A 65,411-nucleotide genomic window follows, 5' to 3' on the forward strand; every position below is an offset into this window, starting at 1 on the left:
TTTACCCACCTGTCCTACATTGATAATGTTAATTTTAATCACTCTGTCAAATGTTTTCCAATCTCTCCAATGTATAATTACTATACTCATAAGCAATCTTTGAGGAGATACCTCAAGGCCATGATTCTGCTCCTCATCAAAACATCCCCCTTGATTTAGCATCTATTCATAATTCTTGACTGACCCAAATTTTTATCATTATGGTTGCAAAATAATAATAATTTTTCAACTTCAGTATTTCTTTCACATTTAGTCAGCCCTCAGAATTCTCCTATAAGCAAGGGCTCTTCTCTGCCACCCCATACACATTCATTTATGTATCTATTATAATTGTAGACTTGTGAATTTCTATTTTATCAAAGATTCTTAATTATTTGGATGTTTTAATTATCCTAAATTTGGCCAGTAGGATCCCTGTCAAGTCAGTTCCTATGCCTTTATGAACTGACCCATCAATTTTTTTTCTTTACTTTTTCTTACTTTCAGACACAACAAGATGTTCCAGACTCATCCTGTATCTATGTTACCTTATTCCCAAAACCTACCATTTCTTTCAGGAGTCCTGACTCTTTCATGAAAAATGGTATTGGAGACCTAGATTTTGGTACTATATATGCTTTTTGTTCCTGGAGTGACTTTGCTCTTTGGCCCTCTTACTGGGTGGTGCTAGGAAACTATGCTTGTATTTACATACATATCTAAATATACCCACATATATATATATATATATATATATATATATATATATATATATATACACACACACACACATATTAACAAGTACACACATCTTCATATACCGCTACAATAAACACATTTTTTAAAAATGTATTTATTATAATAAACACATTTTTAAAAAGAAATTAAAAGTTGTTTGCCAGTCTCTTCCCTCTCTCACAACCCTACCCAAGATTGAGACTATATAGTCACATGCCTCATTCTTACATTAATTGGATTAGTCTTTCCTTCTTTCCCTCCTTTTTTAACTGTGGATATGATATTTATTTGAAATAAAATTAAGTTCGTTTGTTTTCACTTTTAGATTTTTACTTTAATACTTTTATTGATTTCATTTATTTTTGAATATATAAAATATTAACATACATTGAAAACTCAAATGATTCAGAAAGATATGCTCAGGCAAGTGTGATTCCTTCCTGTATCTTTTTCATCCTATTTTTCCTTTATCTGTAATCTATTCATTGTATTTGGTGTTTTCTTCTTTTGTAAAGGTAAGAAGATGTGTATGTTTTCTTATGTCTCTCTCATACACACAAATGGTAGCACATGTTTATGCTCTTTTGCATTTTGCCTTTTGTATTTAATATCACCGCTTGGAAATCACTCTATATCAGGTCATAGAGATCTTATTGTGTTTTAAAGTTGTACTATACTCACTTGTGCATATGTACTATAGTTTATTCAAGCTCTCTCTAAGCTTGGGCATCTAGGTAGTTGCTAATATTTTGCAACTACACATACTACTCCAATAAATAACCTTGATCATGGGAATTTTCACACTGCCGGAGTCATATCTTCAGAGTAAATTCTGAAAAGTGGGCCTTCTAAGTTGTAGGATAAATGCTCATGTGGTTTAGTTAGATATTACCCAATTGTCCTTCATTAGATGTCATATCATTTTGCATTTTGTAACTGTTTTCCCCAGCCTCTGCATGAAATTTATACAAAAGTAAGATGTGCTGTTAACATAACATTATTTCCCAATTTTTTAAAATCACACTGCATAGGCACTTTCACATGTTGTTGAAGCACTTTGTGAATGTGATTGTATATGATTGCATTATACTCCATTGAACAACCACCATACCATTATGAATTTATTCATCTTTGGACATTTAGATTGTTTTTAAACATTAGTATTTTACATTAAGTGACATTTTTAGTGTGTAATTATTTGTTCATTTGTAAGACAATGTCATTATAAATATAGTTGTGAATTTTCATCCCACATTCTCACTTTACATGTGAAGGACATTGAAGCTTGAAGAGATAGCAAAAATCTTTGCTCACATGTATGAGAACTTCACACACTTTATGAGAGAACTTTAGCAGAAATATTTTGCTAAAACCAAATCATCTATTCAGAACTATGAGCAATAGTCTTTGTTAATTATAGTCATTAATGAAGTGTAGAAGAGAAGAAAACTTTAAAAGTGTCAACTGAAACTATCCCTGTACCCTCCACCAGTAATTCAAAATGTCTTTTTTCTTTCATGGTAGAGTGCCAGGTTTATTGAACTTTGGGGTTTTAATAAAGAGCTTCAGAATGATTGCCAAGTACTTCAAGTGCTCTCTGAGTGCACTTGGTGTTTGCAAGGATTTTCATTTCACAGATTACTTTATCCAGTAATTTCAGAAATGAAGTGTTTTTCTTTAAGCCCCCAAAGATACAATACAATGTGCACTGAAAATCTGTGGCCTTGCATTGCCTTCCTATCTTAGCATGGGTCACTCTTCTGAGAAGCAAGTTAAATTTTTTTATAGAACTTGTCTTTTCTCTCTCAGAATAGACTGCTTGCTTCGGTTAAAACTACAACATAGCTGTGGGGACTAGAGGTTTTCCCTGTGGACACAATCATTTTATAAGCTACAAAATCTGACATTTACGCTGACAATATTGTATAAGTCCCATTCAACCACCTGACTGTCCTTCCCTTTGCTACTGACACATCAGGCCTTCAGCCTCCCTTAATGTCATGCTCAATAAGGACCCCTCATTGAAAACCTGCCAGAGTTTCTGCCTCAAACCTTGCCTTGCTGCCTGGATACTACCCTTGCCTTGGATTTTTCTGGTCTCAAAGCACCTGTCAACTGTAGCTCAGGCTGCTTCGCCAGTCTTACTCCAAATTGTGAATTCCTTAACAAAAGGCACCACCCATAGCATGTTGCTGGCTGGTTGACACTTGGCCACATCCGGGCCTAAGTCAGACAATTTCAATCCATTGTTTGCCGCCATGAGATGGAAAAGCTCCCACGTCCAACTACAGACAGTATCCAGCTGGCAAAGAGATTCATAACTTTTGGCTACAGAATCTCAGAGCAACTGTTGTGATCAATACAGGCTCAAATGTTGACCTGAAGAAGTTTTGTTAAGGTTTTGTGTCCAGCCCACAGTTTTTCTCTTAATTAAGTGAGTTAAGTTGGGGTCTCCTATATATTTTTTAAACCAAAGGGCAAGGTAGTGTACCTTTACCACTTTAACACAAAAACAGAAAACAAGTTTTATCCTCCCAAACCCCCAGTTCCTCTCTCTTAGTCTCTCTCTATCTCTCTCAAACACACACACACACACACACTGAAATCTACAACAAAAAGTGAAAAGTAATCAAAATGGTGGATGTGAGTAAATGTAAAGGCTGTCATTTTTTTCTTTTAGCTTCTATATTTCTTTAAGAGAAAACTGATTTTTAAAGAAAAAATGATAACATTTTGTTGTGGGATTTTTAACAGATATAGAAGTTAAATGTATGACAAAATAGCACAATGTATAGGAGGGAAAATAAAATTATACTCTCTTAAATGTTTTGAATTATATATGAAATGATGTAATACCAATTCTAAGTAAACTGTGATAAAGTAGGGATACACATTATAATCCCAACAAAATGTAGTAAAAGTAGGATAAATAGGTATCAATTAAAATCCAATAGATAATATATAATAAAAGATAAAAATGCAAGTAACAAAAAACAGTAAAGGAAAACAAAAAAGCAATATATGGGGCAAATAGAAAACAAATAGCTTAGAAAATAGACTTAAATTAAACCTAATCAAAAAATAGTCAATTTATTAGGAAGATAACACAATCCTGAAAGTAAATGCACCAAATAACAGAGCTACAAAATACATGAAGTAAAAAACAACAGAACTAAAATAAGAAACACAAAAGGCCACAGTCACACTTGGTGATTTCATTACCCCATCTCAGTAATTGATAAAACAAGTAGACAAAACAGCATAAATAAGGCTATAGAATATGTGAACAACATCATCAACAAACTTAACTTTATTTACATTTATAGATCACATCAACAATTACTGAACATATTTTTCATGTGCACATGGAATCTCCCTCAAGATAGATAATATTCTAGGCAATAAACATGTACCAATAAATAAATCTGAAAAGGCTAAATACTCACAGAATGCATTCTTTGAACAGAATTAAATTTGAAATCAATAGTAGTAAGATATTTAGAAGGTGCTCCAAACTTTGGAAATTAATTAAATTTTTCAAACTAGCCCACAGGTCAAAGAATACATGGCAAAGGAAATGAGCAAAATATTGAACTGAATTCTAATAAAAACGATAACATGCTAAAATTTGTGAGATGCTACCAAAGCAAATGTAGAGGGAAATTTATACCTTTGCATGCTTATTTCAGAAATAAGTAAGATTTAAAATTGATGACTAAGTTTCCATTTTAAATGATGTAAACTGCTTAATTTCAAGACTTTCTATTAATGTAATGCTGCAGTATTTGAGATATAATGGTAATATACATACACAAATACCTCAAATGAAGAGAACACATCATTCAGAAAAAGGTTCACACTTATATAATCAATTGATTTTCAAAAAAGAGCTCAATGCAATACAAAGAAGAAAATATCTTCAACAAATTGAGCTAAAGTAACTTCATAAACGTATGGAAAAAATAGCCTTGACTTCTTTCTTCATGGTACATAAAAATCAGTTTGAGATGGTTTAAGATGTAAATGTAAAGGTTAAAACTGTAAAACTTTTTAAAACATTGTAGAATATCATTGTGAACATGAAGTGCTCAAAGACTTCCTAGAGCAGCCAGAAAAATTGAACTTATGGAAAAATGATAAATTGGACTTTGAAACAAAAATTCTGTTTTTCAATAATCATCTTTATGAAATTAAAAACGTAGACCATACAGGGGTTGAAAATATTAGCAACACACATATCTAACAAAGAACTTGTGCCCAGAATATATAAAGATCTCTCAAAACTGACTAATAAAAAATGCACAAAATACATGAACAAATACTACACGAAGGATGATATGTAAATAGTAAGTACATGTGAAGATTCTCAATGTCATTAGGCATCAGGAAAATAAAAATTAAAACCACAGTGGTACAACCACGTGGGAAACTGGTTAGTGATTTCTTTTTTTTTTTTTTAAATATAATCTTTTTTTTTAAGATTTTTTTTTAATTTTTATTTCTTTTTAGGGAGGGAAGGGAGAGGGGGGGAGAGAGAGAGAGAGAGAGAGAGAGAGAGGGAGAGAGAGAGAGAAACATCAGTGTGCGGTTGCTGGGGGTCATGGCCTGCAACCCAGGAATGTACCCTGGCTGGGAATCGAACCTGGGACACTTTGGTTCCCAGCCCGTGCTCAATCCACTGAGCTATGCCAGCCAGGGCGTGATTTCTTAAACAGTTAAATATATATCACCCTTACTTAGATCTAATGATCTTTTCCTTGGTATTTACTTAAATGAAATTAAAAATTTTGTCCACACAAAGATTTGTATGTGAATGTTTATAGTAGTTTTATTTACAATAATCCAAAACTGGAAATAACCCCAAAGTCTATCAAGAGATAGTAAGCTGTGGTCTATTTATGTAAAGAAATAATATTTAGCAATGAAAAATAATGAATTGTTGATATACACACCAACATGTATGAATCTCAGACATAATGTTGCCTAAAAGATGACAGACTCAAAGCATTCCATATTTTGATTTCAATTAGATGAAATGCTAGAACATACCAACCTAGCCCATGGCTACATAAATCAGAACACTGATTGCATAATGAGGGTTGGGGTGTGATTAGAATAAGGAAGCCATCAGGGTCTTTTGATTTTCATCTTGAGTGGCTGTAGATTACATGTATGTATATTACACATGAGTGTATGTGTGTATACAATAAAATATCATTGGACTGTGTACTTCAAATATTGTTTACTTCACTATATTTAAACTTAACCTCAGGAATAAAAAGTTTTCAAGTTAACTCTTTGAGATAAGATGTTTAGGCTGAATAATACTTGGGGAACTTTTTTCAGCATCTAAGTAATCGTTTTTCTTTTGTTATCTAATTTGTTTGACCTACAAATATTTTATGTTATGTGTTTGTGAAACCTTGGTGAAAACAGCTTTGTGTTCTGCAGCTATATTCTTAAAAGTTATTCAAAGTCACCAAAACACATTTATTGATTTCATAGTCAACATTAGCTTTTATCTAAAATATATATAACTGTCCTGGCTGGTGTAGCTCAGTGGACTGAGTGCCAGCCTGCAAAGCAAAGGGTTGCCAGTTTGATTCCCAGTCAGGGCACATGCTTGGGTTGTGGGCCAGGTCCCCAGTGGGGGGCACATGAGAGGCAACCACACATTGATGTTTCTCTCCCTCCCTTTCTGTCTCACTTCCCCTCTCTCTAAAAAGAAATAAAATCTTTTAAAAAATAAAAGATACATAAATCATGTAATTACTATTATTCCTGTGAATCTAAGTTATTGGTGTGTTGTTTTTTTTTTTGCAGTGAGGAATTCTTTCTTTTACTTAGAAATATTAAAGAATAGACCAGGAAGATTATTTAGTAAGTGTTCCCTAAGATACCTTGTAATCTGCAGTGTTGGATAAATATCAGAGAGAAATTCTTGAACTCCATTAGTGATTTGAGTAAAATGAATTCAAACTTACTTTTAAACTACTTGGCACAGAATTACCACATTCCCCTACATTACATGTCCTAAAGGAAATACGATAATTTGCAAATGTGGCTTTTCCTGAAGGAAATATCAACTATTCACAGCTATTTGCAGCACTTAGATGCAGCAGATGAGAGGATTATTGACACAAATAATATAACTAGCATAACATCAATAATTCAGGATGGCAGGTTGCTGAAAATTTAAAGGGGGTGGCCTTTTTTGTCCTGATTAGCATGCCATCATTCATCTATTCTAGCTAATATCCACAAGGAAAGGTATGGGGAAATTTAGATGTCTACAACTTTCAGAAATTGGTTCATCTCTTTCCAGACTAAGTGAATTATTTATCAGTGACTCAGCACATCTGTGGTGTTTGAAGGCATATTGCATAAGTTTAAAAGGAGTTTTTATTTATTTCTGTAGCCAGGAAACAAATCCAACTAAAATAAACAATTTGGAAGGACTTTTTATTTCTGAAAGTTATGGATAGTTTCTTCAATATAAAAATTCTGTGTCTGCATTTTACAAAGCACTTTGCACTTAGATGCCAATGTATTTTCAGTGCTTGCCTGCTCACATGTTAAATGACATGAACTGCTATGAAATGCTCATGTGTTGTAACTAAGATTTCAGAGATGTTAGAGTATAAAATAAAACAGAATGCAAAACAGCTGAAGCTACACTTTCTCTTTTTTAACAGAACCTTAATTATGTCTAGGTATATCTACTCTATTTCCAGTTCCACAGAGAGTTTTCCTATTTGCCAGTGGAATAAGAGCATAGAATTCTCTTGGTTATTCTTTTTGCTCCACATAGGTTGTGTGACCTCAGTTGGTCTAAAGAGAATGAATTTTATTCTATGTTTTGAGGAGAAATTACTCTATTTTGTCTTAGTGACCAAGAAGTTAAGCACCCCTAGTTGTGATTGGCATTCTCTTGAGAAGAAGTCATTGTTAAGGAGAGCCAAGTAGAGAGAGATGCATATGTCACTGAATCACTCAATCACTGATGTTCCTGTACTTGACCCTGTACTACTTCCAGTCTTCCTGGTATGCAAGGAAATGCATTTCCTTCTTGTCTAGGAAAGTTTAATTTAGTTTTTTCTTACTAAAAATTATTTTCTAAGCCATATGGAGGCATGTCATTATCTATATTCAGGCCTTGATTCATAGTAAAACATTTTACTGTTGGACTGAGTTTTAGGCTAAAATAAGATACTCATGATAGTTCATGGTACTTGTCTATAATTTAAGCAACAGAAAATAAGTGAATATGTTTTGGTTCATATGCTGCAATACAGTTCTGAAGGAGTTTACCAGACTATCTCCAGGAATACCAGCAGATAGCATTGTTGGTAGCTGAGAGACTCCAAAATACTCTAAATTATGGAAAACCTAAGGGCTAAAAAAAAAGCCTCAAGTATAGAAATACAGAGACAAACAATAATGAATGAAACCCAGAAGTATTGGACTGATGTATAATGATTTTAGAATATTGATATTCAAGGAGAAGTAATTTCTGTTCTATCTGCTCTCTGGCTATTGAATTGTCATAAATGACAATGGCCTTATTGAAGCTTTCTGTACTGTTAAGGAATTGTGATTCAATTTCATTGCAGAGCATAAGATGCTGATGAAAAGCAGGATGAAGATTATTTCTCTTAAGCGTGAGAGGTAGGAAATATATGACCTGTGCTTAAACTATCACCCATACAGAGATAATTTTACAATGTGAACTTAACCTTCACAAGTCAGGAAAATGAAAATCAATCATTATAAATAGTAAAGGACTCAGAGTCCTATGAGATAATCAGAAGAAAAAATGGGAAAGAAACAAAATTCTGAAAAAAGACAAGCACAATCTTTGTGATCCATGTAGCAGAATATCACTGTTACTGTTAAAGCCATAAGAAGGGTTCTAGTACAAGATGGTAACATAGGAGGCTTATGAAGTCACCTCTTCCCATTGACAAACTGAATCGACAGCTACACACAAAACAATTCTCTGTGACTAAAATTCAGAAACTTCCTAAGCAACTCCTACACTTGGGGTGAACGAGAAAATACCCACATCGCCCACACGGAAATAGGTAGGAAAGGCTGACACCTTCTCACAATAAACCCCTCCCTCCGCACAGAGCCCTACAATCTGGAGGGACTTCCCAGCTTCTTCCAAATCCAAGGCTGTGGATCCCACATCCAGCACCACAACTTTTAAGACTCCCTCCTGTGAAATGGGCATCCAAAACACCGAGCTCTGAAATACAATGGGGCTTACATACACAAGACCCACGATGCTACAGCAAACAAAGACAGTTCTTGAGATGTTTCTGAGGACTTACCATTTTTCAGGGCTCAGGACAGAGGGAGTCAGCAAAAAAAAATGCCTGTTTCCAAGTCTTTCCCTGTAAGAGGCCTATTTGCATACTTTAACAACTGCTCCCTGAAGAGGGTTGGCCTTCTGATTTAATACATGCTAGTGGCTGGCTGTGATCCTTCACTAAAGCCAACTACAAATCACCAATAGCAAATAGCTTGTACACATCTGGTACCAAGTTTTTGTGTCTGCTTCCCGAGGAACAGACTCCTAGATCACCTGGCTCTGATAGCCAATGGGACTTCCGTTCATGAGTTCCAGAGAACTGTAGCAAATATGCAATTATTAATGGGAGGAGGGAAACCCACCTCCTACAGCTATATACCCGTGCGTAGCACAGAGGGAGCAGGCAAAAAACGTCCATCTCCCAGTTTTTCCATGGACTTCACAATGGAGAACCCTGATGAATGCTAGCTCAGTAGTGTAACGGGTGCAGCCAAGAGGGGGGCCCCAAATTTGGATTTGTAACAGGGTCCAGAAGAGCTTGGAGATGATTGGCTCCACACCACAGGACCTCACCTGCCTGGAATGCTGGCAGCTGTGGCCAGTTGTGGGAGGAGCCGGAAATGAGGCTGCAGAGGAAGATTGGCGCTGGGATTTAAACCCAGGTGCGGCAGCCATTTGGTGTCTTTCGGGGACCACACGGCTTGGGTGAGAGTCAGGACCACACAGCTTTGGAAGTGCTCCCTTTTTGCCACGTGGATGGTGCCGGGAGCCTGAATCGTGGACTTCTACTTCTTTCCTGAGATACGGTACCCTGGACTAGGGCAGAGGGAGAAGGAAGGGCTGTGTGCATTTATGGGTATTCTAAAGGACTTTAGTCTGTATAACTTTTAAATAACTAATGATTCCTCTCCTTTTCACCGGTCTCTGGCATTGAGAGATGTCTTTCCTCTGGCAGTGGGTAAAGCAAACCTAGTACGGGCAGAAGAACCCCAGGAGAAAAATAGGGGGTCCTTTATATCCCTCCGGGTCTGTTCTGTAACAGTTTTTGGCAACTCCGCTGGGACCATAATTGTCCGTGGCAGACCGACCCCCTCAGGTGCGAGAGAGTGAGGCTTCAGAGTTTTCCCAGTGTCGAGAAGTTCTCTACACTCCTCCTAAGGGCATCGGCTGCCTATCATGCCTGGAAAGGTGAAAAGGAAACGAAATGGGGAGGGAGTAGAAACGTGAAAATGGTTTGGTTGAAAACTGGTTTCTGAACACCGTTTTGGAATAATGGAGCTGTGGGTAATGGTTTGGTTAGTATGCTGCTCCCAGGTGGCCCCTATCTGCTCACTTACAGTTTTGGTGAGCCCACATGGCAGTAAGGGAACCTGTACTCAGGTTCAGGGACAGAGCAAGCCCCTAGGCTCTCTAAGCCAAGCCTGCTTGTACGGTGGGGATCGGACAGCAAGCCATGCGGGTGCGCCACCATTTTGGATAAAATGGAGGATGAGCCACGTGAGTGCCCCACCATGGAGGACTGAGCGTTCATGGGTGCCGCCATCTTGGATGACCTGGCATGCATGGGCGCTGCCATCTTGGAACTGGACAAGGTGGTGGGCTAAGGGCTCTCTCCAGATTATGGGCTGTGTGCTGCTGCTGTGTGGGCACTGCACCAGTCAGGTTCTCTGTGCAACTGGTTCTGTTAGGGACGGCTCTGGTTCTGAAGGTTGTGAACTGGGGTCCAAGGGTGATCATCTGATTTATAGGCTGTTTGCAAGGTCTAACCTTCAGAAAGCTGCAGGGCATTCCTGTGAATCTAGGGACTTTTAGTGGAAGGTACCTGTAGTGCTAGGGACTTTTGGCTGCCAGATACTGAGTTTAAGTACTGAGCTTAAGTATAGTCCTACCCAGTGTGGGAAAGGAACAGGGATTGAAAGTGAATTATGGTTAAATCTGGATGGGTAAAACTATGTAGGAAAGGTTGTGGCAGTTTTGAAACTGGAGGAAAGGAAACCTCAACTACTCGTTTTCTGGTTTTCTGGGAATGTGGTTTCAATTTGGTTCTGTTTCTGATCAGAAATCCTCTGTACCTGAAGACCTAGGAAAGGTCACCTGTAACCGGTTGGGGAGAATGCCTTTGCATCTCAGGACCCAGGAAGGGTCATTTAGGGCTGACGAGTGTTTCAGTCTGAGGCAAAGGAGCACATCTCTGCCATTGAGACCCGGCCTGAAAGAGCATGTCTCTGCAGAGGCACCGGTGGACGCACTGGTCAAGAGAATGCCTCTACCTGTGTACTGTTTTATTTTGCTCTGTATCTGCTCTGAAAAGGAAATTGAGGATTCCAGGGAAGTTTAAAACTTCACACCCTATAGGAAAATAGACAAGGGAAAGTGTAAGATATGTAAATGAAAAAGGTATATAAAAGGATATCAGAAGGAAAAGGATTTTCCTTCACACTTTGTATTTTTCTCCCTACCCGATCCCTCCAGAATTTGGCATTCTGAAGGAGTGAGTGATGACATAAGGTTTCTTTGCATAAATCCATTAAGACAAATCATCAATGGCAGTTTTGATAACCAAGACTTTGACTGGAATGTCACACCTGAAGGAGGCACGTCTGGGTTCTGGTTGTTACCAGAAAGCCCTGAGGGACTGGGATTGACTTGTGAAGCTACTGAAAGCCCACGAGAAAAAGCCTGGTACCTTGGTTGGTTGTGTGGTTTGTGGCAGTCTTTCTAGGGAAGGAACAAAGGTTGCTTTCCTGAAAGATGGCTAAAAAGAAACCTGTAGGCACAATTAAAACCTCAAGGATTTGAGTGAAACAACTGGTACAGGCAAAGCCAGATGGCAGATGTGTGGCTATGCTTCTGTACCCCAAGGGGTGGACTGAGAAGTCAATCTAAAGATTCCCTGTGTGAGTTCCAGCAAAGTGGAATTAAAGATTGTAGGTGATCTTAGTGTGCTTATGCAAACAAGTAGGCAAAATTAAAAGGTGGACTCAATGTAGTCCCTTTAATAACAATAAGGGTGATCATAGGGAGAGAAATCGTGGTTTAAGGAAAATCACAATGCACAGTATTAGACATCAGAATGGCGCAGCTAACTGTCTTGAAAATTTGTTTTTCATTTAAAAGTTAAAATTGGGTTTGTAATATCACCAAAAATGTTCATTTACAGGCAGGAAGGACCTGTCAAATTGCCACTGTTAGATGTCATTGAAGCAAGGGCCTTGCTTCCCAAAAGACAGTCTTACAGGCACAGAGACTGGCTTGGGGATTTTTGTGTAAATTAACATGTGTTCTTTCTTCTGTTTTCATAGGGCCTATGCCTAGGACCTTGTTACCTGAGTGATTGGTTGCACTATAGGCCTCACTTAAGGAGCCCATCCTCGTTGTCGCCCTCTGAGACTCACCGGTTTGATTGAACTAAGTGGTTGGGTTGGAGCGGTCTGTGGGCTTCACTTCAGAACTGATTTTCCCTTTATTATCCTAAAGGCTTGGGCAGAAAGGGCCCAGAAATCTGAAAGGAGGGAAATCCTAATATATTCCCCTCAGCCTGAGTTCAGTATAGTGGGGCCACAAGGGTTTTGGATAGGTGTAGCATGCCTTGCACACCTTCCTCCAGATAAGCCATTCTTTACCTCCAGAATACAACGAGGATGCCAGCTGTCCAGTAATGCCAGCCTTTGGACATCGAGCCTGCAACTTCCTGATGACAGCCAACTGACCTGAATTCTGTAAGGTCCTTCCCCTTCCAGGAAGGACTCCCTCCAGGATGCACATCCCCTCCCCTTTCAGGGCACCCCTGACCCAAGGGTAGGGAGGACAATGTCCATGTCCAGCTGGAAGTAGTTACAAGATGAAACCTTCGTCCATTGTCCTTTATATGATTATAAAAGGGTTGTATATCTGAAAGGAGGGATTTGTAACAGGGTACAGCCAAGAGGGGAGCCCCAAATGAGGATTTGTGATGGGGTCCAGAAGAGCTTGGAGATGATTGGCTCCACACCACAGGGCCACACCTGCCTGGAATGCTGACAGCTGTGGGCAGCCTACTTAGGGATGCCTTCTCTTTCCTTTGCCTTCCAGTTCTTATTTCCACTATTTTACATGTTTTCTTTTAACACTCTCCCAGCAACATGATCATCATTCTATCCTTCCTGTATTTAAGATGCTCTGCTGTCACCTATTATCTTTACTGTCATCCAGAGATAATCATTTTCCTGCAGGCCAAGTCTAACTTGAGAGTTGAGCCACACACACTTTATAATAAATTGAATATAATTCCACTGAGCAATGCAAGCTAACAAACTACTGAAGAATGTAACAACATGGATTGATGTCAAAAATGTTATATTGAGCAAAATGAACCAAGCCCAAATTGTCTGTGTCATTCCATTTATACTAAGTTCTAGAAAAGGCCTCTGGGGATAGGGAATTGACTGGAACTGAGAATAAGGGACATTTTGGGGGTAAAGGAAACATTCTATAATTTGCAGTGAAGAATCTATGAATGTGTACATTAATCAAAATTTGTTATACATTTATTTTTTTAAAGATATACTAGAGAGAGTAGAAGGAAGGGAGAAAGAGGGGAAACTTCAATGTGTGGTTGCCTCTTGAATGCCCCCTACTGGGGACCTGGCCTGCAACCCAGGCATGTGCCTTGACTGGGAATCAAACTGGTGACTCTGGTCTGCAGGCTGGCACTTAATCCACTGAGTCACACCAGCCAGGGCTAAATTATATATTTAAATCTACATAATTTGTCTCATGTAAAAATTGGAGGAATGAGAACTCCCAGGTAGAACACTAACAAAAGTTATAAGTTAATGTTTGGGTCATTTTCTAAATAGCTGCTATCATTTTCAATGTAGAAATCTGTGTTTTTGACTTCTTATAGAAAATGAAAACCGGGAAACACTGAACCCACATTTTAACATAAGCCTAGCAGTTGGGCTTTGCACCAAATAAATCCTTCCATGTAAGCTGGACATATATGTAATTCCTCTCTAATGTATATTGCATCCAACCAGTTTCATTTATTTATGTTATCTAGGCACATATGTATTTGAGTTTATTACTCTGGTTAAGATACCTTTCACCCATTTAGGGCTGCTGCTTTTGTTTGGTCCTTTGGTCCAAATTCTAGTCCTTACTCCTTATGTGACTTACCCTTGTATTTGGGCAAACTGGGAACATCCTAAGATTACACATACATATAAACAGTGTATTCGTATTCTCATTGAAATGAGAGACCTATAAGTTTACCTGATAGAATATGCAGTGGACCTTACCAGAGGCAGTTCTTTATGACCCAGATTCGCTGGAGCTAGGCACATTTTGTAAACGTACAAAGATGCAATAAGATAATTTGTAAAAAATACAGAATGCCTATCCTCAATGAAGATGCAACTTGATGAATGATTAATTTTTCCCTTTTTTCTCCGAGTTTCAATTTATAACGATTTCAAATCCTAAAGTCTATATCATTAAAATTGCTGAGTATATCTCAGTGCACAGTGGCATTTTTTTCCCCAAAGGGCTTGCAGTTTAATGCAGAGCATATAAGTGATTTTATTAATGAAATTTCCTGCTAGCTTAAAGTTACTCCATTTTTAACACTGCCTGAACATTTTTATAGGTCACAAAAATATTTTTAAAGATTTCTTAATGGAAATGACTGAAATAGGTTAGATTAAAATAAACTTTACTTTCCATCAGAGACTAGGCATAAGACATTTCCATTCAGAAGGAGGATTTTTTTTTTCTTTTTTGGCTAGATTCACCTGCTGAATGGGGCATGAAGATCAGGTTTTTAGCTTAGCTAGGGAACTTTATTCTGGAGACCATATTAGTTTAATTCAGTAGCACATCCAGTGAAACACTGCAATTAAGTAATCCAGTTTCCTTCTAAAAACATTGTGTTCCACCTCTGGCTGGTGTGGCTCAGTGGATTGAGCATCTGCAATTGGATTCCCAGTCAGGGCACTTGCCTGGGTGTAGCCCAGGTCCCCAGTAGGGGGTATGTGAGAGGCAACCACACATTGATGTTTCTTTTTCCCTTCCTTCCCATCTCTCTAAAAAAATCTTTAAAAACAAAAAAGACATATGACAATATCAAGAGGGTGTGATAAGCAGTCCACAGGACATAGAAATGTAACCATAATGTTTTGAAACCCATTGTAAACAATATTTACTGATCAGGGCAACAGAGGGTTGAGAAGAAAAACAGTAATGACAGAAAAGCTCTGTTAACAAACACCTGTAGATTGCAATTTGAAAAGAAATTTTATTGCCATTAGAAATTAATTTTAAGTAAGCATTCATTTGCTTGTAAACATCCACTCTCATTTTTCTGGGTCACTAGCCAATAGGCTATTTGCATTTTCATTGTAGTGTCTAATGTAAAATATAATTTACATTACTAAATTAGGGAGAAAATACAAATTGAGCTAAGTTGGACTTCTGCTTCTCACACTAGTGGTTTGAAATAAGAGATTTGGTTTTGACCAAGTATTCTAAGCCCAAAGGAAAGTGACTAACAATGATACAATTTTCTTGGACATGCTTTGAAGGTTCAGATAAATATAAACTTTGGGTCAAGTTGGGGAAATGAAGTAGGGTGAATTGGAAAAAGAGTACAAGGTGACATTGTAATCAGTTGTGTGTTGGTGCTTATTTATACATGTTGACCTGGATTTAGAGCTTCCGGGGACAGAGTTAAATTTTACCAGGTCAGTGCCCTGAGTGGCTCTGTACAGTGAGGCAGTTGTTAAAGTCTAGAATGATGCTTCCAAAGCATTCATGGCCTTTCCCACCAAACTAGGTCAGCAGTGTTGGGATGTCAGCTTGGTCAATCATCATTAAATGTCCTAAAATAATCTTTAATTTCTCTCTACATAAAATAATCAAGGGAGAAATCAATTTAAGAATCCAAATTGTCTGGATTATTGTCTAACTTTTCTTAATTTGATAGGATACAGTCAAATATATTTTTAAACTTATCTCTAATGCAACTAAAGGTAGTGATTTGAAACCTCCAAGTAGTGAGTGTTACTATCCTTTGTGCTTTATATTATCTGATACAATCTTCCCTATGTCTCTCTGAAATAAGGTTTATTTCTATTATAATTCTCATTTCACAAATGAGGAAACAATTTGTTCACAGGCACTATACTAATCAGTGGATGATTTGGGATTTAAATTATGATCTGTCATTTCAAAAATATTTTAAACTACATTGTGGCATATTGCTGTTAGAATATTGACCAATGGTTTTTTCTTGTTTTTGAATAAACTGCAACAGAATAAGGCAGAGTAGAAAATACTACATGACAACACAGGTAGTGCTAGTTCATGAAACTTTTCTTTCAGATGTATGTATGTGTGCAGATATGCATAGTGATCTAAAAAAATGCCTTTCTTACTATATCACAGTAAAAAAAAAAGCTTGAAAGATACCGCAGACCACTCATTTGAATCAAAATAATTGGTGGCAATTATAATGTACAAAAAAGAAAACCCTTGAAATAAAATACCATAACTAGAAGATTTGACTGGTAACATCCTCAGCTTTAGAGGCTGTGTGGACTATTTTTCATTTTCTCTTTTGCTGGATATATAAGCAGGTATCTCTCAGATGATTCTCCGGATTCTGCAAGTCAGAGCTTGACCAACAACTGTGTGGTGCTTAGGTGTACACAAGATCTCATTCGATGCCAAGTAACATTGTGAGCTAGGGCTTATACAAATATTAGAGACAATATTGAGCTGAAATATCTTTTGCAAAGTTATCCAACTAGTACGTGACAGAAATAGGAATCAACTATGGACCCTGTGATGTTATGTCCCCTTCTCCTCATACTTCCTTTAGATGGCATATGGCAGGTGTTTCATGAACACACAGCTTTGAGGTTCAGAGCAGAAAATAGGGCACTTAAGTGAGTCCTGCCCTGGCTGGTGTAGCTCAGTGGATTGAGTGTGGGCTGTGAACCAAAGTGTCGCAGGTTCGATTCCCAGTCAGGGTACATGCCTAGGTTGCAGGCCATGACCCCCAGCAACCGCACATTGATGTTTCTCTCTCTCTTTCTCCCTCCCTTCCCTCTTTAAAAATAAATAAATATATATTATAGGTTTAAATAAATACAGGTCATATATATATATATATATATATATATATATATATATATATATTAAAGACTTGGTTTGCTATCCTCAGGACAAATGACTCCATTTAAAAAAAAAAAGTGAGTCCTTAACCTAGTGCTGGTAAGGCATTATGGTTTTTTACACTAGTAATATGTAGGTCTTTCTTGATTTGACAGTGCCAGCAAAATCAATCAGTGCAATCATCCAATTTAAAAAGCGTTAAGTAACAGGAGTTCTGCTGTCTTGAAATTACTGGTTTGTTAGAAAAGTAAGAATCCTTTGATGTTCCTGACCTTAGTGGGTGTAGGAAGTGGGAAATGAAATTGGGTCTATTGTCAATTAGGTACTAACTGATGGGATAGGGATAAAGAAATTCAATTTAGCAGCAAATATGATAATGAGGAGATTCAATTGTTTATTGCTTTTTATAAATATTCTCCTGAGTTATATAAAACATTATTTCTAAAAAATAAAGTAAAAACAAAACATTACTAATTAGAAGAATAATTTGATTTGGATATTCATTGAATTGACTCATCTGAGTCTACACATAGAGAAGCCAACTGTATTGTAACTATACAGCTATTTACCAATCTAGTTAATCTGTTCAGGAGAGGACATCCGAAAGACAAAACAATACATAGGACATCTCTAGAAATATTATGATGCATAGTTTAGTGCTAAATACATAACATGCATGCATGTGAAAATAATCCAAGTACATATTTATATTTAGTGGATTTGTTTAACTGGCTAAAATATAATTAAATATATAAACAAAAACGTTAAAAATACCATAGCCACTATGCTTAGAAAAACACAAGTGACAGAACCATGAAATACTGTATTTATAACTCAAAAATTCTCAAATGCTTTTGACATGGCTCTTCTGGGAATAGTGATAGAGCATTTAGCTACTACTAGCTTCAATTCTCTTTCTAGGAACTAGTAACCAGGAGATGGAATGCTACAGGGTTATTTTTGGCAAAAGACATGGTGTTTCAGATGTCAGTAGTCACTGGCGGTACATGGGTTTTATGAGGATAAAGGGTTGGGAAATTATCTCTCTGTATATATAAAGTCATATCACAGTTAGAATCATCTATCACCCAACAATTTCAAAATGTAGCTGTAATATAAGAAAAGACAACTAGATTTAGAGTCAGAAGACTACATTAAAATAGAAAGCTAAGATTTAGTATCTGAGTAACCTTGAAAATTAATACAGGCTTCAGTTTCTTTCACTGAAAATTATAGATGATAGTTCTTTTATACAGGATGTTGTGATAGTGATTTGAGGTTGAACCATATAAAATTGCTGATATTTGGTCTTTTTTATTCACAAAAATGATCATTTCATTTGGATCAACCTTATCATAATTGCTATACATTTATTGAATCTTTTGTCTTATGTTTTACATGTTATGATTACAGTGATGACTTCAAATTTTATCTTCCCTATATCTGTGCCATTTGCAATGTATTTCTTTAGTGTCTTCCAATCACAAGTGGAGTGACCTACCTTGTCCCTTGAGTCTCGGCTCACCAACTTGACTTATTTTTTGTCAGTGGGATGTTAGCATGGGTGAGCAAGCACAGAGGCTTGAAGTAATCTTCAGCAATGGGTCTTGCCCTCTTGTAGCATGAAATAGACTGCTAGAGAATGAGATACATCTGTGGAACAGCATCAAGGAGATTTAGTCATCCTAGCCTGGGCCCTCTTAGATCAAATGTCATCCAGCCAACTCTCAGACTTATTCAGACAAGATATAATTGGTGTGAGACAACCTCTAGCTATAACCACTATAACCTCCAGCTTTTTTTTTGTTGTAAACCACTGAGGATTTACATCAGTACATGTGTTATTGTGGCAACTGACAGATACAAGTGGTTATTTCATTTCATTCACATAACAAATCTACAGACACTGTATCATCTTCACTGGACAAAAGAAGACACTGTGACCCAGGGAAGAGTTCAGTAAATCACCCTGGGTCATAATAACAGACAGTCAATGACAGAGGAAGGGTTTGGAATTAGGAAGCCTGGTTCCAGAGGCCATGTGCTATCCAGTACACTACACGGCTTTGTTCTTATGAAGATGAAATGAGATTTTCCTTGAAAGTGCTTTGTCAATGTTAAAGCACACTAAAAATATGTCATTATTATGAAGCTGCAATTCCTTTCCAAAGATGCTGTAAAATTCCAGCTAAGTTTTTTTCTTTGTCTCATAAAAAAGAAACCCCAGGCAAACACAAGATGATTTAAAATGCACCATTCTTTGATATACCAGTTACACAGGGAAAACTGATAAATGGTGAAATTTCACATGCCATCTTCCTTCCGAATTGGTGATAGACTGCTGCTATTTGCTAGGCAACTAAGGAGTAAACAGAAAAATAAAGCCATGGTTTTCTTGGCAAGTGTCATTAAAAATAGATTAAGTTTATAGTACATGTAATCTGTAGCATTGATCATACAGGCAAAAAAAAAAAAACCTGAAGGGGAAATGAAAGCATTAATAAGATATTTCTTAATTTTATGAAGCCTCGCACACACCAGACCACTGAACCAAAATAACCTAGGGGAATAGCAGTGAAACAGGGTGTTTATTCCTCAGCTTGGAGGAAGCATGCAAATACAAATGTTGCAAAACAAGGTGCTGCTTATGCCTGGAAATTGGAATAAACTTAGAAAAGGAAAGTCTGGAGATGTTAATAGGCATTCAGTTCATGAGGTGTGACTTTATTTACATGGAATATTCTCTATGGGCATGAATTTTTTAAATTCCATTTGGTTTTGCATTTTTACATATATTGAACTCCTCCCTCAAAAGTTATTATCTTTTTCAAAAAATTAAACAAATGCTGCACTGGGTGAAATGAATGATGGGTAGAACTGGAGGGAAATAGCACTCTGTGGAAGTGGGCACTCATACTGAGCAAGGTGTGACCAGAAGAGAGGCTTCTTGATTTGAGCGGATTTTGTCTACAGGAGTCTGTTTTTGTTTTTGTTTTTTAGTAAAACGCAGAAATAACACTTAAAAAAAATTGAAAGCAAAAGATGAAGTTAGAAGAAAAAACCAAAAAGGAACCCAGAAGAAATGGATTAAACAGATTCAGAAAATAGACTTCTGCTTTGGAAAGCATAACTAAGACTTAAATGATTTATACAAAACCTATTGTTGTATAAACAACTCCCAAAATGCTAGGTTTGATTTAATTGGCTCTTAATTTATTCACTTGTTTTCTCTTTGATAATTGTCAGCTAATTTTCTCTGTCTTTTGACTAAAAAGGAAATTTAGAGGGAAAGAGAGAAAACACTCAGATGAGTTTTGTTTTTGAATGTCTTTACTTCCTCTAGTATTCATCTTTGAACACAAACTATTCAACCATTCATTCATTCACTCATTCATTAACAAACATCTACTGAGTGAAATGATAACTCCTCCTTAGGGGGTTGGCATACATAATTTATGCTTAGGGGAAACTGTTGTAAATTTGGATAGCACTTATTTTTCCTGACAGCTATACCTTAGTAACATCCCACCATCTTTTTCATGTGAAATTCTGGGATACTTAGCTTCCTCATACTGTACTTGGTCAAATGATATAAGTTTGGATAATTCCTGCTGAATTTCACCTTACTGTTATTGCTTTATTGTCCTAGCCTATCAGTAGTTTTGAATCCTGACAGTATAATCCTACAATGCTATTTGCAAAACTTTAGGTATCTTTAAAAGTTATTGAAAAAAGTTTCCACAGGCCAAATGACTAAAACAATAGCAACAACAAAACATATTGGTACTCTATTATGTGACTCCTGGGCATGCAAATGGATATCATTGCTTTGGAAAACTGCTTGGAAATACTTATAAATTGAACATGTGAATTCCCTATAACCCATCAATTATATTTCAAGTTACAAACACACAACACAACTGTGTGCCTCATTTTAATCAAGGGGTTTATACAAGAATAATCATGCCATCAATAACTATAATAATCCGAACTGAGAGTGAATTGTATGTCCAGCTCTTGTAGAATACACAAAGTTTGACATCTTCATATAATAAAATACCACATAGCACTTAGAATGAATGAACTATAGTTTATAGGCAGCAAATATGTATAACTCTCAAGAACATAAAGTTGATCAAAGTAAGACAGAAGCCCCCCAAATACTGTATAAATCTAATTTTCTGAGTTCAAAAACACACTAAATAAAACTAGAATGTATAGGGATGAATAATTTCATAGTCAAGCTAGTTTTTAAAAGAAAATAAGGCAGCCCTGGCTGGCGTAGCTCAGTGGATTGAGCGCAGGCTGCGAACCAAAGTGTCGCAGGTTTGATTCCCAGTCAGGGTACACGCCTGGGTTGCAGGCCACAACCCCCAGCAACCGCACATTGATGTTTCTCTCTCTCTCTATCTCCCTCCCTTCCCTCTCTAAAAATAAATAAATAAAATCTTAAAAAAAAAGAAAAGGCAAGAATTATCTCTATGGAGGGGAAGCAGGGATAATGATGGGAATGGCATGAAAGATTTCTGAAGGGCTAACAATTTTTGTTTCTTGATCTCGGTTATGATTATATAGATGTTTGCTTTGTGATAAATTATTGGGTTCTTAGGTCTTTGTGTGCTTTTGTGTGTATTTTATTTCATAATAAGATTAAAAACAAGTGATACTAATTAAAAAAATCATGTGTGATTATCTTCAGGTTCATCAATATTCCTTAGCCTAAAGCTGCTGTTAAGCATCGTACTTTCTTAAATGGTTGTTTTTATAGAGAGCAAACATTTCAAATAAACCACTTAAAGTCTTATATCTATCACCATTATTATTTTGGGAATAAGTAACATTAGCTTAGAATTGCTAGGCTGGAAGCATACTTCAGAAGATAATATAGATCAGTCTCCTAAAGTTAAAGACACTGGAAAATAATGACTAAGACATATAACAATGAACTCTTCTTAAATCTCAAATATTTTAATTGTAACCAAGAGGTCATTTGGAGGTGGTCTTTTAATCACTTACAAATAGGTAATAACATATTTAATTAATCCTGAAAAATATTTTCTCACACCTATGAAATCAGGGTGCAGCTTATAATCAACTGCATCCTCAATCTTTGTCAGCCATGGATTGAAGTTAAGGTCTTGCAGAAAGAATTTTTATTTGCTTTTCCCAGCCAACTTCAGGCACTACCCAACTGAGACCATTTTAAATTAAATTCTCTGCTTGAGCTTTTTGGACCACACTGGAAGTGTGAATTCAGACCTTAGACCTGCATGAGTACTGACTAGTTCAAATTCTCTACCCAGTGCCAAGGTTTAGACATTAAGGTTCCCTTGCTGTGCCTTTCTCTGTAGCCACTCTATTGAGTCACTGAGTTCTACACTGAAGCTGTAGCCTTTGGTGACCCAGTTGTATTCAGAGGACTCCTGTTAGAACACCCCTCTTCTCAGTCTTGGTTGTATTTTTCCTTCCTTAGTAGTACATAAAGTCAGTCAGTGGTGCGTTCTGTTATACAAAGTACAGGACACAGGTAGACATTTGCTCTTTTTTCAAAAGAAAATATTTACCTACAATTAGGAAAACTCAGACTGATTCTTACATGTACCACTTTGTTTAACTATATTAATTTTGGTAAAAATCTTGCTACATACTCTACATTGTTAGTAAAAGTATCAGGCAAAAATAAAATTAGTGAATTTCCTTTGAGAACTGTAAGTCATTCCATAACATAAGGCAGAATTCTTGTTTCTATATGCATGCTTTGCGTTTTATACTTGAAATATAAAACCCATGAAATCTCAGATTATACCTTTAGTAATGTCCCATATAGCCTTGTGCAGTATTGGACCCATATTAAAGATGCAATAAAACTTAGTGAATATTTGGAGGGTTGATAAACAAGCATATGAGGTTTGCAAGAAACAGTTTCCAGGGAGAAAGAGAGACAGACAGAGAACTGGAATGCAAAGGAAAGGTCAATATCTGGGCACAGAGGCAAAGAGAGTTTCTTGGTTGGTCTTTATTATGAACATATTTTGACCTTGCCAGGATTAGATATTATGGAAGAGTGGTTGGGAGGGGACTGGAAACCCTATCTACAAATGCTTGCTCCAACAGATTCCATTCATAGCCTTAGCAGGTAATAAAAGAAGCTTCTGGACCATGTAAGGGATTGCCCAGGCATAGCTAGGTGCATTGACCATTTTATGTATTAATGCCCATCGCAAATAAATCACTTTTCTGGTCTCCTGTGGAAGGAAAGAAGATATTTCTGTCAGGAAGTGAATGGGGGATTACTGACTTCCTGACCTTTCCTGACTGTGATAAAAGATGACTTCTTTCCTTTCAGCAATACCTCAAAAATGGAAATTGCTCTTTTAAACATATGATGTGAGAATGAAGTAAGGAGCCCACTATTATTCCTTAAATAGATGGTGGCAGACGGCACCCCTGGGGAAAGGGAGAAATTCTTATTAGGGTTATTTTTCTGAGATCTGTCAGTATGCATGTGTTTGCATTTAAAGACTGAGAAAGGAGGAAGCAAGTCCTGACCGGATGTATTTTTTAAGATGCTATTCTTATTCCTGCAGCATTTAACTATAGTGTATACAATAGAGCACTCCTAAATGCCTCGTGCTATGTTTGTGATGTGGATTCTTATGTCATTTTCCTGATGAAGGAGGAAGGAATTCAAAATTATTTTCCTTGCCTTGTTAGATCCAAATTAGAATGGAAAATAACAAGGCATGCATTTTCCCTTGACCCAGGAAATGTGACAGTGGCCTGATATTTCAAAACAAATGGCTATTGCTGCTCAGGCCACAGGAAAAGAGAATGTGCTAAGAATTGGATTTTTTGTTAAACGTCTTCAAGGATTTTTTGACTGCCTGAGAAGCTTAAAAATGTAAAAATGATAACATAGAGTATTCGTGATATCAAATACTGATACACTTAATATGGTCCAGAGGAAGTACCACCATGTCCCTGGAGTCTTCCATAAATTATGTCTTAATGGACCCTTCTTTCAGTAGTACCAGTTGTCAGAACCACTCTCTGTTTCATGTTCTGTGAGTATGTGGCTCCTCTGGGCAATTTGAAGATATTGTTCCCAAAAAGCAGGGATCATTTGTACCAGTGGATGCTTCTGGTGATAAATCAGTTTTCCTTAAGGGTTTGAGGCCATGAGCTGTCATATAGAATCACAGAAAAATGACAGTCAAAGTTGAAATTCACACCAATCAATAGAACTTTATTTTTAAATTAAATAGGAATAAAAGCTCAGTAAACCTTTTAGAGTGGATGACTTAGACCCTAGATGAAAGCTGTGGAGATGACAGATGATTTGAATGTACAATACTTTGCACTAAAAACTTAAAAAATCTTCCTTGCATGTCATTTAAACACATAAATATTTTTAGTCTCATTGCAAGAAAAAAACCCAATCCTTCTTTTGAAGGTGTTTATGTCACAGTGTATCTGATATTAAAATACATCAGTGGATTATCATGAACAAGTAATGATTTTTACTTCAAACACACACACATACACATTTGCCTCGAAGAGGACACATTAGAAAGAAAGGGAGGGGTGACTTCCCATCCCTTATTTAATCCCGGGTTGAGTTTGGAGCTTAAAGGTAGTGGAGACTACATCCTTGACCTTGGCTTCAGTTTGTGCTTGTGCATTCTTGTGATCCAAGAAAAACTATAACTGTTAGACTGACTTGCCTGAGCATGCATGCAGATCAGTCTCCAAGTTGTGTAACCGGAAAAGACACCAGCGTTTGGGCTGCTGGTCACTACCAAACCCAATAAGCAATGACAGCAATTAAATCTTTTATGGGCGCTTTATTCAGATGGCTGGCGATCCGAGAAGATGGCGGGTTCATACCCTAACAAACCATCTTCCTTTCTCTTTCCTCGCCAGATTTTTTATAAGGGGGTGGGGGAGGACAAACAAGGTGCCCTGAGGGCTTTGAAATTCAGGGAGGATTAGTTGAGCCATTCCTGTTCTCCCGCAGTTAGCTGTTCCCAAGGAGGGGGCGGTCACACAAAAGGCCCGGATGCCTCCAACTTGTCCCCAGGCAGTAATCTCTAGCCCCAGGAGGTCGACTGCTTTTCTCAGGAGCCCGGATGGGCCTTATTTGTAGTTTCTCAAGCAAAAGCCTTACACATTACTTGCTAGATTTATAGCTTTTTACCTTAAGCTAAAATTTTCCAAGTTTTGAGTCTCCTATCAGTTGGATGAGTAGACTGTTTTCTGAAATACAATTAACAGGTCTGCTCTGATATGCTTTGTTCAACTTGGGCTTGATTTACCCAAGTCCAAAGCAACATTAGAGTGAAGGCATTGTGTGTGTGAGAGGCATTACTCTGAACTCAAGAGAAGCCATAAGTACAAAGAAATGGGCAATGTCAGCAGCACTAACATTCTTGACAAACACATGCAAGTGGCCCTCTCTAGAGCCGTGCAGAACAGCAGCTCTTATGGGCTAATGTAAATTGCCAGTGGAGTCTGGATATTAGATGGGGGAGAGATTACCAGGAATGACTTCAGAGATTCCAGGGAAGCTTTCATCCCATCTGATCATTACTGATCTTTTTCTCTTAGCATATGATTTAGATCTTGAAAAAAATATACACACAGAAGGGAGAGTTTACACGAAAGTATTTTTACTTAGTTCCCTTTTACTGTGAATGAGACAACTGGGAGGAATTTTTGTCAAGGAAATGGAGTGTTGAGCACCCTGGGGCGAGATGGGAAATGTGTCAAGAAATCTTCACGGCCTTCCCAATCCTATTTTAGAGAGTTAGCACAATCTGAATATTGAACCTTTTAATGAAGGGTGCTTTGTCTAACAAAGGTTCTATTGGTTCCAACTAAAGCTGGATAATCAAAACAGGAAATATTGGAAGGACACATGAGTGTTTTCATAGAACACAAGGCAGCTTGACCTTAGTAGGTTCTAGGACCACCCACTCTTACATTCCCTCTGGGCCTTATACTCTTGACTTCTTTTCTCTGAATACCTATTTCTTTATTCTCTGTGGTTTTCCTTTGTATCCCTGCACCCCCCCACCCCCGTCAGACCCCATAGTTTATGCATTTTATTACTACATGCAGAGACCAATTCCAAATTAGTGGGCAAGAGAAACAGAGGAAGCTAGCCTAAGGCAGGAACCATCTCACGGTAATCACCTCTGACCAGGGGTGCAGGGTCCTGTGGTGCAATAATATGGCTGTCTGCCAAGTCCTCTATTGTTGTCAGAAAAATCACTAGTGTGGAGCAGATTCCAAAACTAATCAATCACATCAACCTGTCAGGTTTCTACTCTCATACCTGCAGTTTTATACCAGTTATGACTAAATGGTAAAACTTGAGAGATTCAAACTATTTAATCTCCTTTTCCTTGTAGGTATTCCCCTCAGTCCTTACTGAGTTTAACTTTGTATTTCCATACATTGTAAATAATTCTAAAAATTCGGCTGTTGCAATGTAGATAAATATGCAAAGCATTCAAAGTATATAAATGCATGGAATTTGCATATTTATACCAATAAATCAAAACCAGCCTAACTTTAGAAAAACAGCATATTATATGCACCCCCCCCCACCCATTGAAATAGTGTAATATTAAAATAAGCCTAACTGAAGCCAAACAGTGCTTCTGATTTGGACATAAGTCCTAATTGTTGCCTCAACTTTTAGAGCATTTCTGGTTCAAAGATATGCAATCATCAGCAGGGGGCAAATGTGTTTAGGATCATACTTGAACTTCCTAAAACTCAAATGTCTGGCTAAATATGTACTGTGTTCATCGGCTTTCTGATACAGTTAGGGGAAAATAATTTTATCAATGATTGAAAGGATGAGGGACAATAAGTCAAAGAATTCCATGTCCTGAAAGCTGGCTGGAAAGAAATGTGCTAAATATTGAGATTTGCAAGGACATATTCTGGAAATGGATTTTTCTAAAATTCTGCTTCATTAAGAAACACTTAGAAATACCAAGGTTATCAAAAATATAACTGGGAATTTTACATAACATATTATGCCTCCATGAGGATTTGTATGTCCAATTTATGCCCAACTTCCTCCAACAGTGAACAGCACTCACTGCTTGGAGTTGCATGAAAAACATACTTCCCATGATCATAAGTATTAACTGTTCTATTATAATGTATTGTTTCAGACTCACCACTATTCAAATAATTAACACAACCATAATAGCTAGAAGAATCACCTAAAAGTTAAAAATTCTAAAGTGTGTTCTTGATGTTAGTTGTTACATTGCTACTGAGCAGTGCTATGGCCACAAAGGAGGCCTTACTCTCCAAAGGCAGTTTGATACAGAAGTTTGCCTGGGAGAGGTTGCCTGTCTTTTCAGTTAAAGTGCAGCACAGGAGTGTTTCTCCTCCATTTAAGCTTTCAGTCTCATGCATATTTTTAAATGTCTTCTGTGCATGTATAAAACAATTTCTTTGAACTCTTCCTTGTGAACTATTTTCATTAAAAAATTAAATAGGCTGTATATGCTTCTTCTGTTTACCTATCAAAACTCTTGCTTCTCTCTCTCTCCAACAGGGCCCCTCCCAAGTAGAAAAGTTTCTATCAGTAATTGTTACCCAGTGACTGTGAATCTGTAAATTTAAGTTCCTTTGTTATTTTCTTGGGGGAGTGGGCAGTGTATACATGGAAGAAGCAGTGAAATATAATAAAAACAGCAGTCTTTGGAGCCAGAAAAAATTTTAAATGGGCTGTATGACATTCATTTCTTATCTTACCTTTGTAACGATAAGTTCAAAGCAACCACGGGCAGTCTTCAGAACCATTATCACATATATGTAATGTTTTCAGTTTAACTCCATGCCTGTCTCTTCTGTAGTATGAGAAATGCCTTTGGGTCATCCAGACACACCCCCACACATGCCAAAATCAGTGTGTAATATAAATTGGTTGGATACTATTTTTTCATTAATCTTTGTCACATGCAGAATTGAAGTACTCGAGATTTTTGCTGCTTTGATGACATGATTTTCCAGTACTTGTTCCAAGCTTCTTTTATACTCATTATTCGTATGAAGTCATTCAACTTGGAAATAATTGCTTGCCAAAACTGAGTTTCTCTGGTGAACCACTCAACACAGCTTTAGTTTTACAAAGAACACCATTCTTTGTGTGCTGTTAATCTTGGCTTAGAAACACCACACATTATCCTTTCCACTTGAACAGTTCAGCTCCTGTTCTCTCAGTTATACTTTGGGACCATTAGGCTTACCACTGGAATATAAATGTGAGTCACCTAGCTGGTGACTCTTCGAAAATTGTCCATGTATAGATACATGAATCTTCTGCTCATGGCAACATTCAGTGGTTGTTAAAAATAAATGTGAGGACTTCCCAGTCTGAAAACCTGTCTTATATAGTAAAAAAATCATTGGCATTTTATTACATGGAGTCTTGTTAGTCTCATTTTAACCCTGGCATTAGTAGCTATGAGACCATGTTCTAATACTTGAATAGAAGTTAAATTATTCAAATAAATCAGTGCTTCCTGTGAAAATACTAAGTACTTAATTCTAATCTTTATTTGTTCTTTTTCAGTTTGCACTTCTGAAAAGCTATTAACAGGTCATAACATGAAAATTTGATAAATTATAAATACAGGTATTCAGCGGCTCATGCTACAGAATACAAAATAATTTCACTATCAAGTTATTTTCTAACCAAAGTGACTTAGAAACCATCACAATGGAACACTACATTGACATAATATGGGCCTAACTTAATAACACAAACTGTTAACAGGCTACATTGCCATTATGACAAAGCAAATTGAAAATGCTTTCCTGTTTCGTGTTCACAATGAAATCTCCGAGGGCAAAGGATTTTCCTTTGTCAAATCCTAGTGAAGTTATGTCTCCATGTCTTCCAAATTTGGGGAAACTGGGTCATGGATAATTACCAGGCAGGACATGTTTGTAAAGGTGTTCAGCTCATGAGAATTCTGTATAAAAATGAAAGTATTTTATGCTGGAAATATTATACATCAAGTGAATGACATGCTACTCCACCAAATTAGAATAAGGTCATTGAAATGGAAAATTATGAAAATGATAGAAAATTCGCAAAAATTTGCAACTTTTAAGTATACTTTTGAAAGTTTGATATTAAATATAATATAGACTTGCAGATAATTTACACTAATTTTTAGCAGAAAAATATACTGTGAACCTTTTAAAATTCGAGGGTTTATGAGACATAAATGGATAGATACCTTTGTGACAAAAAATATATTTCATGTTCAAACTGATTTACCAACAGAAAAGTAGCTCAAGCATATGTGGTCTTATTATATAACCTTAAGAAAATTTTGACAATCACACAAGTGAATTTCATCGTCTAACTTACGTTTCTTTCCAAGTATGCTCACCATTTTATACACAGAATGGGTGGTGGGAAATTTTGACTTTAAATTTATGAATTTATTCACGTATACACGAACACACATGCATGTGTGTACTGCAAATTTAGAGTGCCTCTCTAAAACATAGACATGATGTAGGAAAGCCTGCTTTAACATACCTTGCAAACACTGTAAACTAAACAAAGACTCTTTCACTACTGCTGTTTCTAATTGTGTGATGAGAGAGTAGGAAAAATGATAGCGCACACTATCTCCTTCCTCTTAAAATAGAAAGTTTAAAAAGGCATCTCCTTTCTTTTATTGTTCACATGACTCAGGTGCAGAGGACAGAATCTTGAGAATTGGAAATAAAATGTAGTTTTAAAGGAGTCAGACACAAAATGAGCATGTCGTATTAAGCTGTGTTTTCAAAATGATACATAAAGGACAAAATGAACTGAACACATGTAATTTGGGAAACTGTTAAGAGGGTCCACACAGTAGAGAAGACACAGAGTCAAACCACATCAGTGAAACCACTTTTATTTTTATTTTTTCCACATAGATAACTTTGTGTTAGCTACAAAAATCATGAAATGAAGAACTGATCCTGAAACTGCAAACTCAAAACCACTGGAGTGATAAACGGGGTACCCCAGAGGACTGTTAGAAAAAATAACTGGTATATCATGAATTCATATTTAAGTCGTAAACATGTCATATACTTTAAAATAATAAATATAGAACAGCAGTAGAGAAACTAATCGCATAAACAGCATGAAGTATTTTTTATTTTTAAGACAGATGAAATTTCTAGGCACAGTTTTAGGTATTAAAGAGGACACAGAGGCATAGGTTAGTGTGCGCTGCTCTGTACAAAAATACAGTCTGAATAAATTACATTGCTAGCCATACAATTAGACGTCACTTACCAGTCAGTTCATCTGCATGTTTAATATACAGGTACATGCTAATCCATATATATCATTTATATTTCAAACACATAGGTCTCTCTATATTTGTTTTTAAAATTTACATGTTGAACTTACAAAAAGCTAAATAGTTGTGCAAGAAATCCAAATAACTAGCCCTGCTGAGTACTTTTTGCTATATGTGTATCTAAGATAAACAATGGGTTTATAGTTAACAGTTTTGCTTGTAAGACAACATCAAACAAAACTAAAGCTGCAAAGACAGTGTTAATGCAGGTGAAAATTCACTTGTGTTTACTCTGAAAGACAAAACAGTATTTCAGATGAGCAACGACAACTCATGTTGTACTGAGCTTGTTAGTAATGAAACACTTCCAAACATTAGTGATGGTAGAAATTAGAAATATAGCATAGGGCTCTCCACTGGAAAAGGGAAAAGTTATATAAGACATTAACTTTTCAGTAAACTGCAAATATGTGTGCCTTAGCCGTTAACATAGTCTTGTCATATTGACAGAGAATGGAAACTTGAGAAAGAAGACTTGAGATGTGATATTCCAACAGCACACTGCATCCTCTACTAGGACTAAGAAAAGTGCCTCATTGATGTCAGCACCAAAGTACTGTTCCTTCATTATTCAGGAATAAAGAGGTTCTCTCACAATAGAGAAGGCTTAGTAGCCAAAATCCCTTTCCAACAAATATCGTATTTCTCATGCTGCTCTGACAATATGTAATTAAGTGTGAGACAGTCTGGCCCAGATTTTACTATGTATATTTCTCAAGAAAATTGCTTTAAAAGATTCTGTAATACTAAATCTTTCTGGAAAATTTTCACTTATAGTTTCTTAGCATTCTACATAGAAACATACATTTTTATAAAGGTTTCTCTCTAGAATGTATTTAATTATTTTTTCCTGTCAATGCTAAAATAAGAATAAGCCTGGTACTTCATATTTACTTTGTGATTCTATAGAAAAGTCAGAAGATAAGAGATTTTTTAAGCATTTGAATAATAAAATATGGTATTTTTTTCTGTTGTTTTGGCAACAGTTTTTAAGACAAGCTGAAAGCAGGCCTCTGCCTTGGGAGGTAAAGTAAATTATTAAATACTATTGATGTGGTACTGCTCTTAACAAATTTTGCAATAGAAGAGAACATAGGTATGTTTTAAATGACTTTTCCAATGCTTCTTTCTGCGAGAGGGCCAAAACCAGGACATACTGTTGTAGTGTCTTTGTTAACAAAAATAATTATTTATAACTTTTATATTAGAACTGTATATTTGATATAAAAATACGTTTATAATTAAACTATCCAAATTTGTATACTAAACAGGATGGACAAGTCTGCAGTGTGAGATTAGTTGCACGCTTATCCCCTATTATTGGTATTTCCTTCCATTTGAACAGTCAACAAATGATTCTCTTAACATAAACCCATCATAATTGTGTGCACAAATCAGTTAGCCCATTATTTAACATCAGAGGACCAGGTGATAACCAGATGAATTCCACTCCTCTACTGAGACATTTAGACATTTATATAATCTATCACTACTCCTGTATTTTTTAATAAAGACACTGAAAATACTTGAAAAAATCAGCCTTCTATTTTAAACAAAGTGATCATCCTAATTGCTACTCTCTTTTGAACTACGGTGCTTACAGAAGAATCATTAACTTTCAGATTAACACCATTTCAATTTTTCTTCTTATACAATTCTATTGAAACTTTCCAGTGAAACAGTAGAGAACATAGAGCAAAAGCTTTAATGTGTACTTTTGTACGGTAAATAAGTGTGCATACCGATCTAAGCCTCTTAACAATGTGTACAAGGTTAGTGTTCAAATCACGCCACTAGAGCAAATATTAATCTTATGTGTGATAGGCAAATGCAAGTGTAGGACTAGGGAACAACTTATAACCATTTATGGCCCATCTATAAAAGTATTTAAGCTTGTTACATATGCACAATTATTTGCTGTAATGTTTGGTGAGTGATTTAACGGGTACTCAGGACAAAAGCAACTCATGCATGTTTCTTTCTAGTTGCCCCAGGGAAAGCAGACTCCCAATTTCCCTCATTCTAGATATGGCTGAGGTACAATTTCTAACCACATAATGAAAAGCACATTGTCTCCAAGTCTTGACTCCCTTCCCAGGGAAATGCTGATTGCCAAAGCATAACCTCCCATTAAAATGAGTACTCTTAAAGATGGAATATGTACCGTTAACCACTTATATTCAGAACTTCCATTAGATGCTGATGGGCAGTTCACTATTCAAGAGCTCATTTATGCAAAAAACCAATGGCAATGTAGTCACTGGGTGGGAAAAGCAGATGATAAGGACTCTTACAGTAGAATCCTTGTCAGCGCAAAGGGGCTTCTAAATGTTGCTTATGCCAGCTGCTCCCCTGCAGGCAATAGGAGATTCAGGCATTTCTCTTTCCAACTAGTTTTTCACAATGGTTGCTGCCATATATACCCTTTGCTTGTCAAGAAAAATGACATGAACATATTGGAAGTTTGCAGCATTTGCCTATGTATAATCAGCTCTCTTAATTTGTGCAGGTCCCTAAAATGGATGTAAAAGCTGGTTATGATGTTGACAGCCAAAAGGCAAAAGATACTAAAATCAACTTAGCAAACTGCTTCACACTCCACAAGTGTTTTAGAAAATAGTGAGTTAGAAAAGATGCAGATGTAATCCTTGTTGGATGTTTTTCCCCCACTTTGAGACTATTGGTTCTAGTAGTAGTCTTCGTAGTTCTTAGGGTTCAGGCAATAAAGGATGGCACCCCCAAACGAGAATATAGTTGCACCCCATGCCAGGCCGTAACCCCAATTGAACTCATGGTAAATTTTCAAGCTCACAGTTTCAATGAACTTGATGGGGTAAAGGACCAGGCTGCAAACCTGTAAAACAACTGAAAGAAAAGCAAATCAGAATTAGAAAAATGCATTTACAGGAAATAATATAACATATAACCACACATAGGTATGAGAATTATTTTTAACCAAATAAACATAAGAGGCAAAACATTTGAAGCATTGTTTATTCTAGATGGCATATACTTTAAAATAGTAACAATTTTTCTTTAACACTATTTTCACACCATACTGAGAATTACTCTATTAATAATTCGTAAATCACCATAATAGTTTTTGACAAAATAATTACTGCAATATAGTAATTTATATGGGCACACAAAATAGTAATTCTCTCGTCACAAACACATACAGGGGTGGGCAAAAGTAGGTTTACAGTTGTGCAAATAAATAACATAATAATAAATAATTTAAGAATGATACTTGTCGCCCTGGCTGGCGTAGTTCAGTGGATTGAGCTTGGGCTGCAAACCAAAGTGTCGCAGGTTTGATTCCCAGCCAGGGTACATGTCTGGGTTGCAGGCCATGACCCCCAGCAACCGCACATTGATGTTTCTCTCCCTCTCTCTCTCTCTCTTTCTCCTTCCCTTCCCTCTCTAAAAATAAATAAATAAAACCTTTAAAAAAAAGAATAATACTTGTGATTTATGTACTCACAACTGTAAACCTACTTTTGTGCACTAATGTATATAATTATTAGCATTATAGCAAGTGTGATGCTAGTTAAGTTTAACTGTTCACTTACGTAAAACCTATAAATAGTTCCCCTAGGATAGTAACCCTAAGTATGGGCTAAAACTCTTATTATTTATTTATGCTGGAGGAACTGGGGAGTTTGAATTCATTTGTACTTATGAAACTGGTCAACTTGTGATTCAAGATGTGCATTTGTTATTGTTACTTCTCAATATCATCTACCTCAGCCTGATATTGCAGCGAGTCCTATTTTGATGAAACTATTTTCATTCTTTTCCTCTCATCCAGTCCATGTTCCTCATCTTTAAAAGGGGGTCCAAGAGTCATCTTTGTCAAGAAGCCACACTCAGTTATACCCTTTCTATTACATACAATAGATAACATTTATATATTTAATCCTTAGTCATTTTCAAAAAAGAATTAAGTCATGAAGGCAGGGGAAATAATGGCACTGGAAAACTTAAGCTAAAAATGGTTACTACTATAGAGCACAAAATTTAGCCCTCAATTCTTAGTTCATTCTCAGTCAGGGCTAAAGAGGAAATGTGATGAGTCATAGATAATAAAATAAAATGAGCCTATTAATCAGGAAGGAGGGATTTAAAAATATCTAAATAAAGTAGTATTTGTTCTGTGGATATTTTTATATGAGGCATGGGATTGATTACACAAGAGATGATGTCTTCCATTTGAAATGGTAACTTCCTTTTGAGTCAACTATTATATCATTTCCATTTTATAAATTAATTTACTAACTGCAACAGAATTTAGGGGAGGCATCTGCCTCATTCTGTACTATATGAAACAGACAATCTCCTCCCTGAAATATCTGAGACACAGTGCTATGTGATGGGAGTTGGCAAACTACCAAATTGGGTCTGCTGTTTGTTTTTGAAAAAAGTTTTATTGAAACACAGCTAGGCACACTCATTCATGTACTCGAGGAACTGCAGTAGAAACCATGTGGCCCACAAAGCCTGAAATAGTTACTATCTGGCCCTTAATTTTAAAAAGTTTGCCAACCCCTGATATAGAAAGTACATTTGTGGCTCAAATGATTATTATTTAACTCACCCTAAAAGTACTATTAAATTCCAAAAGTGCAACAATGAAAATATAAACAATTAAGAAGTAGAAGAATAAAACTTTGATAAAATACACAAGATACAGTTTATTACATTTTTAAAAAGAGCAATAAGGTGGATAGTATGCTTAATTAAACTGGAATTTTGTGCTTTAAAACTTCCTCTCATCTGTTCTCACTACCTGTAAAACATCAGTATTATCAATATGATTAATGTTCCTAGAAAGTCTGTATAACAGTCATCTATCTCTGATATAAAACTGATGAAGTACAGAAAATTGATGAGGGCCTGATTCCTCAAAATAATTACTTTCTATGAAGCTCTAACTAAGAGTTGGTGACCTTTCTAGAACCTGATATAAGAATTCTAGACATTTTTGCCATGCAGGTCAGTAGTTCCTCATTACTATTGAAAGTGAACGGGTAAATAGGTCCATAAAAAAAGGAGACTCTCTTAGCATCTAAAATAGAAATCACACCTTGTTGGTAGTTTAAAAATCGCAGGAAAAAAGGGTTAAGTCATTGTTAGGACAACTGATGGCATATTATATAACCCATAATATTTTCATCCAGTAACTGCTAAATGTGTATAAATTTAAAAAATTCAGCTGGCTCTGTGCCTATGTGAAAGGGTGTCTTCATGTTTTCAATGTCTTAATACTCACAAGAAGTCAATTACTATCAACTGTGAGCTATAGGAGAAAAAATTCCAAAGTTACTAAGTAAACTTGAAAAAACCGAAAACAAAAACAAAAACAAAAACGTATTTCTCCTTAAGGTTTCCGTACCCTGGTCATTAGTCAAATTGTGACTGATCCTAGCAGGATAGGACTGAAATATGAATGTGAATTAAGAATAGCAATGCATCTACTCATTCAATAAGTTCATTCATTCAATACATATTTGAATGTTTCTAAAGTGATACAGTTTGAGACATTGGTAACAAAAGTGCTACCCTCATGGGTAGGCAGTCTGTTGTAACTAAATATAGAATATGGCAGGTATTGTGCAGGGACATAAAAGTACAAGAAAACAAGGAAACAAGACAGGATGCTATACTCTTTTAGACAGAGAGTTGAAGATCTCCCTGGGGAGAAGACATTAGAGCTCAGGCCTGGATGAAGTAGGGGGTGCAGGTCAATAGTGACGAGCGAGCAATATGGGGGGAAGACAGAGGCAGTGCAAAGCTCCTGCCACAGGAGCACACTGGGTGAAGTGAAACTTCAGTAAGGATGCTGTGGTTGCAGTACAGAGAGCAAGGACTGGAGTGAGCAGCATGAGATGATGGAAAAGACAGCCTAGCACGGACCTGTGAATTATGGTCAGGGGTCTGGATTTTATTCTAAGTGTGATGGGCAGCTGCTAGAGGAGATTGAGTAGTGAAGTAGTAACCGATCTGAGATATATTCTAAAAGGATTATAAGGCTTCTTTGGTGAACCTGCCAGTCCCTGGAGTGAGATGTTTAGCTAGACTGCTTTTAATAGTCATTTCAGTGTGTTTTATTTAGCAACTATTTGGCCTCCATGGTATAATATAATAACTTAATATTCCTCCAGTGGAAAAGTAGAAATATAACTCCATTAGGCTCCACAGGCATACTCTCCCGAGCAGCTTTCTCAGAGATAAAACTTTATTGTGTTGTAGCCAGATGAAAATTATCCTAAAATGCTTTATGGCTGTGAATTATTTTACTCTCTTTGGAATCACTGAGAGAAATGCATGCCATAGCAAAATTGAGAACAAATATATATAATCCTGCACTTGCAAATAAATTTCTCCATCTAATAAAATACATCTATGCAAGCAAAAATGCCTCCCTGTCTTTTGGAGATGCTGCAAAGGAAACACACCTAAAGGGCTGAGAACTCAATAAAATACCACCATACTACCACCCTGTTTTACTTTACCACCAATCAATAGGCTCTGGCTGTGGTGATCTCTACGCTGTAATTCAGAGACCACAAATGTGAAGTTTTATAGGATTTTCGAATGTGAAGGGAATTTGAGGTTCATTTTAATCCCCCCTCCTCACTTTTTAAAAAAGAGGCAGCAAAACTACTGACCATGAAATTGTGTTGATAGAAGCATGAGCAGAACTTACAGGTACTAATTCCTTTGCAATGGCTAGTTTTCCTTATGGGGATGTTCTTCAATGTTTTCAATACTGAAATACCTCAAATATTCCATATTGGAACGGGGATGTTCAGTATTAAAGGAGATATTTCAATGTTTCAACAAACATTTATTGGATGCCCACTCTGTTTGAGGGGAAGGGAGTAAGTCAGATTGGCCATGGGGCTGGTCCTTTGATATTTCTCACTGTACGTATGTTCACACTTATAAGCCACTTATCACATGTTTACTGACTTTTAACAATATTCTAAGCACCACTTGTGCCTGGGGACAGGAGGGAAGGCTTTAGAGATGAAGCATCAGTTGAACTGGTTCTTGAAGGACAGACAGTCCCTCTCTCTATGAGAGAGAGATGACTTTTAAGAAGAAGTAGTAGTTTGTATGCTGCTGAGAGGTATAAGAAGGTGTGCCTATGGAAAATTCACATCGGTGGAATGAAGGGTACATTCGTATGGAGATGTTTGGCTCAAGCTACAAAAGGCTTAATGTGTCATAAAAATAATAAATTGGTTTCTATAGAAAGGCATCTTACAAGTTAGTTTAATTGCAGATGCTGTTGGTGCTCTGTCCATATAGTCTCATCATCGTCACTCCAGCATATGTCAACCTGACTTGCACTTGTCAGTGCCTGCACTTCTTTGCCTGACCATTGGGCAGGCTTGGCATTCTGGGAAATTAACATTGCTATCTCCCACTCATCACCAACAGCCCCTCCCAATGATCCTCAGAACTTGGTTTACAAATGCCCTTCCACTCCCCTAGTCCTTCCAGTGAGATAACCTTGAAGCGTGTGTTCTACAGTGGTTTTCAGATTTTTTTTCCAGGAAGATTAAGCTCCAGCTGCTTACACCGACAACTGGTTTGATAATGTACTCTTTATTGGCTGCCTTCTCTTCCCTCTCTCGGTTTCAATGTCCCTTCATTTACCTTCCAGATAAAGTACTTGCACTTGATTCCTTGTCTCAGGTTCCCTCTCTGGGAAACCAAGGGGACAAGGGACAAGAGCAGATTTGTATTTTAGAACTACCCTTCACCGGTTTGCATGTAAGACAGACCACATGTGGAAGGGACTGGAGAAGGACAGGTCCCTAGGAGGTTAGGCAATGAATGGATACCCATGCACAGTGATGACTAAGGTGATGTCAGTGCAAAAGAAAGATCCGGGAATGCAAAGAAATGACTGGATTCTAGGAGAGGGAAAGAAAGGAGTCACATAGAATTTTAAGTCAGATGTTATCACAAAGAAAACAAAGTAGGGGAAGTGAAAATCTCAGGACTGAGATTATCTACTTCATGAACAGTTATGTCCTCAACTAAGGCAGTAATGGCGGTGTATGAGAGGCTACAGATTTACAAGATAATTTAAAGAGAGAATTGATAGGACTTAGTAGCTGATCCCTAAATACACCGTGTACACGAAGGAAATAATAATTTGGAGGATAAAAACATGTGCCCGTGAAGGGTTAATATGAAGTTATCAACTTTTTCTTTATAAAATTTATTCTGTAACTGCTGAAAGTCATCACACATGTGAAATTAATTCTTGGCAGAGATACTGTCAATTGTTCTTGCCAAAGGGTAGTTTGAAGTTGATAAGGTTCTGTGAATGAAACAACACCTCTTTAGTTTGAAATTTAAGCTGGACACTAATTTTCCTGCCGAAATCTATACTCACAATACCTCTAGCCATCTCACTTTGTTACAGGATGGTGAGGAGACTGCAAAACACAAGCATCTAATCAGAGATAGCTGACAGATACAAAGGGGTTGCAGGATGCTGAAAAAAATTGTCATTTCACATGAAGTCATTCACAGGTGGCTATTTGCAGCTATAAGAAAAGAAACATCATTAATGATACAATCAGCAGGAATTCTGTTATTTAAGTCTGAGTTATGAAAGACTGGGAATTTTCTGCCATTTGTATTAAAGGCCTTACTAAAAAAAGAAAAAAAATAATCCTAACTCCCAGCAGGACATAAAAAGATCTGCAAAGCCAGACAATAAAAGACTCAGAAAGACACCCCTCTAATTTCACGGAGTCTTACATGAGAACAAGATGCCAGTTATCAGAATCTTAACATATATTATCTATCATTATCAGTCACACCGTAAGAAATATGGTGTGGTCAACTCTACCGGAAATGCGCACAGCTTTTACCATGTGCTGCAGTTCGATCATGCTGCATTGATCAGTTTGTGGTCTTTATGACGTCTCAAGCTGCTAACTTCCTTCAGGTGTTGCTCCCAAGAGATGGAGTCATTGGAGTTACAGGATGGCTTCCAACTGCAGCACACAATCAGCAGCTGAATCAAAACTCAAGACTGGTTCTGCTCCTTTCTCTAAATGTTATGTGTACCCAAGTAAAGATGACTTGTGAATCCTCACTTGGGTTAAGCAAGATAGGTGCCCTGCATTGAAACCCTGACTCTGCATCTCTTACCAGTGGGATAACCCTGGGGAAAGTACTTAACCTTTCTGAACCTATTTCTTCACTGAAAATAGAGGGAAAGAAATACCTAATCTTAAGATTGTTATTATCAGAGATTGGGTATGCTAAGCATTAGCAGTGTGACCTATGGTAGGTGCTGAGTTAACTATTATCAACATTATGGATAACAGCTCATTCTGAAGTCTAGACTTCTAGGATCACTGACTGAGAGACATATGGAACATGGGACAATATTTTAGATGGACTCTTAGCTCTCCCAGTAACTATTTAAGCAGGTAACAAGCCCACCCTAAATTAAGGACCTCAAAGAAAAAGAGAAGATTTAAAAAAAAAAACAAACCCTAAAGGCTCTTTGGCTGGCTTTATAATACTTAAATCATCAGCTTTTAGTAAAAACCCTGAGCCCTGGCTGGCATAGCTCAGTAGATTGAGCGTGGGCTGGGAACCAAAGTGTCGCAGGTTCGATTCCCAGTCAGGGTGCATGCCTGGGTTGCAGGCCATGACCCCCAGCAACCGCACATTGATGTTTCTCTCTCTCTTTCTCCCTCCCTTCCCTCTTTAAAAATAAATAAATAAAATCTTAAAAAAAAACCCTTACAGTATGTTTTCTAACACCAACTATAGTTACATACTGTAGGTACCCAACATATATATGTTAATGAATGAAAACATGCAAAACTGAAAAAATCAGTTTTATAACTATTATTTTTTGAGCTATGTTGGTCTTAGCTTTGTGGTCCCATGAAACTTGCTGCTTCATAAATTGCAAAGAGAGAAATGGGTTAAGAAAAAGAGAATTACAGTTAGCTAGCTATTTACATGCCTTTTTTACCCTATCAGATTACAAGCCACGTAACTTCGTCATCTTTCCATCATTCATTCCACCATTTCTTGAGTGACTCAGACACTGGGCACAGCACATGGTACTGAATTAATGAAGTAAATATTGCAGTCTTGTGCAGAGATCTTTCCAAGTGGTAGTGCTAAATCTGTTTTGATTTTATGTGCTGCATGTCTCAGCAGAAGAAAAACAGTATTTCTTTGCTGAGAAAGATATCACTCTATGTGTGTTAGCACCATGATAAGGCTTGGTATTATTTGCAGAAGAAAACATCTTGAGAAAAGAGGAGAAATGCAGACCACTTTAAAGCAGTTCACAATGAATACAAAAGGGATATGGCCCCAAATACATATTTACAAAGAATTACTAAGCTGAATTACAAGTGAGATGAGTCAACCACTAGAATAAGTATGTTTACTAAGAAGCAAGTAACATAAATGGCCATGATGTTAAGCTATCATTATTTCGAGTAGGCAGATTTTCCAACTTTGTGAATCTTAGGCCCAAATCAATAACGGGTTATTATGTGTAATGAATATCTTTTCCAGAAATCAGCTGCAGGTAACTTCTTAATGGCTTTTGTAAATGGAAGAGAGAAACCTTTTCATGACATGTTTCAAATAACCAGCAAGTTTTACTTTGCTTATATACAAAGCGAACACTAAAGTAATGGTTATTTTTTTAAAAAAAGCTTCAATACACACAATTTCAAAAGAGAATAAGCCAAAGTAAATCTTACCACATGGACATTTTTCAAATGTGCCAGTACAGTGCTCATTTTAGGTCTCAATGGATAGAATAACACTACATGAATATTGCTGTAGGAATTTCATTATTTTATAATTTGCTAATATTTGTGATAGCTAGGGCTCAATCAAACTCTTTGTTTTGAACAAATCCAATACCTTTGACTTATTTTCATTTAAAGTATTTTTTCTGTCACAACCAGTAGCTATTTTTACATTTTCATAAACTTTGCTATACTTAGGAAAGTGTACAGAATTTTGGGGGGAGAAAAACAACACCACAAAATTGGAAATGTCCAGTTACTTTTGTAAGCATGTTTGAAATAGATGCTATAAACAATAACTGTTTTTATAGAGTTTGCATATGCTATTATGTGGTAAATTAAAGGCTAAATGGAATAGTTAACTGGTAGCACAATAATATTAGATATTTATATGAGAATGCTTCTAACATCTCTATGTTGTCCTAAAATCAGAAATACCTGACTATTCTAAAAATTATTTGGAACATAATTCCAGTTTTAAAGAACGGCACATCATTTCTGAACAATTTATCAAGGAATTCTATGACAATGGATTAATCACTATGCTAATAGATCCTAGCTGCAAAGATAAACTTATACTGCAATTAAAATATATAAATTATTTAATTGAGAAAATAGAAAAAGAGCCATGGTAAATCCATGAAGCAAGAACTAAACTAGAAAATAGTGATGGAATCTTTAGAAGAATCTTCATGTTGTACTACATGGTTCACAATAGAGACCTTCCACTACATAGGAGATCAACAAAATATTGATACTATGGTCACCACCTAAGCCTTTAAAATATTTTTTTGTAATGGTGTTTTACTGGGTCCGGGATAGGCACCCAACAGTTGAAAGAATGAGGGAGTTAGCAGTGATAAACCACTAGATCCACCAGTATAACTAATATGTGATTTTGAGCAAATCACTGAAGAGATCTAAATTAGTCATACTTCCACGTTCCTTCAGCCCTATGGACCTTCATTTTTAGACACTTACATTCTGATGAGTCTTCATGGATGGGTATAAGAAGATAGACACAGACAGCAGGGGGCAGCAGAACACTTCTGACTTTATATTTTTAGCTTAAACTACCCTTCAAATCCTCAGACATCTCATCTATTTCCGTCTTTAAACAGCTTTTAAAACATCCACCTAATAGCCTAGAAGGTTCTGTCAGTGTCTTCATTATTGACAGTCACAGGGGCTTATTTTGCAGTCTTCAAATCAGATATGACTGACAGGGTACACTGAAGGCACCTCAAGAATATTTTGGTGTGAGTCAAAAAGGAAAACGCATTCAAGGTTATTCTTATAAATGGAAATTGAAACACACAAAATAATGCACTGGGCATTTAGTCTTATTAGCCCCTTTTAACAAATAGCTCCCTGACTTTTAGTTGAGTGTCCCTTTTACCTTGGTTGATATTTTAATCATAGAATGCTTCATAAGATGATGGTTGTTAAATTACTGAGTATGCCACTGACCTCATACAACTCAATTGTCTGATGGATCAAGTTATACATTATGATTTTTCAGTATAACCATGTTTATGTCCAAACAGATTTATATCTTTAAGGGTACATATGCTGAAATTTTCTTTCAGTTTCATGTCAGAAACAATAATGTTACCTTAAGATCACGAGGGGTCAAAGGAGTGAGGGGATACTGGATGTGAGAAAAGACTTGGTAAATACATCTGCTGTAATTCCCAAGGCAACGTCCCTGTCAAGAACTATTATTTATTCACCTTTTAGAAATTAGAAATTACCACTGTGCTCTGCAAAATGCTTAACACATTAAAAACTGATACTATCATAAACCTGTAGCCAATTTACCTTCAAATACAATAAATGCCTCTCAATTTGTATGTAATGCAGCAACTACATACTGCTTCTGCATGAGGATAGAACAGTTCATGCAACTTTAATGCCAGTTTGAAAGTAATGAATCTATTTACCTGCTGCAAAAAGCATGACAGCAACAGGTCTGTAAAAGCGCCTTCGTGATCCCACGCAGATTGAAATCAAACCCACCAGGAATGCAATGAGAATGATGGCAGCACCGCCCAAGAGTAAAGCCAGAGTAGCAATCTGCCAATCTAGAAAGAAAAAAGAAAGATGTTGCTTTTAAGCAGTAAGTCCTCAAGGAATCTAGAGAACTATGATCAGCAGCCTTCACCTTGCTGCTGCTAAATGGGATGTGAATTTACTGCATGCTAAGCATCCTTTGGGGCTTGAGATGTTTTGCAACAAAAATTACTATCAATGTTCTCATTCATAAATTTCCTATGTTAAACTCAGCAGTTTTTAAACCAGGAGCGTGCTATGCTTTCCTTCCAAGGACATTCTTTTAAGCATTCACGTTCAATTTAATCCCCCCTCCATGACCTATTTTTATTATTATTTAATTTGCAATTAAGCTACAGTATATAAAGTTCACAAATCTTAAGTAGAGATCCGTGAACTCTAGCAAGTAGAGAACTTGATGAATTTTAATATATAGCATATGCCTAAGTAACTACCATCCAAATTAAGGTACACAATATTGCCATCATAGGCTACTTACTGATGGGCATCTATCACATGGAGTCATTTCTCGTGTTCTTAAACTATATGTAAATGCTTTGAACTCTTTTGTGCCTGGCTTTTATGTTTCTCATATTCATCCATGTTGTTGCTTGTGGCAACAGTATTTTTTTCAACTGCCATCCTTTCTTGGAAAGCGGTCCTTCTGTGAGCACACATGTGTGCACACACACACAACAAAAGCAAAAACAAAAAACCTCCCACTAAGTTCTTATTTGCCTTTTCCCCCTCCTCCCCTTCAATAAATTAGCATGGGGGTATTTGTTGTTCCTTCGTTTTCCTTCCCCCTTTCACTTCATTCTAACTGTACTGTTACATTCACCAGCACAGGGAGCCCAAATGAACTCTAGCTGATTAGTGCCTTCATTTATGCATGAAGACAGTAAGCGTAGACTGACCCCTTCCTAGCTGCAGGCCTCTGTACACGGATACTTTAAGAGTCTCCCACTCCCTGAGTGAAACGTAAACCTCGCTGAAATGCGTTTGTGATTCCTTTCAAAATAAAGATGTAGAAATAGCATGACAGAAAATTGGCCCATTTTCCATTCCACAAGAAGAGCAACATGTTCTCTAACAACAAGCAAAGTGAATATATGAAAGCACTATCCAGCTTCTCAGAAAGCATCACATAAAATGATACTGGGGAGAACATTCTTCAGCAGTGGGTTACTTGGAAGTCCCAGGATGCCTCTTCTGGCTCTCACTTTAATGTATGTGCAGGAAATGAAAACAGACTTAATCCATGATTAAACTGCAATGTAGTCTATCCAGAGTCAAGAACTCATGATATGTGGGTGCTGCACACTGAAATTCTCTCTCCAGAAACCTTCCAAAGTGCACTCTCTGCAGCAGGAGGATAAGAGATGAGTGGGGGAACATACAATATCCTGTATTTTTTTTCTTTTATTTATATTTGTTTATCCCTGCCTCACTGGTCCTCTTGTGTACCTTCTCCTAATCAATTCTAAATACATAGCTGGCACCGAACTAGAACTCACACTGCATTTAGGAAACAAACAAACAAGGGGAAAATTTGAAGAAATCCATGGTTCTTAAAATATAAAGGTGAATTACAAGAAAGTGGAGAACATTTTTTTCCTGCCTTCTATTTGTAACAGAGCCATATAACTTCAAACAAAAGTGTTACCTGGCTTTCAACCAGAGTTTAAAAGGATACCCATACTATGGCTTTTTATTTCATAACAGCATGTAGCTTTGAATTAAAAAAACCAAAAGAATAATCTTTACTTTTGGAAGTCTCTAAATGTCTTTGAAAAAGTTTATACATAGCACAATTATACTGCACTTTAACATAACAGGAATACTTCTAAAAACTTTTAAGCTGAAACTTCTGAATAATAAATCAAATTTTCATTATATCAAAGTGGGGTACAAAGAAAATAATGAAATCCATTCATCCATCCATCCAGTTTCCTGGAGACTTTGTTTAAGAGAGCCCATGCTGAACACTTTCTAGCTGTACTATTACTTTTATCAAATGATTGATTATTACTTTCAACAACTTCCTACAAATTATTTTCAATAAACAAGGATTTTAAAGTATCTATTTTATTTAAATCAAGATACAACTAAATATTTACTCATTTAAAAATCTTAAAATTATAATACAATGCTTTTGTTCTCATAAGCCCTTTCACATAGCCCAATATGCATAAAATGCCATGTGACTATTTTCATTTTCAACCCAAAATGAACCAGGAATTAATTCTGATCACTTCTTTTACTTTAAATCTTCTCAAAGAATAGCTAAAATACATATATTTGCTTGCATTTTGTAAAGACAGACTAAGAAAAAAACTGGCAAACTTTCTCTATAAAGGGCCAGACAGTAAATATCTTTCCCTTCCTGGGGGTCATGACCTCTGTTGCAACTGCTCAGTTGTGCTATATAGTGTGAAAAGAGCCATAGACAATACATAAATGAATGAGCATGGCAATGTCCCAATAAAACTTTATATACAAAAACAGGTGGTGGACTGGATTTGACCCTCTGGATGCAATTGCTGACCCCTGGTGTAGACTTTATGTACCATTTTAAATGTTGAACTTTTGTCTAAGTAAAGGCCTCTCAGACAATGATAAATTCATAATGAAGTCAATTTGATGAGTGAGTGATACAGGAGTGCAAAGTGATGGTTATCCAATTTAGCAATAGAAAACTGCAAAAAGTCCTAATCTCACCTAATGTTGAAATTCCTTAGAATAGCAATACTTTATTCCATATGGAACACTATATGAAATGTAATAGAAGCCACCAGGAGACTAACAGTTTTTAAAAGGGTCCAGAACTTAATTAGGAAGGGAACTTCCTACAACATAGGAAATAGTTCTAAACGGTAAATGAATACAACCAGTTCTGATTTTCTTCCAAATGTCCTCTATTTATCTTTAGTACTGAGGGTTGTGGCTAATGAGAAAGTCACTCTAGACATTAAGCCAAAAAGGCCCATCACCAGTACCACCATTCTTGTGATATTACTACCCTTCCCTTTGGTCCACAAGCACAGATATGCCTGCTCAAACAGAAAAGCCATTTTGTTTTCCAAAAGAGACTAGAATTGGGCCATGTCTGCTACTGTCCTGGCCAGAGGCTGGGGCTCAGACTGAAGTATTGAGCCTTTATCTCTGGTGCATGGTGCCAAGTTTGGGGATTGTTGTCATGGTATCCGCTTGCAATGATTCACTCAGGCAGGCTGCCCAGAACCAAAGCTGTAACTCGCTGACCAGTCGAGCATCAATCAGGAAGCTGAAAGAATGGTTCAATAAGGCTACCACAGTCAAAGAAGCCCAGGGCACTTTTCAACTATGCATTTTGGAGCCGAGAACATGCTTATGGTGGTGTGCCTCTTTCAGTAAACAGCTAGAATCCATTGTCCAAATACTAGGGCCCGCCTTGCAGGTCAGATGAAGTCCGGGACTATGCAGATTGGCCCGATAACATTTCCCTCCTTTTTTTTAACTCAAACTTTTCTTCTTTATTGAGGAACAGTTTACATACAGTACAATAGATCTTAAGTTCAACCACTTCTGATACATATACACGCTGGGGTTATTATCATTCAAATTGAGATACAAAACATTTTGATCATTCTTGCAAATTTCTTCGTGCCCCCTTTGAATGAAATCCTCCTTTTCCAGACAACCGCTGTATATGCATTTTGTTGTCTATTCCTCAACTTCCTGTAAATGCAATAATTAGCCAACATATTGTTTTGAGATTCATCCATATTTTTGCATGTTTTTATAGTTTTTCCTTTTTTAAAAGATTTTTTGTTATTCTATTACAGCTGTCCCAAGGTTTCCCTCTTTGCTCTCCTCTGCTCATCCCCCTCCAGCACCCCCCCACAGAGTCCATGTCTGTGGGGGGGGGGTCATCCATACAGGTTCTTTGTCTAGTCCCCTCCTCTTCTTTCAACACATTTCCATCTTTCTTACTGAACATTAGAATATAGGAAATTTAAAAAATTGAAAAATACTTTTACAGATACCTACTAATGGCCATTAAAATAATAGGCTGGGCTTTATGTTTACACACATATTTACTTATTTAGCAAATGCAGATTTGAAAGTATACATATAAAATATTTGTTACAGACTGTAGGATGGGCAATTTACAGCAATGTAATAAAACCCAGAAAACTTGTCTCTACACTAATAGGTTTTCCATTAAAAGGTCTGCATGCCAGAAATACTTGTTATCCCATATTCAGTGTTTGCAAAACAAAGTACCATAAAATTCTTAATTTTCAAACCCATTTCTTCAAAAAATTGTCTAAGTTTTCATAATTGGTTAATTGCTATATCAATGTTACTTCCCTAATTTTATAGCCCTCATATTTAGTCAGATGAAGTGTCCAAAGTCCTCAGAGAGATCTATTACTCTGCATTAATTTTACACTTTTGTACAAATGATATACTGATGGTGAAGTGGAGCAGTGAACAGAAAGCAGCTCTGCAGAACATCAATGGCCGTGGTGGTGTTTTACAACTTGCATTGCTCTGCACAATTAAAGCTGGTCATTGTTCAATGCCAGGCCAGCTGATCTGAAATCTGAGTCTGGTTTCTAAGACCCGAGCAAACAAGTGATAATTAGTTTTGAGGAAATAATGTATATCATCTTTGGTCCATAAACCTGTGAGGGCTCAGGGGGGCTGGGAGGAATGCTTTGGATCTGGAAATCAAACTGGAAAAGAGGCTGTCATAGTGTATGTATGTTAGGCTCCACTTCACAGAATTTTAGCTACATGAACCAGTGACACATGGAGGCCCATGAGAACTGTACCTACGGAAGCCAAGGCCCAAGTTAAGTGTGTACTTCTCCACTAGTGCTTTCTCTAACAGAAAAAAAGGGAAAAAAAAGAGCAGGAATGAATATGTATTTACTTTATTCTGAATGTATATAAACATAAATATATAATGTTATCCTTTGCCCTGCAGTCACAGAAAACTGGGCAGTCCTTGTGTCATAATGCGGGGGAGCAGAGTCTGCCACCACACAAGCACACTTTTGGGGATAGTGATTATTTTAAGCTGGTTATTTTTAAGAAACAAAAGATTGAGTAAGACATGCTGATGTTCCCCCTAAGTGCCTACAAGAAGTTAGAGGGAGGCCCTGCCCCAGGAAGTGAGCTATCATCACAGACAGCTATAGTTTGACACAAACCAGTTGTGACAGACAGGGTGGAACCTAGCAAGGCCCTTTGTTGATCAAAGTCCTCTCTGTGTCCCATTGTCACAGTTGGCCCAGCAAGCATTTGTTTACCAAGCATTTGCTTTCCATCTTCTTGTGAACTGCCTTCTACACTTTGATGTCTCACCACTACTCTCCTTTTTCCTTCCCTCCAGGATGGCATGTGCACCTCAACCGCCTGCCCTGTTTGTCCCAGGGCCCGATATTATGGAACCCCATAAGTACATAGGTAATGAATTTGGTTATTTTCTCCTGTTAATCTGTCTCATAGCTATTTAATTCTTATGCCAGCCTGAAGAATCAAGAAGGGAAAAGGGGGAAATTTCAATTTGCAGCCTCTGCCACATGCCACAGTGACATCAAGTCCAAAATTAATATGCAACACAGGAACTAAATTCAAGTCCTCTTTGAAGGTGTTTTGATGAGCTGGCACCAGAGCTTCCAGTGTCTCGAAGTGCTTTAGTATTCTGCAGAGTTGTGCTGACTTATTTTACAGTCTAACACGACACCGTTCTGAAATTGCCTCCGCGTTATGAAAGTTCCATGGGCCACATTGTAACTGCCGAATCAGAGAATTCCCATTCCCTTAGGGAATTCATGGTGAAAACTTACTTCTGATTTTCAGGAAAGGCAAAATCTTAATGATAATACGTTCTCCACACTTTTGAGCCAAGGTCGATGTACCACGCCAGTACCTAAAGTTTTCCTAAACCCACCTCATTTCAAAACCTTTAACTTGTCAAAAGCTGGCTAACATTTATCTCTGTAGGTATTGTTTATAAGATGAGATTAGTTCTACTGTATATAAATCCCTAATCACACAACTCCCACTTCTTCTAGGAAATTAGGCATAATTAAAAAGCAATAAAGAAATAGATTTTTAACCTTAAAATTCAACTCCCAGTTGAGGAGGGGTAATATTTCCCTAAATGTACTCTAATGTCTTAATGCGTGATTCTCACTTTACTGTAATTCTCAGCACAAATTAAAATACTGATTTTTAAAAATGTTTGTAATTACATTCAAATTTGCCAGACACTTATATTTTCACTTCTGAATTCTGCAAAAGAAAATTGTATGAACCCAAATGACATCCATGATTTCAATCAATCAAACTCATTCGGTAGCTCTGGCTGGTGTGGCTCAGTGGATTGAGCGTTGGCCTGCAAACAGAAAGGTTACTAGTTTGATTCCCAGTCAGGGCATGTGCTTGTGCCAGGGTTGCAGCCAGGTCCCCAGTTAGGGGTGTGGGAGAGATAACCAATCAATGTTTCTCTCTCACAGATGGGTATTTCTTTCTCTATCCTTTCCCCTCTCTAAAAATACATTTAAAAATTTTTTTTATTTTTTAAAAAAGATTTTATTTATTTATTTTTAGAGAGGGAAGAGAGGAAGATAGAGAGAGAGAAACATCAATGTGCGGTTGCTGGGGGTTAGGGCCTGCAACCCAGACTGTACCCTGGCTGGGAATCGAACCTGGGACACTTTGGTTCCCAGCCGGCGATCAATCCACTGAGCTACGCCAGCCAGGGCCACTTAAAAAAATTTTTAAAGGCTCTGCCATCCCTATTTAAAGAACAAAACCAAACTCACTGACTATTCTACCCATCCTCCTGACACCACCTCACAGGTCACCCACGGGTTCTCCCTAATTCACCCACATGAGCCGGGTCACTTCACTCACTCACTGCCCAGCAAGCACTGAGTTCTAAATACCTGTATTCATAGGGATGACCATTTTATCAAAACATATGAATTTATTTTAGTTGTATTGGTGAGAACTCAGAAAGCGAATTCAGCATATTGCTGATTCTATTTTGTTGTCAGAAATTGGAAGTACTGGGATGGCTTACCTTTGTTTAAGGAAAACAAGCTCAGTTACAGAATAATACTTCAAACCCACATTCCCCAAGATGTCCATCTCTTCACCGAAAACTGTGTCTTTCTCCCAGCTAGCTTCTATTGTCAGAAATTATGGCATTCAATTACTTTCATCAAGTGTAATGTAAGAATTTATTTTGAGGTTAATACTGCATACTTCTGAGTTTGGAGAGTAAGGCCATGTCCTTGTATATGGAGAATGACCCAAAATGGTGCTGTTATTTTGTGCAGGATCAACACCAAAACATTTCCGGAGGTATCAAATGATATATTTAACTTCTTAGAGTTAGTCTGCATGTGGCAAACGAACTGGGTCACTGAAACCATTATTGAGGGAGTTGAAAGTGTTTTCTTGGCTCTGTTGCATTTTGACCTAAATCCGTCAATGTGGGATGAGTTTTCCACTACTCCATGAGGTGGAGACACAAACAAAGGCAGAAGAAAATATTTAGAGTCTAATTTCAATCACAAAAACGACTACCTCTTTTTCAAACAACTAATATCAAAACTAACATTCTTCATGGGCAAACAAATATTTAAGGCAAACAGTACTGTCTTTTATAAGATAAACAACAGTATACATAGGCATGCACTGTGCACCACAAAGTGCTGTATGAGAGAAGCACCTATTGTACATACCCATCGTAATCAAATTGGAAACAATACAAAAATTTTTACAGAGTTTACTTATTCATTTCTAGAGAGAGGGGAAGGGAGGGAAAAGGAGAGGGAGAGAAACATGATCATTGCCTCTCTCAACACCTCCAACTGGGGACCTGGCCCACAACCCAGACATGTGCCCTGACTGGGAATTGAACTGGTGACCTTTCGGTTCGCAGGCCAGCACTCAGCCCACTGAGCCACACCAGCCAGGGCTGGAAGCAGTACAACTTAGAGCCCTACTCTTTAGACCATTTATGGATTAAAAAAGTACAGTACCAGCCTGATTTAAAGCACATAAATGACCCAAGGTAACCATCCACATTAGTGATGCAACAAACTCTAATGACCAAAGTGCAGATCAATTTTGCCAAAATTTTGGAAAATTCTGGTTGCCTGTAAGTATCAGACAGGTTACTAATTTTCAATCCATGACAGTTTCATTCAAGTCTTTTGAGTTGCTTTGTGTTGATGTTAGAAGAATATGCATCCTTTTTTCATTAAGAAATAAAGGGACATTTTAGTTGCTTCACTGGATTCTATCTTAGAAATTTGGTGGAAATGCAGTTTATCATCTAAATACCATAAAATATGGCATTTCTTTTCGACAAAAATAAAACCATTGTATACAGTGCTTAGCAAACAGCGTTGCTATTAAAGCATGTTTCAGTTTTTAGAAAAATGGAAAGACAACATCACTGCTAATAACTGCAGTTTCTTACCATGTACTGTGTTAAAAAGCTTTCATTAGCATTTGATGATAACCAATATATCTAATGCGCACAGGTATTTCTCAATAGTAATCTCTAACTATAGTAATTCTATAAAGTTGTGATGAGTTTGTTACACTGAACATTGTTCCTTCTCCATTCTTTGGATAAAACCTAAGAATGTTACAATTTGAAAAACTTGGCTACTTGAAAAAGCAGGAAGAAAACTCACACCAGGACTAACTGGGGTGACTTTCCTCTAAGCAACTAAAAAGTTTTTCATGGGTTTATGGGAGCTAATAATAATCAAAGAGAAGATCAGCCAGACAGTCACCCGTGATCAGTATTAAAATATCCCCTTAGTAAATAAATGTGGAGAGATACAACTGGCAATCTGGTGCCCGCCCACCAGTTCTGTGTTAGCAAGCTTCTTTAAATGAGATCCCTTCTTCTATTCCCCCACAGAAGTCCAGCTTACATTTCCTCCTTTACAGAACTTGGCACATTTTGATCGTTTCATCAATTTGTTTCAAAGAAATTATTTCACTCATCACTTTACCCTCACCATCTAGGAGCCCAGTGCCTGGCATACTGACTGACTGTCTGATTTTGGACCAGTTTCATGCCTACTCCCTGCTAGGAAACCAATGAGTATATTTTAGTGAAGTTAACTTCTTGGGCACATGTGAGAAGACAGGTAAGAGGACAGAGGTCATTTCTACCTCTCTGTAAGTCACCTAATGGTGCTAGGAATAGACTTCAGGTTGCATTCACAATGCAGCATGGCAGCATTTTGATGAACATTTGGTTTAGGGACCTTAAAACATGATAGCAATAACATCCTCTTTGATGGAAATTCAAGTTCTTTTCTGGGTGTTCCTTTCTATGCATAGATAGGACCCAGAGGCCCCAACTTCTATTTTTAACATTTTTTGCCTAAAAAACATATATTTTAAAAAGACAGAATCAGTATTTGTGACATTATCTTGAAACATGGCTCATTAAATGATCATTTTAAACCTCATAAGTTAATAACCTGGTAGAAACAAAAATAGTCTCCTGGGTAATTTTCCTTGTTCTGTGGGAATCATGATGCCACATTTTTGCAGGATGTTTTGTTTTGTTTTCTTAATGGGAGTTTTTGGTGCCAAAGGCAAGATTGTAATAGAAGAAAAATTTGATCATCTACAAGTATCTCAAAATCCCACACAAATACAGGAACAATAAGGGGTAAGAAAAGGTGTCCTTGTCTAATACTCATGGGAGATGATCTGGTACTTTGTCAAGACTGGTCAAGATTTAAATGTCAGTGGTTTTGACATGTGAGGATGAAATTCTGCTTAGGGAAAACTCAGTCTCTTTTGATAAATATCTTTTTAAAAATAAAACCAAAATGCAGTAATAAGGTGACCTAGTGAAATTTATATTCATTTAATCCATGTAAGAAGCTTACATGGCTGGCTCCCACACACTTTTGGGATTATTTTTCAACTTAAAATTAAGTAGTTGCTTTGAATACTCTACCATGGAGAAACCTAAAGAAAAAAAATCTTTGCTGATTTTTAAGGACCAGCAATGGTAACAATGTAAATTTGATGATAATAAACATCTAAAATTTAACTAGCTTATCAACATATGAGTCTATTTGAAGACTCACAATTCTATGTGAAATCAAATTTTGGATGATAATGTTATGAAAAGTGGACATTTATTTCATATGTAGGCCTTAACCTCTTTATCTAAAACTGCATATGACAGTATTCAACAATCCTTCAAACACTAAGAGATAATTTTATGAAATATTACAGGAAATTTTTGAAAACCCGCCCTGAAAAAATACTGTGGCTAAATACAATCTACCAACATTGTGCCTTGCCTCAGTTTTCTTAATCCATGCAACAAATTAGATAGGGCAGGCTTATTTTTAAAATCTTTCCTATTCCAAATGTGCTATGCTTCTGCAATTCAGTATATGGGCAATTATCAGGTGAAGAATTATTATTTTTTTTAAAGAGAACAAAAAACTACTTTGAAAGTCCAATTCTCTCTAGAGCTACAAGACTTGGCTCCTGCCTGGAATTTTAATGTTTTAGTATTTGTGTACAAAGCATCTCATCAGGCTCACAAAACTTTAAAAAAAATACTAAAATTTTATCAAGGACTATGAAGCAGCAGATTACAGTCCAGATTCTTAATCAGTTTGGTCCTTGGTCATTTGAGTCTGTCAGTCAAGGATGAGAGAAGAAAGTTGTTTGTGGACAGATTAGGTCTTTGAGTTCATTTGATTTCTAATCCAAAGTAACTGCTTATAAGTGAGCAATCATCAAAGCCATGTGTTGGTTGAGAGTAGTTTTTGCCCTAGCCAAACATTATTTATATAATCTATTCAAAGCCCTTAAAGAAAGAAGCCACGTAGTTAGTTGTCTTTGTTTTTTGGAGGCGACAGGGTAAGAAAGCAGACTTGCAGCAAGGTTCCAGTGTCAAAATATATGCTGTAAACGTGGCCCAAAAGCATCTCCTATCATGCATGCTCATCTACAATGTGGCAATGTCACCGATCCATCAAGAGGTGGAGTCCAACTGTCTGTCCTCTGGAATCTGGGTTGGCTATACGGCTCCTCTGTGATTTTCCAGGCTAGTTCAGACACGGCCTGCTTCTCTTAGGACCCTGGCTCTGGACAAAACCACTCATTCTGTAAGAAATCCAACTACCCTGAGACCACCATGCTAGAAGGGCCAGTCCCAGCTTATCCAGTCTCCCAGCCATTCCTACCAAGGTGCCAAACCCAGTCAAACCATTTGGAAGAGGATCCTGTACTTCTAGATGTTCCAGTCGCTAGACATTCAAGTCACCCTTGGCTACGGCCCCACAAGTCCTGGAGCAGAGACAAGCCCTTATGCCCTCTCTGAATTCCTGACCCACAGAAGACATGAGCACAATGAATTAACGGTTATTTTATGCTACTAACTTTTGCAGTGGTTTGTTTCCCAGCATTAATAACTGGAATTGCTGGATAAATCGACTTTACCACTGATCAAGATCTTAGTAAACTTACAAAAACCCCTGGTCTCTTCCAAAGTATGTAGGGATAACAGTTGCTGCTTCGCAACTTTATTGTGACATTGGGAATACTCGACATGCCTGGCCCATACAGTAGTGAATAAAAGGTAGCTTTTATCTGTGGTCATGATCTGTCAATGCCAAGAGCACTGTTAAATGCTAAGTAACACATATCAAAAGTTGAATTTGAAACTAACAGTGTACAATGCAAAGAAACTGCCATTTAAGGGGAAAAGAGTCCTCAATTATTGAAAAAAAATCACTTTGGGTTTGTTTTCTGAATATATAATGAGGAAGAGATACAACCTTAATGAGCATGTACTTTTGTATATTTAATCTTCATAAGAAACCATTTGGAATTGATGTTTCTCCTCTCTCTTTCTCTCTCCCTTCCCTCTCTAAAAGATAAATAAATAAAATCTTAAAAAAAAAAGAAACCATTTGAAGAGTTAAGTTGTGTGAGATCACATGATTGGTATAAGTGGCCAGTTTCAGGGCATTTTGAATCCAAAGCCTCGTGCATTTACAAGACTCCTCTACCCTCCTAGAGGACTATATGTTATAATTTAGCATAGTTCACAAAGAAGTTTACTGCGCTGTTTAGGTAATGTACTCCAGGGATTTATTTTGAAGCACGATAATCCTTTTCACTTATATATCTAGTAGCACCAGATGTGTATCTACGGTCTTGCTAAGTGGCCTTACTATTAAACAGAAACTTGAAAGAAATTCCTAAAATGTATTCCTGACAGCAGGCAAAATCTGTTGCTTAAGACATGTTTTTGTTTATTTTGAAATGTTTTAGGAAAGGCCGGGCTTCTCACACACCCTTCAAATCCCTTAGCTGACAAAGATTGATCTAAATGGCGCCCTGGAGATTACAATCATTCTATAAATGGGAACTAAAGAGGAATCATATCTGCCCACAAATTAAAATGTCCTTTGTAAAAGTCAGTTTAGGGAACTTGACAATCTAAGAAGCTGTGGAAATAAAATCATTATGAAGATCTTGAACTAAGTTATACTTGGTTTTCTCTGGTTTATTACTTGAGAAAGTTTTAGTGCTAAGTGCTACTCTTTGTGTAATTTTCCCACCCATCTAAGCTGTGTAGGTTAAAAAACCACACACACACAACATTTGTTCTACTTGTGTTCTTTCACAGGAAGCCAGAAGAGTGTATAACTGTTGTGACTTCCAGGCTTGCTGAGCTATTTGTAAACTTGCATCAGTATCAACTCATTTTAAGCAACAAGCTGAACCGTCCCTGGAGCAAATTGTGCTGTGAGCTTTCCCAATTAAATACCATTTCTCAATTAAGGTATGGGTTTAAAATATGCACAGATGAACTCAGGAGTACTGTATCTCAGATTTCCTAAGATTTTCAGGTGTTTAGGCAGTTTGGTTTATTTTAAACTACCACCCAAGACAGGTTTTCTTATAATGCCTCTTAAAATGGATTTTTATACTACCACATAAAAAAGGAGCTACATATAAATCACTCTTAAAATAACCTCTTGTCAACTGAAAATAATAATATTCACCTGTTATTAGCATACGGCACACTGCCATTTCAAAACTGCCAGTGACTCATGTTACAAATGCAGCTATTTTTAGGACAGTGCAGGGATGATGTTAACAATATTCCTTGAAAAGGCACTAACTACTTGATCAAGTATTTTGTGGATGGAAAACTGGATAAAACACACTTGTTACATCCCAACCCAAAATTACTCAGTAAAATTTGTTTCATTTGGCCATCTGCATGCCCTTGCTTTCTGCTTAGTCAGTAAGTCACACAAACATTAAAAAAGCATTCTGTTTTATATGAAATAGCTCCATATTTATAAATCTTAAAGAATAAATGTAAAATCACCCTAGAGGTTATACAGCACATTTGATGTCAAGTTCAGGGCAGCAGACTGTATACACTTGAATAATTCTATTTGCACAAAAGGTTCTCCTGTAATTGCTATGGCTGTGAAACCCTAACAAACATATTCTTTTAAAAAGTTATCACAACTAAATGTCACTAAGCAAAAGTCTAAAACATTACTATCATTTAAAAAATAAGACTGAACATGAATTAAAAGGATTTATTAAAAGCCAGAGTCAGTAGTGGGGAAAACTATCCGTAGAAATTCTATGGCCAGCAGCCATACAAGTAAGTACTATGGCTTCTAAACTTCCTAACAAGCATATTCTTATTTTTTGTTTGTTTCCACTGCAAATGGCAGTCAATTAATCATTTTCTCATTTGTCTCATTTGGAAAACTAAAATTTTAAGATGAATGCCTGGACTGCCCGTCCCTGCATATACTGAATTGGGACATGGGAGAAAGCATTAAGGCTGACTGACACCCGGATTACTGGTTCCTACTAGAAGTGCTGACGCAACCTTCAGTGCACCAGGACACAAAAGGCATGGTTCTGCTTTGGCTTAGAAGCATAAAGCAGGTTATAAGCAGCGCACGATGCATGTGTGCTACCAACATTAAAATGCAGCTTTAAAAATAATGGCTATGGGGAAAGTTTCTGTAGGAACTGGGCCTAAGTAGGACAGATTGTCGTCCACATCAGTAGAAACATTCCTGAAATTTCCTTTCTGTAAATACAAGCTGGCCGCTTCTGGGCAGTTTAATTCTAATTAAGACAAAGGTTTTTAATTAAGCCCTGAAAATCCTGGTGAATGGCCTTCTGTAAAACTGTCCTTGCTGGTTCCTCCAGAGATAATTTGTTTTGAGAAACAATGAAGTGGGTCTCTTAAAATCTGCAAGAATACATTTCTTTCCCTGCTTTCTGCTACTATACACAGCAAACAGACTGAGAAAAGCTGCTGGCCCTTTGGAACAGGCAAGAAAAGCACCACTTGTTTTCAACTCAAGCTGACCTCTTCGTTTCAAAACACTGGTGGACAGAAGCCTCAAGTCCACAGAGCATTTGAAGAAAACTGATTTTGCAAAGTGGGGAGCATTAGCAATTTCCCATAGCGTTCCCCTCCCAACCCCACCACATACCACCCTGGGGAGGCAAAAGTGAACTGCTGCTAAATTAAGAAAGCCAACAACTTGTCCCAGATACCCTCAAAAATACCATGTCTACTTCCCACCCCACCCCCATTTGTTTAGGAAGTATACTTTTTCTAGCATATAAACTATTTTGGAAGCAAAAGGAAACTAAAGCTGATTTTCAAGAACCCAAATAGAAGTCAATGCAGGGGTACGAGTTTCAGCAAGAGGGCAGAATAACAGGTTGAGGGAAAACATCAGCAACTGTGCTTGCCTCAGACTTGTACCTTGCCCAGTCCCATTACCAACACTTTTGCATTAAGCTCGGTGTCTCCCTACTTCCTGGCCTAGAGAAGATGCGGGGTGGGGGTGGGGAGCCGAGATAATTGGGTATGGAGGCAATTAAGGAGAGATTAGCAAACACTGCATACTGCTCAACAAACCCAAGCTGGCTTATCCCCATACCCCACATTCCTGGCCAAGAGAACAGGATCCAGGCCTGAAAAGAAACTGGGAGTTGAAGCTGGTTTCTCTAACCTAGCTGGAAAGTCTTTATGCAATCAGGGGCTATTATTTCAGGAGGCAGTGGGAAAGGGGCAAAAGACTCACGTTGCTAAGGAGACATGCTGAAGCTGGCATTCCTACATAAATTTCCATTTCTATTGGACGGGGGAAAGAAAAGATATTTTCCCCAAAGTTTATTTGGATCCCCTGGTTACTGAAGAAAGGCATTTTACCGAAGTTATTTCATCTTTAGTTGTAAACAAGCAACCCTTAAAGAATTAAAAGACCTAAATGTTGACCTCCTGCTGCCAAGCAGTCCCCTCCACAGTGAATTAAGCAACAAAGCCGAAACCCTTCAATGGGAATTTTGAGGAAATATCAAAGAAAAAGCCTTTTGTAAACAGAAAAATCAAATTTACGGAAGAAACTTAAGCAAGTGAACTAATCTCTTATACCAAGAAACCGAAGACAAAAGTCAATTAGACTCTTGTGAATTTTATGCTATTTCAACTTTCCTGGAATTGGAAACGTTTCTGGTAAAGCTTTATAAATAGTCCCAAGGCCACGAAACTGCACGAAGGAATTTAATGAGTTTCTCAGGGGTGTAAGTGTGTAAAATCACGGGCAGCCCCTCTCCCTTTATTCCCCTTTCTCTGTACTGACAGCAGCTAAAGAATCAATATTAGCAAGGGTTTGCAGCAGGAACTCGGAAGTTGGCATTTCTGCTACGGGAATAACTCGGGCACAGGGGAAGGCAAATGGGGCTCAAGGAAAGTAAGGCAGTCTGGTGGCCTCAGTGACTACCTTCTTCCCCACCCCCACCCTACCCATTTGCAGCTTTCAGTGCTGGCTGAAAAAGGTACGAGGTTCCAGGCTTCTGTGAGTAGTTCTTGAAGAGAAAGAAAGGTCTGAAGGACAGAGAAGGTACTTGTGCTGGGAGAGAAAGGCAACTCACAAGCAACGATGGTGTCACCAAAAAAGGGGGAAAGAAATTAAGCCTGTCCCTCTCCCAACTCTCCGTATCTCTCAAAAATGTTAGAAAATAAAGCCCGAGCCTAAACTCATCGCGGGAGAAGCCAGGTAAAGTGGAGCAGAAGAGGCAGGAACGGGGGCACTAAGAGGTAAACTCGGGCGGATTCCCGCGGAGAGATGAGGGAGAAGAAGGCGCGGAAGACTGAGAGCCCCTGGCATCCTGGTGGAGTTGGGGCGTTTTTGCTTTCTCCTTTAAAGGAGATGGGGAAGCCGTGGCATTTTTAACACAGCCACATGGTTCTCACCTTAAATGATAACAACTACCCCCAAAGAGCATTCGTGTTACTCTTGAGCCCGAGGAAAGGACACGGGAGGAGGGGGGGAGGGTGCGGGACGTCGCATTGGGTTTGGTTGGGGACTAGAACCGGGGAGAGGGGAGAGGTGGGCATCAGGGAGGTGGCTGGAGCCCGAGGATCCCCGAAAGGCCAGGACGGAGCGGGGCAGACAAGGGTAGGGGACACAGAAGGTGCGGGGAAGAGGTAGTCGCGGTCCTGACAGTGGGGCGCGGGGCAGTCCCGGGCGGGAGGCAGGGGTCGCGGCGCGCCGGGCCCTCACCGCTGCTGAGCGTGGACTCGCAGTGCCAGATGTCCCAGCTGGCGGGTTTCCGGCAGGACTCCCACAGGGACAGGTAGTACTGGTGGTCGGCCGTGACCCAAGCCGGGCTCAGCACCGCACCCAGGTCCAGACACAGCGCCAGGAAGATGCACACCAGCCCGACCAGCTTCAGCGGGGTCAGCACCGACACGCGCACTTCCTCCATGCCGCTGCCCGCCGAAGCCATTCCCGGGGCGCCGCAGTCGGCCGGCCCGCGGGAGGCGAGGACGCCAGGCGAGTCCGGAGAGCAGGGAGCCCGACCTCCCTCGAAGGGAAGCAGCCGCGCCGCCGCACGCGGGGATCGCTCCCTCCGGGGTCCGCGCCTCCCGCCGCTGCAAAATTGGTCTGCGGAGGTATCCGGCCGGGGCGAGGTCGTCGGTAGCCGCAGCGCTGCCGATCCCACCACGGACCTTCGCCACTGATCCCGCGCCCCGATCTGCCCGCGCCGGCGCCCGCTCCGCCCCAGCACAGCCCGGCTCGCTCCGCCCAGACCCCTCCCGGGGCGGCGGGAGGCCGTGCCGAAAGGGGCGGGGCTGCGGTCCCCGCCCAGGCGGCGTCAGACCTCAGCTCTCGACTCCGAGCACACCGAGCTCGCGCCCGCCCCGCCCCACCCCACCCCACCCCACCCCGCCCCGCCTCAGTCCGGTGCGCGCCACTAGTGTCCCTACTCTCTGCCCCACGCGCGCCGCGCGCGCAGAGCGAGTCGTCTTCCCCGCTGCTCAGCTCGCGCGAGGAACCCAGTGCAAGCCCCGCGCCCAGGACCGGCCGCACGGGGCAATTCCTCGAAACTGCCGGGTCCCCGACCCCGCCCCTGGCAGCGGGGACTTCGGGGTCGTCTGGCTTTCCACCCCCAAGCCCAGCCATCACTTGGGTTTCGTTTTCTTAGCAAGCTAGAGTGGGTCCTTGTCTAGAAGGCGTCAGCTGTGGATTCCTAGGTTTCTAGGGCTGTAGCCATTGGAGTAAGAAGTGATGTAACACCATCCGCCCCGCACTACCGCCCCGTTAGTTTCTTACGCTGGCGGATTTGGAGAAAGGAGAAGAAACGTGACAATAGGTATTTCGTCCTCTCTTTTCAAACCCAGGATGGACCCAGTCTCGGACCCAAGAATCCCTCAGTTTTCCCTATTTCCTAACTTTCCCTCTGAAACTGCTTCTATTCTCTGGATTTGCCTCCTTTCACGCCCCCTGTGAAAGGCGATTGCTCGGGGGAATGCAGGCGCTAAAATGGTATTGAAAGCTCCTGCAAAACGTGTAGTAAGCCTTACTTGCTCCCCCGCTGGTCTCTTCTTTGATTGGGTGTTGACTAAAACCTTTATTCTTTTGCTTTGCCTTATGCCAAGTTGGATCTGAATTCCTCTGGGGGCATTAACCTGTTCCTGTGCCCCGCAAGACCTAGCCCAGGGCCTGGCATAGGAAAAGTGGCATATCTTTAAGTAATCAATCTACACATGTGCATTGAAAACCTATAGTACGCTGGGGGCTAAGGATTCAACCAAATATGACCTTGCTCCTGTTCTTAAGGAGACGATCTATTTTTTAAAATCTATACCTGAGAAATAAACACCCCTTGAAATTGAATTTGCAGTTTTTTGATTAACTAGGTCAGCTTGTGATTGGTGGATCATCTGGAAAATTTGATGAGAAACTCAAAATAGTGGTTAAGATCAGAAGAATGGGAGAAATGCCTCCTCTCTTTTAATGAAAGCATGGTCCTTGACACTTCAGGATTTCATAGATTTGTTAATAACCATTTCTTTCTTTCTAACCACATCTTTCCTTGGGGCTGAGGACGTTTTGACCCAAGCGACATTTTTTTTATCCTCACCAGGGGTTATGTTTATTGATATTAGAGAGAAAGGAAGGGAGAGAGAGAAACAGAGAGAGAGAGAGGGAAAGAGAGAAACATCCATGTAAGAGAGAAACATCAATGGAGGGCCTCCCAGACTACCCCAACCGGGGATCAAACTGGCAACCTGTATATGTGCCCTGGCTGGGAATCGAACCCACAACCTTTTGGTGTATAGGATCATGTTCCAACCAACCCAGGCACCTGGCCAGGGCCCCAGGCAGCATTTTGGATGTAAGAAACAATCAGTTAGTGCCAAATGACTTGAGAAGAAGAACCAATCCAATGTGACATTAAAACGATAGTTTTCTTGTATTTGGAAATTAGAGAACTGGTAACTTTCCCCTCAATTACAGTATGTATTGCCATTAATAAAGAATACCTAGAGCCCTCTGAGCTCCTTAACCTCTAACCTCTAACAGGCTTCTTGGCCTCCCAACCTCCCAAGGAGGAAGAAGCCTAAGTGCTTCTCCTTGAAAATGGTTCCTAATGGAACACTGAAAAGTTAAAAACCAGGATGATTAATAGGGACGGCCAGGCTTGTGATAGATTTCTATTACCTGGTTTTATGTTCATGGGCTTGTAATGTACTTTTGAAAATAATATTTAAGAAAATTTCTTGACCATACCCTTGAAGTTATAAGGGAATGTTTTTTCTTCAAGTTCTATCACCTGCCCTTTAATAAGTTCCATTTCTAGTCAGCTGATATTTTTCTTCCTCTTTATTCCTTCTAAATTTAGCTTTCTTCCTCCTCCACCCCGACTCTTGCCACCCCCACCCTCCTTTTGCTTCATTTTTCTGGCTTGTTCTCAACTGCTTACTGGAGTGACTCCATCCTTCTTTGTACTACCTACAAACTTGTCTCTGCACTGTCTCCAAAATTAGGAAAATAAGCCATTTTAACAACAAAAAGCCAATTCTCCTAAAATGCTCCGTTCTTCTGTTAATCATTTGTAGAATGTGTGCTATATAATACAGATCAACCATCCTTAATCTCGACTTTCAAAAAATGAAAAGCTCTCAAGACAAAGGGTTTTATTTTTTTGTAAGTTTGTTGGAAAATTATTTGGTTGGAAACCTAGTTTCCAATTGATCTGAGGCTATTTATTTTTTATTTGTCCCATTTAGTGTGAATAGATAGGTAGCCACATTCCCTGTTGGGTATTGTCTAGTTCACAGAATGTGCACCATAGTATCCTTCGAAAATCTGGAAAAGCCTGAATTCCTTAATACAACTAGCCCCAAAGGTTTCAGATGAGAGATGGTGGACCTGCATTTACCTTAAAGATGGAAAAAGTAGAGTGGGGGGATTTCAGCAATTAGTAAACATGGAATGAAACCTACAAAAAAGGTTATCTGGGTAGAAGTGGAATCAGAGGTGATACTAAGGGATGTGTGTGTGTCTGTGTGTGTGTGTGAGAGAGAGAAAGGTAGAAACAAGGATTGAAATAGAACCTTATCTGAGAAATAAGTGAAGTATGAGTAAAATAATAAATAAGTGGAATCTGAGAAGTATATGAAAAAAAGTCTTTAGCTCAAAAGAATTTGCTCAGACCTCTTAGAAGCACTGACTGTGTTGACCCTGCACTATAGTGTCACACAAAGGCCAGATGCCCCCTTTTTCATGTGAGCTTACCCTAGGACACCATGTCACAATAGTCACCCTTATCCCTGGACCTCAGTGGGCCAAAGTCTAAGGGCCTTAACTCTCTCTTGCAGTGTAAGAGGTCCATCAAAATTGCCCTGGCTGGTGTGACTCAGTGGATTGAGTGCCAGCCTGAGAACCAGAGGGTCACTGATTCAATACCCAGTCGGGGCAGATGTCTGGGCTGTGGGCCAGGTCCCCAGTAGGGGGCGCTCACGGGGCAACCACACACTGATGTTTCTTTCCCTCTCTATCTCTCTCCCTTACCCTCTCTAAAATAAAGAGATGACTTTTTTTTTTAAAGGAGCTTGTTGAAAATTGGAATCACAGAACTCTGATGCATGACTCTGTCTGAGCTGTGCAGCCAGGGGAAGGCAGAAAGGAGTCATTCTGTAGACCCTGAAGTAAAGGAAGAGATCAGCCCCATGCTCGAATCAGTCAGGCCAGAAAAATGGGGCAACAGTGTGAGGGGTGAGGTTGGATGCATAGATTGGGAAATTCATCAGAAAAGTAGAAATGTGTCCTGGCCGGAGGTAGAGGGTGTGGAGGAAATGGGGAGGAGGAGCATGTTCCAGACTTTGAATGTCTCCTAAGAAAATAAAGAGGAGTAAATGCCATGTTGTCTGTTCATAGTCTGTCAGCAAGCGCACCCTCTCTACATTTGCTTAGCAGTTGAAATGTCCATCTACTAAAGTTCGTGGTTTGGGATAAGCCAAAGGGGACTTAATCCATTAGGGACTAAGCAGAAATAATTGACTGTTTTCAGGAATGAGCCCAAGAATCTCATACATGGTTCTGTTACAGAACAAACAAGGGGGGGCCTGAGACGATATAAAGAAGCCCCCAGGTCCGTTATGTCCACCGCCAGAGGAAAGACGTATCTCAATGCCAGAGATTCACGAAAAGGAAAGGAAATGTTTATTTAATGCTATACAAAGTTAAAGTAGTGACCTAATGTCTTTATCAAAAATCCTAAAGTCCCTTAAAACACCCACAAACAGACACAGTCCTTCCTTCCTTCCCCCTTTGCCCAGTCCAGAGACCGTATCTCAGGAAAGGAAATAGAAGTCCATGGCTCAGGCAGTCCTCTGGTTCTTGCCAGTTAGTACTGTCTTGACTGGGAGACCTCCCTGGGTTCCTGACACCCTCAGCTGAGTCACCGGGATCTCTGGTAAAACCAGGTGGTGGTTCTCCCTTCTAAAGCTGTGGGGGTCCCCACTCTGGCAAAGGCACGTGGTCCTCTCTCCCAGGGCCACGGGAGTCCCCACTCAGCCAAAACTGTGTGGTTCTCCCTCCTTACAAAGCTGTGGGAAAGGAGAGTCCCCACTCTGCCAAAGCCTCGTGGTTCTCCCTCAATGGCTGCCGTGTCTGGGTTTAAATCCCCGTGCTAATCTTCCTCTGCAGCCCCATTTCCGACTCTTCCCACACTGGGCCACACTTGCCCTCAATCTGCTGTCTTCTCCAGCTTCTCTGGTCGCCATCGTGGGTCTGGGCAGGTGTCACCCCATGTCATGGAGCCAATCCTCTCCGAGCTCCCACACAGGCGCAGTAACTCGGGGGACCTGCCCCCCAGTCCCATCTTGGGGGGGAGGTCCCTTTTCATCCCCCTGGCCCAGAGCATGGCCATACCTATTTAGCATATCTAAGTGACCAGCCAAAGGCTATAGGTATGCTAAATGACCATGCCATGGATTAGCTGCAAAGCTGCCCTGCATGTTCTTGCTCTGTGTGCCCCTTCCCCCAACTCACACCTGTGGGGAAAGGGATGAAGACA

General features: G+C 38.4%; 1 protein-coding gene across 1 annotated transcript; it reads right to left on the reverse strand.

Moving 5' to 3' along the window:
- Positions 1-30,119: 30,119 nt before the first annotated feature.
- LOC114504578 (transmembrane protein 47) lies at positions 30,120-60,652 on the reverse strand. The gene is made up of 3 exons (XM_028522274.2): positions 60,107-60,652; positions 43,358-43,498; positions 30,120-33,456 (listed from the first exon to the last, which is right to left on the reverse strand). Exons 1-3 carry the CDS (start codon positions 60,330-60,332, stop codon positions 33,278-33,280), a joined length of 546 nt encoding a protein of 181 aa, XP_028378075.1. The 5' UTR covers positions 60,333-60,652; the 3' UTR covers positions 30,120-33,277.
- Between the last annotated feature and the right edge of the window lie 4,759 nt (positions 60,653-65,411).

Source organism: Phyllostomus discolor, chromosome X (assembly GCF_004126475.2).
Source record: "Phyllostomus discolor isolate MPI-MPIP mPhyDis1 chromosome X, mPhyDis1.pri.v3, whole genome shotgun sequence".
Taxonomy (NCBI): Eukaryota; Metazoa; Chordata; class Mammalia; order Chiroptera; family Phyllostomidae; genus Phyllostomus; species Phyllostomus discolor.

Bases quoted from the DNA above. Each gene is read 5' to 3' on its own strand.
- LOC114504578 (XM_028522274.2), bottom strand. From the start codon at position 60,332: ATGGCTTCGGCGGGCAGCGGCATGGAGGAAGTGCGCGTGTCGGTGCTG. The intron at 43,499-60,106 runs GTGAGGGCCCGG...TTTTCTTTCTAG, and splicing joins CGAGTCCACGCTCAGCAGCG to ATTGGCAGATTGCTACTCTG. The intron at 33,457-43,357 runs GTAAATAGATTC...CTTTTCTTTCAG, and splicing joins TGTCATGCTTTTTGCAGCAG to TTGTTTTACAGGTTTGCAGC.